Genomic DNA, 53,278 nt, shown 5'->3' on the forward strand with positions numbered 1-53,278 from the left:
ATGAACTTTGGACGGTGATATACGGTGATGAGCATATGCGAAATCACTGTTCATTTTCGCCTATAGGTTTTCTGTAGTGTTTTCCAATACATATATATGGGTGTTGCAACCTTAAACAATCCATTTAAGGCGCCCCTCCAAATTTTATTATAAGATGGAATTTTGGTTTCAAGAATTCTTAGGATTGCTTGAAAATCTATTTCCAACTATAATTATAAAATATTGAACTCCAAAATAGTTCAAATTACGTAGATCTATAAACATATGAAAATCTTGAAAATTGACGGTTTAAATAATGTGTTGCAAATGTAAAATTTTTGGGACTCGAAATCTTTTTCTTTTCATATTCGTACATCTTTATGTCGAGATGATCAATTAGACGGTTTTTCAACATTAAAAGAATATTTTTGGATGGATTCTTGAGGTGCTACCTTAATTCTACATTTTAAGGTTTCAACCTTATATAAGCTTTTATATATATATATATATATAAACACTAGACATATTACAATTTCATAAGCTTTTAATAATTTTCATCTTTCTTTGTACACTTTCATATATACAGTGTGATTTGTATGGTGTTGGAATCGTGTTTGTTGAGTTGATGAAGTAAGTAGAGAAATAAATTTGTATGGCATTGGAATCGTGTTTGTTGAGTTGATGAAGTAGAGAAAGAAAGAGAGATAGTGGGAAAAAAGATTTAGAGAGAGAAAGAAGAGAAAAATATTAAAAAGAGTTAGGGAGATAAAGAAGAGATAAATATTAAAAAAAATTTAGAGAGATGAAAGAAATAAATATGAACTGGACAAAAGGGTTTACGGGTGCCGTATAATATGTGTTAGTTTTTATGGTACTAAAAATGCCGTAACATGGATTAGTTGTATAATATGTGTTAGTTTTTATGGTACTAAAAATGCCGTATAACATGGATTAGTCGTATAATATGTGTTAGTTTTTATGGTACTAAAAATGTCGTATAACATGGATTAGTCGTATAATGTGTGTTAGTTTTTATGGTACTAAAAATGCCGTATAACATGGTTTAGTTTTTACGTATGCCGTATAATATGGATTAGTTTTTACTTAAAATACCATATAAAATGGATTAGTTTTTATAACATGGATTGGTTTTTACGGTACTTAACCTGCCGTATAATATGGCGTTAGTTTTTACCGTAATTAAAATACGTATAGCATGGATTAGTTTTTACGATACGTAAAATGCCGTATAACATGGATCGGTTTTTATGGTACTTGAAATGTCGTATAACATTGATTAGTTTTTACGGTAATGTAATTGGCTTCACGATAATTCAACTACCGTGAAAGTTATTTTGGTCAACAAACGCTCAAAATTGAATAAAAATGATTATGAAAGTTGAATATTTTTTTCTAAATAAACAAAAAATATATTTGTGATAATTTCCCAACTATTAGCTATTAAGTTAATTTAATAAAAGAGTTTAAATATTGGGAAAGAGGAGAAAGGAAACCTTACATGTTAGAGAGAGAAACTGGAAAAACAAACTTCAATTATAAGAATGAAAACAATTGAATCAACACATTTATTAATAACCGATAAATATTATTCAGAAATGAGCAAATGATTTATACGTGCTTTGTTATTCTCATTCCGAAAAAATACAAACCCCCCAAAAAAGAATTACATATGTTTATCTCAGGGCAGAATTCGTGCACAGGACTATTAAAAATGGTCTTGCTGCTACCACCCCAATCAACATTGGATAGAAAAACTCAACCAAAAAAACCAAAAAAATTGGGTACTCCTACTTATCATAGAGAGACTCAACACACAAAAAAAAAAAAAAAAAACCCAAAAAGTTGGTTACTTCTAACCCCGATCCTGTATATGTAGGAGAGAGGAAGAGACCCAATTAATCTTCAGAACTCTCGCTTTGTGAGGAAGAGAGAGAACCCAATAGGTAGCAGAACCCACCCTTAAATGAAAAAGACGAGCAAAACAAAGCTAGAAAACAGAGTGTGAGAGAGTGACTCAGTATTCAGAATCCGTTTTTGAAAGAACCCACTTCCGAAGCATTCAGAATCATTTGCGTTTACCATCGCAGCAGAAAGCGAAGCAGAGTTTGTCGTTGTAGCCAAATCTGAAGGACCACAAAGAGAGAGTGTCAACCTCTGCTTCCCACCCATTCGCGTCCACCATCGTCTTCCAATCCTTGATCGGTGCATATGTCTTCGAACTGTCCCAATACTTGAAAAAAAGATTCCAAATCCTTCCTCCTTCATCCTAAGCAAACAACTGCAAACCCCCATTTCTCCCCTTCTCTCCCACTCTTTTTCTCTCTTGGATCGGAAAAATTAGGGTTTCGACATTGTCTTTGGGGAGGGCGAGCCTGTTTAGACGTTCTTCTGTGTCACATGGGGTTAAGGTTTTTATAGAGACTTTAGAGAAACGTGTAGCACCCAATCGAAGGAGAGTGTTGAGCCATCCTCCAGGTAATGAAACATGAAAGGCACATTCAATGAGGAGCATGAGATTGTACATGTCTTCTCCGGTGGTTAGTATGCCCATATTGCAAGAGATTTGCCTAGCTTTATTAAGAGAAAAAAGAGGTAGAGAGACAAAGCGGAGGCACGGAATAGAACTGGAATGGTTTTAGAGATATAGGTGCAAATTATGGGATTTGGCACCGTTTGAGGATTTCATGAGAGGGAGGGAGAGTGGTACATTGGCAGAGAGAGAAAATGTCCGTTAACTTCCCCTCACATATTAACTTGCCAATAATGTTTTGTCTCGTTTGGAAGGTATCGTTTTTTTATCTTCATTCATAGTCATATGGAAAGTGTTGCGTGCTCACAAACGTCCATCATTGTATAAAGTGCACCCTCAATAGATTTCATGTAGATGGTGTACCAAAAATACCAAAAAGATAATATTTAATTTTAAAATTTTATTTTTCTTTTAATGTCCATGATCACCTTTGTTAGATGATGAATTCATAAAAAAAAATTAGATAAAAATCCATATCTAAATGGATTTTAGATGGGGGGGCTGCATGTGTACATATGAGTCGGACAACTCATAGAAACCCATTCTAATTACATTTATTTTCTTAAAGAAAATTGTTTGGTACGTTCAAGCCCACACGTGTTATTATGTAGACTTTGAGATCTACACCGTCCACAAAAACTGGGTTCCGTAAATAATAGTTCTCGAAAGAAAAAGTAAAATCAACTTTACAAATATTTTCTCCTAAAAATATCTTTTCTATTTTTAAAATTTATTTATTTTTACAGATTAATAATCTCCATGTTAAAGATTGTATATTCATTAAAAATTAAGATCAAATTCTATTTCAAAAATAAATTATCAAGGGGCTCGCATTTCTATAAGTGAGTCTGTGGACTCATAGAAACCGTGTCCTTTTCTTAAAGGAAAATGATACTAAACAAAATAATTTTGGTATCAAAATTTTTTATGATGCCTTCGAAATCTATTTCCAACCCTAATTATAAAATTTAAAACTAAAAAAATAATACTGAGTAGATATATAATCACTTCAAATTATAATGCTCAAAATATTCTTTTTTATTCATACTCATATATCCGGAGGTCAAGATAATTCATTGCAGGGTTATCTAGCATCAGAAAAGCATTTTACTATATAGGTTTTTGACATTGCATTACTTCTATAGTATAAGCTTGATGGCTTATATAAATCTATTCCTTTGAGTAATCTAAACTCGAGCAACATGAGCCAAAATGACGAATGAACCTTTGGTTATTTAGGTTTACAAGCCCGAAACTCATATTTTTTAATTATTAAATATGCTTATTCTAGTTCTCAACACGACCATGAAGGGAAAATATAATCATTTTAATTAAATTAAGTGACTTGAGCAAAGTGATAATTATATCTTTGCTTCTTCATGATTCGGCACAAGGAACTCGCCTTTTTTTCATTTGAATTCTTTGTTTCAAGTTCTTTATCATTGTCAAAGTCTTTTCCCAACAATTTGAAGTCCTTGTTTCAAGTTCCTATCCCTAAACAGAGCAGTAAGTCTAGATAATGATTTTTTTTTTTTTTTTTTTTATAACAATTTTAAGATTTCATCACTCTTATTAGGAAATAGATCCTTCCCTTAAATAATCGAGTCCTAGTGAATAAAGTTTCTTTAATAAATAGAATAGCAATGAATTCCTCTACCCGCTTTTCTTTTGAATTTTTTACGAGTATGGATCATGATATCTTCTCCAGTCTTTACATCTTGATTAGCATTTTTATTTTCATGTAATTGAGATAAAAAGGATCTTAATGCTAGATAGATTCAAGGCAAGCGATGATAAATGACTTGGGCTTTAGGACAATTCATGAACGATAAGTAGAATTGCGCTTTTTAAAATAGGTAATAGGAATTTTTTTTTTTTTTTTTTTGAGAAGAGTGCATAAACCGTGGACCGTATTTTTAGATTTTTTTTCTCATCAAAATATACTGGCCGCATAGAAATTCTATATATTATATCTTCTAACCAGACTAACTTTACCCACTTTAATCCCATATTTTAACCTAAAATATATTCTATTATATCTTCTAATGACATGGACTAACTTTACCCACTTTAACCGCATATTTTAGCTTAAACAAATGTTAAAAGAACATGCATTTCTAACCCTTTCTTTCTCTCTTCCTGTGTCACAGGGAGAAAGAAAAAGAGTTTTCTCTTCCAGTGTCACGGAAAGAGAAAAAGAGACAAGTTTGGGGAGAAACGCAAGGAGAGACAAAACGGGGTTTAGAAAATCATGTCTTTTTAACCTTTATTTGCGCTATAAAGATGGGTTAAAGCTGGTAAAGTTAATAAAATATAATAGATGGACTTTTTACTATTTGATATGTTTTAAAACCTTGAGTATGTTGAGAAATGAAACCTTACCTATCTAATTTAAGAAGAGGGATTATTTTTCCTAGTCATTCTTACCATTACCTAATTCTTTTTCCTCTTGGAATGTATAAGTGACATAAATTCATAAGGGGATATGTTGTAGGAGATATTTACAAGATAGAGATTTGGATTGCTAAAAAGACAAAATATAATTTCTTTTGTTGCAAATAGAAAACCATCATTATCAAAATAAAATACAATTTTCTTTATTGGGTAAGTTTGTCGAAATGCACGTTAGAGATCAACAATTGAACTTTTTAGTCATGTCTTTTGTTTTAATTTCGAAAAGGATGAGGTTTGTATAAGGCACCCTCCCTTGGATATATAATATCAAAGACCTTATAATTGGGTTAAAGATCTTTTTTTTCCTTTAGGTATAAAATTTAAAATTTTAGAAATGGTATACATTAAGTAGATCTATTAACACTTGAAAATCTAAAAAATAGACCGTCTAAAAAACTTTTTTCAAAATACATAAATGGTAGGTCTTGAAATTCTTTTTTCAACTTCACATGCACACATCTCAAGGTTGAGATGATTGGTTTGAGAGTCCTCCAATAATCCCTTCTACACATCTCAAGGTCGAGAAGATTGGTTTGCGAGTTTCGCAATACTCTTTTCTACTAGAGTATTTTTGAGGTACAACATACTGCAATGGCACAAGGTTGCAAACTAGTAGAGACTTTTTCCTCGTAAAAAAAAAAACCCCATTGAAATAAGCTTGACCATAAGTTAAAAGAGGGTAATTGATAAAAATTTATAATGGCCTGAAAACTTATTTTATCTCTAATTATAAAATTTGAAATTTCAAAAATAATGTAGATCAAGCAAATCTTTAAACACTTCGAAATCTTGAAACTTAACAGTTTAAATAATGCATTACAATATGTACTATACCAAGATTTGAAGTCCTTTTTTTTAGGGTGCGGTTTATATAGGGTTTAAGCTTTTAAAAAATCAAATTAGAGCCTACCTTCAAATAGTATTGAGAAATGTGGTTTCAATACTGGAAATCTTTGTGATAGCCTTAAAATATGTTTTCATCTTTATTTATAATTTTAACTGCTTCAAAAATAGTGTAGATTAACAGATCTATGAAAACTTGAAAATCTTGAAACTTGACGGTCTAAAAATGCACTACAAAATATACTATTTTCAAAACTTGAAATCCATTTTTTTTCTCATGTCAATGAATCTTGATGATCAATTTGAGGATATTTGAGCATCAAACACTTCTAGTGAAATTTTTGAGATAGGCTCTAATTTGATTGTTTAGAGCCTCAGCTCTATATAAACTTATCCCTTTTTTTTTTTTTTTTTATGTCCGTCCATGTGTTGAGATGATCGGAATTAAGAGTTCATGGGCATCCAAATAACTTTTTCTAGTTTTAACTTGGTGGCTAGGCAACCTTTATGTTTAACGGGGCAAGTAGTGTAACCATAGGCTACCCTAGTTCCAGTAGGGCTGCTGCCCTGTACCACAAGGAGGGGAATGTGGTGTGTTTTAGGCACCTAGCGAACTGGCAAAGTTCATGGGACGAGGAATTGCAACGTCTTCGACTCGGATACAAGTCAGACAGACGTACTCCATCCAAAGCAAGGACATTCAAAATAAATAATGCAAGTTAAGTTTAAACAAAAGCAAAAGACATTGCATCTCCAATACAGTCGCCTGTTGGTTGGCCACGATGCCAGCCTGCTTTTTGTGGTGCTAGTCCAGGTGCGTGCACCCTACATGAGACGCAAAGAAAATGGAACGTATAAAGCAATACGTGAACAACGAACGGATCAGCCACCAAAATTATATTAAAGAGGTAAATGGGTACATGACGAGCCGATTGCCTGAGATTTGGGGGTGGATTCGGATGCATACGAGCTTGGAGCCCTCTTAGACCTCAGGGTGTATACGATTATGGGGGAAGCCTTCCGTTGCGCTGAGTAGCGTGGGAAAGATCTCCCGGAGGTGAGCCCTTGGGCCAATCACTTCAATATCTTCAGGGATGACCCCTTGGGCTAACACACAGAAGTTGTAGAAGGGGATATGAAGTCGGATCCGCTCGACTCAAAAGCTTCCGAGCAAGGGTTAACTACCTTCGACTGAAGCTAAACTTTTCTGGTTGGGCAAGAATTCTCTTGAGTATAGATGGAAAAGGGTGTCCTACTCGCCTTTGAATTTTTGGCATAGGGTTGACCCTGGTAAGTTGAGAGATGGTTTTAGATATCTTAGGATTGGGTTAGAAATATGTGAATGTGTTAAGAGGGTTATTCAAAGTTAGGTTAGGGGAGGTAGCACGTATGTTGAAGTGTAGACTTAGCTTTGAAGTTGAGGTCTAAGACTAAAATTAAGAGGGATGGTCAAGGTTAAGTCGTTTGGGTATTTGAAAATCTATTACATGATAATAGATTACAAGGAAATATGACATTTTTATGGTTTAGATTACATGGAAATATGACATTTCCACGGTTTGGGTACATATAGTAAGGAAATGAGAAGAGATTACCCGATATTTCCCTAAAAATCACTAAAGCCATTACTCGTGGTGAGGGGTGAAAAATCTATGAAGCATGTGACGTGTAATCGTTAGGGAAATGTTTAGCACGTTTCTCTCTCTCTTATCCCTTTAAAAAAAAATGTCAACGAGTGATTTTCCCTCTCTCAAACTCGTTTGAAGAATTTATCCGTGATTTTCCCTCTCTCAAACTTGTCTGACCTACCAACCATTTTCCCTCTCCCTCTCTCAAACTCATCTGGCCATTTTCCCTCTCTCAAACTTATCTGAGGAACTTATCCACTATTTTCCCTCTCTCAAAATCATATGACTTCGAAAGGGATGATTCTTCCGACTCTCTTCTGTTCTTGAGCCATAATAACTGGTTTGGATAAGTGTTTCGTCCCTCTGTAAGCCCTCTCTCTCTTTAACCCTAATAACTAGTTTGCATAATGCGCTCCCTCCTTTCAGCTGTTCCCCTCTCTCTCTTTAACCCTAATAACTGGTTTGCATAATGCTCTCTCTCCTTTCAGCTGTTAAAGAAATAGGAGAGTCATTGCTGCTAACCAGAAACATGAGAGGCTTATAGAGTCTTGGTAAGACCTACTCTCTTTTCAGCTATTAAAGAAGCAGGTGAGTTGTTGCTGCTAACCAGAAACATGAGAGGCTTATAGAGTCCTAGTAATCCCTACTCCTCTGTCTCTAAGGGCCCATTTCTCTATTTCTCTCTCTGCATTCACAGAGTTAGTTATTTTAGTGTGGATAAGTCCTACCCCGTCTCTCTTTAAAACCTTCTCTCTCTTCGCTCTCTCTAATTTTCTCTCTGCAATCTTGGAGCAGTGATTTTGGTGTGGATAAGTCCTACTCCCCCTCTTTCTGTAAAGCCCTCTCTCTCTCTATCTATTTCTCCCTCTACATTCTCACAATAGTGATTTCTCTCTCAATTTTTAGGGGTTTTTTAAACTCATAATGGCAATTTTTTATTTCTCTTCTCAAATTTTCACCAATTTCATGCAAGTTTGTCTCAAAATGTTCGTAATATATTGATCTACAAAAGCCCTAATAAAGCTATTTGAATGATGATGAACTTACTCTCTAACACACACATACATTATATCTCTCTGTTGGTGGATGATGATGAACTTCTCTATCAGTTTCTATATCTATGATAATATTAGTAAATCCTGTTGGAACAATGATATTTTTATTTCACGTTCTCATCTCTCTATCTTTGGAATGGTGATTACTAATAGGTTTATTTCTCTCTCTAAAATGGTAATGATGTTATTATTAGAAAATCTTTTTGGAATGGTGTGATGATACTTTAATTCCAAATTTCAGTGAAATTTTGTGATAAAAAAGAAAGAAATGATAGTTTATAGGCAAGTGTTGGTAAAATGTTGGTAATGTATTTCCCATATTTCTTCAAAACATAACCAAACAGTAACAATATATTTCCTAAGTTGCATCTAAATACTACCCAAACAGTGACCATCCATTTGCAGGTAATGTATTACGCAGTAATGTATTACGCTAGTAATATATTTCATAGACAATATATTTTCAGGTATCCAAACGGCCCCTTAACCAATGATTTGAGGTTAGGTAATCAAACTAGGGTTAGGTAGGAGGGGTTAGATGTGGAGAACCAACCAAAGTTGACTTAGGGTTAACTCACGTCGGCCTATGTGGGAGTCAGTTGGCCGAGGCAAGTCCGAGCACACTGTTCTGTTGCACCTTACGAGTCCATCAAAAAATATTGTTTTAATGTTGAAAAACCCTCTAATTGATCATCTCGACATGGAGATGTATGAATATATAAAAGAAAAATTTTTCCAGTCCCAAAATAGTACAATCGCAACACATTATATAAACCGTCCATATTCAAGATTTTCATATGTTTATAGATCTACTTAATTTGAACTATTTTTGGAGTTCAAAAGTTTATAATTATAGTTGGAAATAGATATTTTGACAATCCTAAGAAATTTTGAAACTAATATTTCATCGTATGATAAAATTTGGTGGTGTGCCTTAAATGAATTGTTTACAATTGCAACCTTATGCAAACCACACCCATATATATATATATATATATATATATATATATATATATATATATATATATATATATATGGGATATTCTAAACTTCACAACCCTTCAAATTACAAAGGTTCAAGATAGAGAGAGTTGTGATGGGTGGATTTATTAATGTTGTATGCAATTTTTTTAAAAAAGTTACTTTTGTGAGGCAATTTTGTAAATATTACTACAAGACAAAAGGTACTTTTGTCATCTCTATAAGGGTTAAACTTGAAATTTTAACTAAAAGACAAGAGCATACTACAAATAGAGCTTCAGGATACTAACTTCCAAAATGCCACTGTACGTTTGTGAAAAATTTCAAAATTGCCCTTGTTTAATGGTAAAGTTACATATTTAAATAATTTTTTAATAAAAAAGTAGTGATTAATATATACACCCATCACAACCCTTCTAACTCGAACCTTTGTATTTTGACAGGTTGTTAACTCTAGACAAACCCTATATATATATATATATATATATATATATATATATATATATTCTAAACTTCACAACCCTTCAAATTACAAAGATTAAAGATAGAGAGAATTGTGAATGGTGGATTTATTAATTTTGTAGTCTATTTTTTAAAAAAAGTTACTTTTGTAAGGCAATTTTGTAAATATTATTACAAGACAAAGGGTACTTTTGTCATCTCCATAAAGGGTAAAATTGAAATTTTAACTAAAAGATAATGACACTCTACAAATAAAGTTTCAGGACACTAACTTCCAAAATGCCAATGTACTTTTGTGAAAATTTCAAATTTACCCTTGTTTAAAGGTAAAATTATCTACTTAAATAATTTTTTAATAAAAAAATAATGATTGTTTTGATAAATACACCCATCACAAATCCCTTCTAGAACTTTTGTATTTTGAGGGGTTAACTCTAGACAAATATATATATATATATATATATATATATATATATATATATATATATATATATATATATATATATATATATATATATATATATATATATATATATATATATATATATATATATATATAGATTAAATATGGGCCGATCCTATCCAATAATTACGGTTGTATTTTGTATTTTGTATTTTAATTTTAATTTTTTTTTATAAATTCAAATTACTTGAAATTTTGGGCGTGCGCTCTTAAAAATAGAAGAATCTAATAAAAATATAAAAATAATTTGTAGAAAATAAATTGACCAAAATATCCCATCAATTGGTCAACACATATTTTACAAATTATTTTTTTAATATTTTTATTAGATGCATCTTGATGAGAAGCATATACACCTAAAATTTTATGTGATTTGGATTTGTAGAAAAAAAATTAAAATTAAAATACGAAATGAGATCGTGACCGTCAGATCGGTCCATATTGTTTGGCTCATATATAGGCATGAGCTAGTGGGCCTACGCCAGCATTTCTCATATATTTAACATTTTAAGTTTCAACAATGGGCAAAAGGTTCGCTTAGCAAACGAGCACCGAGAGGGATTGTATGCTGTGAAATCATTTAGTTTTGTTACAAGGAGATTATCTTTCATCAGATTTGAGATATTTTGTCATGCTCCACAACAACTATTCAACATTGTACATCTTGTTTTCTTAACATCTTGTTTTCTTTTTCACCTTCGATTAATGGAAGTTTTACGTCACCGTTAAAAAAAAATCAAAAAAAAGAGGTCACAATTATTCCTACCCATTAGTTGTCAAATTAGATGGCTTGAGATGCGTTTCGAAATTCGAGAAATTTGTTTTGCAATGTGAGTCTGGTCAATGATACTCTTACAACCAACCCAGTTTCAAATTTGACGGACAAGAATGTTTGCGATCTTCTTTATGAAAAATAAATAAGTTGTCTCTTTTGTATACTTTTCCATATTATAATCCATATGTGAACATGGAAATCATATAGTCACAGGGGCTATCACCATCCTTAAATAGATTCGGCAGTAATGGAGGGAGACTGGGTCTCAGTGGGGATAACCCTTACGACCATATTGTTGCGATGATCACATGGATCATAGTATAATTTCTCTCTTTCTCCTAAAGAGTTATTGCCCTAAAGGAGATACCAACCTCTTCTTTCTCCTCTCCTATGATTCCCTATCTCCTCCCCCCCTCTCTCTCTCTCAACAATTGAGATTGTGAAATGTTCTATTTATGTATAAGAAGTTTATACAAGGATCCAACCTTATAACGTACAACTATTGATGCCCCTCAAAAATTCATCGAAAAAGGTAGTTTTAATGTTGAAAAACCCTTTGAATATCCATCTCCACATCGAGATATATGACCATAAAAAATAAAACGATTTTAAGTCTCAGAAATAGTGTATTTTACAACATATTATCTACACCGTCCATTTTCAAGATTTTCATATGTTTATAGATCTACTTGATTTTAACCATTTTTGAAATTTAAAATTTTATAATCAGATATAAAAATAGATTTCGAGATAATCCTAAGAACATTTTACATCAAAAATATATACCATGATAAAATTTGGAGGTGCACATTACCTCTACAACCTATGGATGCATTTGAATGCAAACTGCACTTTATGTATATATGAAATGTGGACTACATAAAATTCGTTACCAAGTTTTTCAAAAATGAGAAAATCTTGTCAGGGTCCAGGGAATCATTTTTGTCACTATCCCACCATTTAATTGATATATGTCGGTGTAACTCTGAGATATAATCCCATCGGTCCATACCATCCTCAAAGAGTTGGTATGTCCATTTCTGCTATTTCTTTATTTGTAATATTTTAATTTTCTTGAAGAACTTGTATATTTCCACTTGCTTCTCCTTTAACATCTATGTTTAATTTTTCAAGCCTTTTTACTAGTTCATTCACCAATTCTTTGTTATCTTCTTTCTTCTTGATTCCTTGCAGATTAAACTTTCTTGCCGCTATACTTGGTGGTGGTTTAATAGCACTATTATTGAAAATGATCACAGGGAAAAAGAGCTTACTGAAATAGCAGCCGTATATTTATGCAATCATTTGCATCCTAATATGGAGGATAGATGCAGAGAATGGTATGAGACCATACTTATGGAAACTGGGTCGGTGTCAATAGTATACCATTATAGAAATAATGACTTGAAAATAGCATATTCCAAGTTCCAAATTCATAAAATAATCTCTTATAGAAATTGGGTTTTGAATCCTTTAAAACCAAGGATGATAAATACTAAAAGATTTAAAAATAAATCCTACCATTACTTTGAATACATCAATGCATGGGATGAGGCTTTTGCCTACCAAAATACTAAGACTACACATAGTTGGTACGTATAGTTTAAAAGAACTGAATCAATAGAGTTTCCCAGTTGGTTTAAAAGCTGTGCAGGGATTACCTTCTCTTCACTAAATAGAGGGTAAAAGCAAGGGACGGTATGCGTGTCTCAAAATCAAACTACTATCGACAAAAAAAGCAATATTATGACCTAGGAACCTTTTTTTTTTATCTTTTAAGCTGAAAGAATGAAAATATTGAAGAAGAATTTAATTGATTCAGTTCTTTTAAACTGTATGTACCAGTTATGTGTAGTCTTAGTATTTTGGTAGGCAAAAACCTCATCCCATGCCTTGATGTATTCAAAGTAATGGTAGGATTTATTTTAAATCCGTAAGTATTTATCATCCTTGGTTTTAAAGGATTCAGATCCCAATCTCTATAAGAGATGGTTTTATGAATTTGGAACTTGGAATATGTTATTTTCGAGTCATTATTTCTATAATGGTGTACTATTGACACCGACCCAGTTTCGATAAGTATGATTTCATACCTTCGCTGCATCTACCCCCCATATCAGGATGCAGATGATTGCGTAAATATATGGTTGCTATTTTAGCAGGGTTTTTTTTCTCGTGATCATTTTAAATAATAATCAACGGTATATAAGCTGTCTCAATAAACATAGTTCTATCTGTATTTTGATTTTCAAAAGGATTGTTGGGGAGATATATCAATCTCCTCAGCCTGCTTTCTTATTAAAGCTTTCGGAGTAGATGAAGATGTCGAGCTTTTTCCCGGGCTAGAACTATATGGGGCCAGGGCTTTTCCCAAACTATTATATTGGGCCAGGATTTTTCCCGGACTATTATATTGGGCCAAAGCTTTGCCTTGGCTAAGAACTATATCCATTGGCTGATGTTGACTTCTCCTTCCCTCCCTGTAAAAATTTTTGAATTAAAAAGTCAAGAAGAAGGTTATGTTTGCCATTAATATATTCAATATCAAAATCAAATGCAGAAAGAATGCCTTGCCAACGGGCAAATTTCAAAATCAAAATTAATCGAATTGATTATGGGAAAAAAACTAGCCCTGTAGCCCCTACCAGGATGTATTATCCTAGACCGACTCTTGTAGATCTCCAGATTGAAGAAGACATGATTACTAGTTCGGTATCCTATTTAGGAAGATCTATAGTAAATTGGAATATAGATGGCATGTCTGAAAACTAAATCTTTGAATATAAAAAAAAAAAAAACATTTTGAGTCCCAGATATAACGCATCTTACAATACATTATCTAGACTGTCCATTTTCATGATTTTCATATCTTTATAGATATGCTTGATTTTAACCATTTTTGAAGTTAAAAATTTTATAATTAGATATATAAATACATTTTCAAATAATCCTAAGAATTTTTTGACGCATGTATACATTTCTTTTTTGTTCATATTGTATAGAAACTGCTTAGAGGGAAGGGGGGACGGGAAAAGCTACAGACCCAATATCTACATAGTCTTCCATCTCAACATGCATCATGTCATGGAAGATGGCTGTCATCTAGTAGGTTGCCACATAATTCTTTCATTCCGAACAGCTTGGTAACAGTAAGTTCCTCAGTCCATGACAAATTTGTTTTCCAAAATTTCTCCCATTTTCAAATTTTCCCTATATGTTAATAACTTGTTCAAAAATTTAATTTATTTGGTTAAAATAGTGGCATGAAACTCTGTTTCTATTTCAAAATTTCCTCATTTTTTAAAAATATTTTAAAAAATAAAGGGTTTCAGAACGAGCTCGGACATGATGTTTTCGTTGCCACCAAATTCTGAATGTTATGCTGCAAACCCTTAGGAAGAAACAATCCATATGTTCTGAAAATTTCTGCTTGAACCTGTATATCCTAAGAATTTAGAATTAGAGGTCAATAGAAGTTCAATTAGCAAAAAATCATCATTATCATTTCTTCTAATGTCAAAATCCCATTCAATTGAAAATCAGACCCAAAGATAAAGGTCTAAAGCGGAAGATCACTACACTGGCGTCTCAAATAGCATTGCGATGACTTCAACAAGGAGAAATCAACGGTTCAAAGATAGCATAGTTCTTGCTGACTGTCATTGTGAATCTCAATTATTGGAGAGCTCTCAACGCTACTACCCCAAAGATAGCGCAACGCCAGTTTGATATCTTACGGATAAAAAACATCCATTGGTGTACCACCACCTTCCCAAAGGATATTGGTCATTCAAAAGGATGACCCCCAATTGTTTTCCATCATGTCTTGGATATCTACTTCTTTGTCATTCATATGGTGTCCCAGGTGAATGTAAAAAAGGGATAACTGTAGACACACACCTCGAAATTTTGGCTAAGGGAATTCCTAAAAAGCTTGATTTTGAACCCTAATGACCATACAAACCCTAGTGGACCATAGTCAACTTAGACGTAAATTAATTATCCCAAAACTGTCCAAAACATATCTCAAGATATAGTAGATCTTGAGAACTTTCTAATGGTTCAAGAATCATCCAAATAAGACCTACCATTAACAAATTAGAGCCTCAGGAAGATCTAAGAAAACTAACCAAAATGCCCATGTACCTCAGCACATCAAGCCCTGCAACTAGCCACGAGTCGTGTGACCCGATGTGCTCCAGGTGGTCGTTTTCCACCCATTTTCTTTTTTGATAATTATAATCAGGCAGTTTAAATCAAATATTCCAAAAAAATATGAAATATACCCCTTTTTTTTTATTAAATTTGGGCCCTTGGATTAAATTAAATATTTTCAAGACTAACTATAGTCAAAACCTATAAATACCCCTTCTATAATCCCAAGAAATATCACCAAAATTAGCCCACAAATATAGTTAAGAAAATACCTACAGATAAATCCCAAAAAATTCCAGAAGTTAGGAAAAACCCTAGATAATTCCTAGAAATTCATGAAAATCCAAAAGAAATATCGAAAAAATCCAAAAATTCGTACTAAACCTTAAGAGACACCAAATCCCTTAGAAAAATAAAGGAAACCTTCTCCCAAGCTTAGAAATAATTAGAGAAATTCATTCATAAGCTCGCTGACCCTTTTTTAAGCCTTAATACTATCTAAGTAAAATAACCCAAGACCTAGCAAAATCCAACAAGAAAAAACGTCCAAAAAGAAGGTGGCATGAGAAGAGCGGCATAATCCTAGCCCGAAACTCCGGGTTTCGGTGCTTAATGTAAGTGATCTCTTTTATACTAGTTAATTTATTATTTTCTTTAGATTTAGTTCATTTTTCTGTAACTTTTCATACTTAGGAAACCTAGTTAGTACTTTGGAAGCTTGTAAGGTCTTACATATGGATCTGAGAGTTGGTGCTGCTAGACTTACAAGAGAACCACATCTGTAAAGATTTATGATACCTATGAGTGTATAACCCCACTCTCCCTATTGATTTTTGAAAATAAACTAGTTTCCCAAGAGATTTGAGTTGATCCCACTCAAAAATTGGCAAAATTCGAGCATAAACACTCGTAAAGTAAAATAAACCTGGTAGTAGACATTCTTTTAACCAAGTCATCTGTAAAATCTGCATTAACTTAACCAACAACTTCATATGCATAAAAAATAGAGGTACTAATTAGTTTTTAATTAGTTTGACATTCTGCATGTTGAAGTGCTGCAAAACCTTTTCCACATAACTCTTATAGGTTAATCAAGTTATTTTGTTCTTCGTGTCTCTAAGTACACTCATCACAAGAATTTGAATAATGGCTAGCAAATATTTAATCTCAAATTCCTAACCAACTGATCTTTTAAGTGTTGTAATATTTTTTTATTTAGTGATGCAATAATCATACAATCGACATACAATCACAAAATATTCAAGTTTCAATCACCATAACCACGAAAATAAGCGCAATGACAAGCACAATAGACTAGAGAATCTCTCTTTCTCTTCCTCTCGCTCCACAATCACCAATCTCTCTTTATGGTTCATGTCCGTTGGTAATAGATTTGTCTAATTGAAATTCAGGGATTGGGTTTTTGACTTTAGACAGCTCTGTTTCGAGCTGGTTCTCTGTTCGCCAACTTGACCATTGGTTCCTAATCTCATTCACCTTATCTGCATCCTCGCTTCTTTTCTCATCACCCCGTTTCCTGCAATCTCTAAGAGTTCCCCTGGAGCTCTTAGCCTTCGATCTAAGTATTCTGAGAATAAACTTTGGCATCCAAAAGGTCACTGTATTAGTCAATACTCAATTTTTTGGCCCAATTCAGGAGCCATTAGAGAATTATTCATTGCTCTCCGGAAAATTCTTGTAAAATTTGGGCTAGCCATCTTGAACTCCGGATCTTTGGTTTCACTCCATTTCCATCTTGGGAGAAACAATTTTGCAGTGGCCTAAATTCAAAGTTTCCACCAATAAGTCGCATTCAATAAAGGAAAATAAAGATATAAATTGATGATGTTGCACGAGAGAGATTTTTCCTTTGTATGTGCATACATGGATGCGACCGGCACACACCACGGTATACTCACATGCACGTGGAGAAAGAGAGAGAGAGAGAGATTATCACGTTATTGCCAGAAAAAGAACAGTGCATTTCATTCCTATCTACCAATACTAGTGGTATACAGTAGTCCCCATAAAACCCATACATAATATGTGTGTTCGGGATCACGTCCAGAGATGGATGGGAGAAGGGAGCCAAAGCAAATGCTGATTTCACTGGGTATCTTTCTTATAATACAGACTAGGAATTCGACACCCATTCAAACTAAAAAATTACCCTTCTTGAACTCCATGCTGCAAGTTCTGTTCCATCAAAATTTCAGAACTTGCTTGGGATGATTTCCCAGCTTCCCAATTGCTTTATCTAGAGCCCTGTGGAAATCCTGAAAGGGGACCAGCTCCATCCTGGAAGGATCAATAAATCAGCAACATATAAATATGTACCAAGAACGACATCATCGAAAACAATACGATCTAATGCCATACACCAAGGGAGGGTGTGTGGATCAAGCAGTTAGGATGATAAACAATATGTAATCCACAATGTCACAAATTCCAACAAAGATCTCATCCCCCTACTCTCTCTCTCTCTCTCTCTTCCACACTGGCTTGCAAGTGGCCGAGTCCATGTGGCATATGTACATTTGAGGACCTACATGTGTGTGTGTGAGAGAGAGAGAGTTTAAATTGTCAAGGGAATGATCAGTTCTTGAATTTATTAGTAGACAAACGGAATAGCATTTCTTATCGAGGAGAGGGGCTTACTCATATTTGAACTTCCCTTCGTGAACCAAGTCCAAGATGTAGTCTATCATCACTCTACACTCATCTGCCCTGTGTGAAGTCATCCAATTTTGCAACCAGAACCCTCTCAAAGAAAGATCCTGCAGCAAACAGCTTTGGCATGGTAAGCCGCAACACGAAGGAAAAGGCATTAAGAGATTGTATTAGAGCATGTTGAGATGAATAGTGTGCTCTATTCGGTAGGTGGCCATGGAGTTATGAGGATCAGTTATGGTCTTCTCAGTTGGGTTAGTGGGTTAGTGACTAAAGACGAAGTAAAAGGAGTAGGAGAATAAAATTCTTGAGCATCTAGAGATCTTCTCACGGCTCTGTGCCCTGGCTTGGAACATGAATGCAGCCTCGAGAAGGAAAAAGTATTTATTGATCACTACCAATAATTGAGTAGAAGAGAGAATGGGCTCTAGGCAGAGGCGGTCAGGGTGGCAGGAGCCACAACGCGATGTCTACATTTCCACTCACACCAGGTCCCAACTTAACATTCAAAAATAAATAAATAAAAGTGAACGCGTTCAAAACATAATTATGGTTAACATCCAGCAAAGTATACATGTACACTTTTCAGATAAGCGCCCAAGAATTATTGGGACATTCATTGCCCCTTCAAGCACTACTTTCCACCCATTTCTCTTTCTTAGTGCCAGTCCTCTCAATATATATTTTTCTCACTCAATAACACACAAGTCCTCTCTCCGAAAAGCAATGCTCATCCATCTCTCTATACCAGGACCCACTGTCTCTTCCAAAGGTTCACTCTCAATCTTAACATCGTATTAAAGCAGGGCTTGAAACCCTAGGATATCCAGTATTTCTGATGACCCTAGAATCATTTTTCCTTCTTGGGCTTGGAAGTTGTGGTGTATAAGCAACCTCACATTTCCAGTAATCTCACATTTCAAGCAACTTCACATTTGAAACTAAGGAATTAGTACCTTGAACAAAACCAGCCTTAGGGTTTCAAGTTCGAGAGAGAAAGAAAACGTCAGAAATAACGCACAATATTTCTCTAATGTACCAGTCAATCTGACCACCCAGGATTGATGATTACTACAGTTAAGCTAGATGGGAAAAACTACATAGAACAGTCCCAATGTGCAAAATGTTCATAGGTTGGAGGAAATTGCGTTATATCATAGGAAAAGTGAAGAGCCTCCCACAAATGATCCATCCCATGATGAATGGGAAAGTGAGAACTTGACAGTAGTAGCTTGGCTCCTCATTCCATGCAGCCAAGTATTTAGCAGGGGGTTGTTGCTTCTTAAGACTGGAAAAGATATGAGGGGAGCAGTAGCCAAGACATACTTACAACGAGCTCATATGGCTAAGATTTACTAATTGCATTATGAAATAGAAAATTTGCAGCAAGGAGAAATGATTGTGGAAGTGTGCTTTGGGATACTAAGGTATAAGTGGGACGAACTAGACCACTATTAGCCTATTAATCCCACTGTTGCCTAAGTGGCAACGAAGGACCTTTAAGTTCTTAACAAGCCTACATCCTGACTTGGAACTTCATAGAGTACAAGTTGTAAGAAATGACAACTTGCCCACTCTTGAATCAGTCTATAATCATGTAAGAGAGGAGGCTAGTAGAAAGGTTAATGCAGAAGGACAAACTCTAGCATCCATTCTAAACGATCAGCCTTTGCAAAAAGCTTCAAGCAACGAAAAGCACTTATGAAAGGACCATATCGTGCCCCCACTTTCTCCTTCTTGAAAGGAGAAGATCAAATGATGCCATTGTGGTAAGAGGACACACAATCGAGAGCACTATTGGGACTTGCGTCCACAGTTGAGACCGAACCAAGGAATGCAAGTGTCCATACTAAATCGAGCAAGGAGGAGGAAACCTCATCCACACATCCCAATGAACACGATCCAACATATCAGGCCATCAAAGACTTACAACACGAGTTAACTGCTCCCAAGGGTTCACTCAACTACAAGTCACCGCTAGAGCAGCCAGGTACATATGAAACTGCAAACCGTGCCTCCAACTCCACCTGTTTTACACCTTGGATTATTGATTCAGGAACTACTGACCATATGATTAGTAAGACATTTGGTTTCTTATGTCTTTTTCTCCTGCTTCTAGTAGTGTTAAACTTGTTGATGCACCCATGACTGATGCCTTTGGGAGCGCTACTTATAAACTTTCATCATCATTGTCCTTACCCTCTGTAACACATGTGCCTTAACCTTCCGATCTTCTTTCTGCTAGCAGCTTTGACAAAACAACTAAACTGCAATGTCACATTTTACCCCTAACATCGTGTTGTCAGGACCTAAAATTGAGAAACACAATTGGTTGTGGTCATGAAGACAATAGGTTCAACACAGGATGCACTTCCACTGCTGTCAGCATTGAGTCTCATACTCCTCTTGTGGCACACTCACTTAGGCCAAATCTTTAAAATTATTGTTTCCAGAGAAGTTCGTTTCTTTGAATGTTCCTCAGCTACAATGTGAGACCTATCAATTGTCTAAACATTGTAGGACCTCTTTTTGTTCTAGTTAAAATAATAGATCTAAGCCAATCCATATTATTCATTTTGATGTTCGGGGACATGTTCCAATTATTTCTGTTTTTGGATATCAGTATTTTGTCTCATTCATAGATGACTACTCTCGTTATTCTTGGCCCTATCTTATGCAATATTCAAGAAGGTGGAGGCGGGCCACCTAGTTGACCAGGGGCCCAGACTGCTAAGGACAGTCGGGCAGGCACTTCGGCAGGCGCCCAAATACTTGGGCAGCCCTAACTTTTGGGGAACCGCTTGGGGGGCGGCGGGGAGGGGGACTCTCTCCCTTGTATGGTTTCAATTTCTATAAAAAATTAATATAAATGATAGGCAAGGTGCAGTTGTACAAAACAGTAATACTAATATCATGACTATGTGCATATGTTATTATGTAATTGTGCCACATGTGTGCTTTTTTAAGAATCGTACACTCTCTAATCTAAAAATTAAAGAAAGGTACTTTACTAAATAAAAGAAAAAGAACACTTCACTTTTTTAAGAATTGTGCCAGGCACTTTACTTTTTTAATGAATAAAAATTAAAGAAAGGTCATTATCATCATCATCAGAGTCTTTTCCCAACTATTTGCGGTCGGCTACACAAATCCTGGCCTTTCATTTTGCTCTATCAAGGGCCATACCCTCAATAAGGCCATAAGTCCCCATATCTTTACTCACTACTAAAACTTAAAGAAAGGTACTTCACTAAATAAAAGAAAAACGATACTTTACTTTTTTAAGAACCATGACAATACTATACTTTTTTTAATGAAAAAAAAGTACATCTCCAATAAAAGTTGTCTCCATCTCAAAAGACAATTATAAAAAGCATACGATCTCTTCCCAAAATTGAGAAAGGATACTTTCACTCTCTAAAATACATAATAAAAGTACAGCTACAATAAAAAATCTCTCTCCATAGACCTAATTCTCTCACCCTAAATAAAAGAAAAAAATTAAGGTGGCACCAGGCGGGTGCCAAGACCAACCTAGGCGCCTGCATTGAGCACCCTAGGCGAGCACCTTGAACAAGCCCGCTGGACCCCCTCCCCCCCGGCCTAGGTGGATTGTTAGCTAGGCGGCCAACTTATTCAACCTTGATCTTAGGAAAAGCAAAGATGAAGTACCTTTAGTAGTTAAAATATTTCATCAAATGGTTGATAACCAGTTTGAGATCCAAATAAAAAATTTACGTTCTGGTAACGCACAAAAGTATCCATACAATGGGTAAAAAAATTATTTTCTTGGACATGGTATAGAAACTCAAACATCATGTTTCTATACACCACAACATAATGGTGTGGCAGAACCCAAAAATAGCCACTTTGTTAGAAGTGGTGAGGGGCATATTTATGGGAATGAAGGTTCCTAAGACATATTGGGATGAAGCAGTTCTTACTACAACCTATATGATCAATAGGATGCCTACACCTATTCTCAATGGTGCTTATCCTTTTAAACTTCTCCATCATGCACTTCCTATGTTTTCTCTTCCACCAAAAACCTCTAGTTGTGTCTGCTTTGTGCATACCCTGGGGCCAGCTAGGAAAAAACTAGGACCTCAATCTACTTCATATGTGTTCCTAGGATACTCAAAACTCTCAGAAAGGATACAAGTGCTACTATCCAAAAACTAAAAGAAAATATGTCTCAAAGGATGTTATCTTCTTTGAGGATATACCCTATTTTTCTTCCCAAAGAGATTCGATATTCACTATGCCACCTAAGAATCCTATTCCTCTTCCAATGGTCACAAATAGTTTCAGTAATCCAACCAAGGAATAGGTGGAATTTATTGAGAAACAATCGGAAGTGTACACCCAGAATAAGAAAAAGGGAAAGTCTGATGTAAACGATAAACGCCAACTCGCTGCCTTGTCAGGAACTTCTCATTTTGCCCTATTCCTTCTCAACTCAATTTACTTATCGCTGTAAGAAACGAAAAAATAACTTTTACTTTTCATCAAATCAGTGAGTTTGTTTCTTATGCTTCACTTTCACCTTCCTTTAATGCATAACTTTGCTCTACTTCCTCTTGTTCCTATTCTCACCAAAGTTGTAAATGCTTTGGCTCATTAACATTGGGAAGCAGCCATGATTGAGGAAATGATTGCCTTAGAGAAGCAATGAACTTGGGATATAATTGATCAGCCAGAACGACAACATATGGTTGAATGCAGGTGGGTGTATACCACGAAACACAAACCAGATGGTTCGATTGAGAGATTAAGCTCGTTTGGTGGCTAAGGACTTGACTATTTTACACAGTTATATGGGGTTGACTATAAGAAGACTTTTGCACCAGTAGTAAAATTGAAATCAGTATGGGTATTTTTATCTATATCATTAAACACCTAATTGCCACTCTATCAATTAGACATGAAGAATACTTTTCTTCATGGAGATCTGTAAGAGGAAGTGTATATGGCACTACCACCTGGGTTTTATCCTCATTGATGGGATGGATGGGGGGGAAGGCGGGGGGGGGGGGGGAGGGGAAGTGAAGGCCTGTAAATTAAGAAAAATCTATACATGGACTGAAACAATCACCTTGGCAGGATGGAAAGGTAGATTCATGTCCTTTGCAAGGAGAACCACGCTCGTCAAAGCTACCCTGGCCAACTCTCTGGTCTACCTCGTGTCCTTATTCCAGATGCCCGCCTCAGTAGCTAAGCGTCTCAACCAACTGATGAGGAACTTCCGCTGGTCCGGAGAAGCTAAGTCAAAAAAATTCCACCCTATCTCCTGGGACAAAGTGTGCCTCTCGAAATACCAAGGAGGTCTTGGAATCAGAGTTCTAAGAAAACACAACTTAGTGTTGTTGGATAAATGGTGGTGGAGGTTGGCCACCCTGAACAACTCGCTAGGGGCTTAGGTGCTCCACAACAAATATAAAATTTCGACAAATCATTGGTTGCCCGAGGGGAGACCTGCGACCAGGGTCTCTGGTGCCTGGAAAACATTCTTGACCTCCCTTTCTCTATTCAAGCAATTCATTCACTTTCAAGCGAGAGGAGGTGCTAGAGTGCATTTTTGGTCCGACCTTTGGATAGGCCACACACCCCTAAGAGATCTCTTCCCTTCTCTCTACTCTCTGGCCGTAAACAAATCCTCCCTAGTGGTTGACAAAATGGTTATCTCTAGAAACTGTAGGGTCTGGAAGCCCTTCTTTAGACGTCCGCTCTCCGATGAAGAAACTTTGGACTTCATATCTCTGTCGGCCTCCCTCCACTCTACTTTCCCTGCCCTTTTGGGGATAGACACCCTGGTATGGACCCCTTCCCCCTCTGGCTCTTTTTCAATGGCTTCTTTTAATAAGAGACTACAACAACCTCCCACTTTCCCTCTCAACTCCATCTCTGTTCTATCCAAAGTTTGGTCCACCATCGCACCACCTAAAGTGCAAGCTTTCAACTGGATTGCCTGCTCTGAACGAGCTCTCACTGTAGACCACCTCCAAAGGAGAGGGATTCCCATCCCCAATAGGTGTGTCATGTGTCTTTGTGAGGAAGAAACAAACTCCCATCTGTTCAATCAGTGCCACCCAGCCCTTGAACGCTGGAGCCTTATTATCCAACTTTTTGGACTTTCTTGGGTTACCCCAGCCTCACTACTGATGTTACTTACTTCTTCCTTCGATTCTCACTGGCCGCAGCCGAGCAAAATCCTCTGGAAAGATTCCATAGCAGCAACCATCTGGGTTCTCAGCTCGAAAGAAATTCTAGGATTTTCCGTGGAATTTCCAGCTCTCTTCCACAAGATTACTTCGCTGGTAATCTTTTGGGATTCCAACCACAAGGCTTTCGCTGGTATCCCGACTGCTACCTTCCTTCAAGACTGGGAGAATATCATACAGCTTGTACCCCCTCGGGTATCAAGAGCCAACTTTTGGTCGCCTCCCCCGGATGGCATCATCAAGCTCAATATCGATGGATGCTCCCTGGGTAACTCAGGCCTAGCTGGAGCCGGTGGGGTTTTTCATGACCACAATGGCAATATCCTGGCCTCTTACTCATAACACCTAGGCCACACAGACTCTCAATTTGCAGAGGCTATGGCTCTCTTATTGGGCCTTCAGAAGTTCGACCTATCCTGGGGTTCTCGGTTGTTTGTCGAGGGGGATGCCAAAAACATTATGTTTTGGGCCTCTGGAAGGCCACTCCTCCTTAGTACCTCGCCCAAATTTTTGACAAAATTGAGTATATTTGCAGGGTTATAGACACCTCCTGCACGCATATCTGGAGGACATCGAACGACTTCGCAGATCTTCTAGCTAAGGACGCTGCTCAGATCCAAGCTGAAGCCCCCGTATAGATGCGACTTTTTGTTGAGCTACTTAGACTATGGTTTTGTCGCGGGTCCATCTCCTTTTCTGCTCTGGACCTCTACGGGCGCACTTTTTATTTCTTTTGCACAATTTATCTCTTGTAATTGGGCGTGTCCTATGAGCCCTCCATTTTTTGTACAGGACCACTGCTAGGTGGCATATTTTTTGGTTGAGAGACCCGGTCGTGGGTACTCTCGACACTTACTGATGTACACTTCTTCTTTTAGCAATACAAATAGTTAACTTCCTAAAAAAAAAACAATCACCTTGGGCTTGGTTCGAAAAATTCAATATGGCAATATCTTAGTTTGGATTTCAGAAATATCTTTCAAATAATTCCATATTTGTTAAAAGAGACTGTTGTGCCACCACAATACTGATAGAGTATGTGGATGATAAAGTGCTAATAGGAAAAATAATGATAATGAGATTCAAAAAGTGAAAGATTTCTTGGGGGAGGGGGGTGGGCATTTTTGACATCAAGGATCTTGGTCCATTGAAATGCTTCCTTAGAGGTGACAAGGTCTAAACAAGGAGTTTTTTTATCTCAAAGAAAGTATACTTTTGATCTTCTCAATGACATGGGAAATCCTTGATGCTAAGCCAGTAGAATCTCCTATTGAGGTTAATCACAAATTGTATGATCAGCAATCAGAGCCTCTGAGTAATCTTGGTGTATATTAGAGATTAGTGGGTAGACTTATTTATTTGATTGTCACACAACCAGACATTACATATGTTGCAAGTATGGCATGTTAGTTTATGCAATGCACCATGCTCCCATAACTCAAAGGTTGTTTATCATATTCTACAATATCTGAAATCTGCTTCAAGGAGTGGGTTACTTTGTACAAGTCATGGTCACCTTGATGTACAAGATTTTTGCGATGCAGATTGGGCTGAGTGTTCTCTTGATCGACGATCCACTAGTGGCTACTTTAGTGGGTGGTAATTTAGTCACCAAGAAGAGTAAGAAGCAGAGTGTTGTAACTTGATCTTCAGTAGAAGCCAAGTATCGAGCAATTGCAAGTGTTTCATGCATAGTTCCAAAAAGTGCTAGGCGGGTCCTAGGTGGCGCGCCTAGGAGGGCGCCCAGAACCTGGGCGGCCTAGTCGAATCCAAAAAGGATGACCAATCAAAGATACTTCTAAGGACTCAAAATCTTCTAAAAAACCCCCCAATAGATTTATAAAACATCAAAAATTAAATATAATATCAATGGGTGATGTTTTCATCAATTTTTGTCAACTTTGAAAAAAACAAACTTCTGCTTCTGGGCAGGACGGCCGCCTAGGTAGGTTCTGTAGGCGGCTGCCCTGGGCTGGGCACTGGGCGCCAGCCTAAGCGGGTTCCGTACTGCCTAGGCAGCTGCCCAGGGACTACCGTCCAGATTGGCGGCCTAGGCCTAGGCGATGTGCCCAGGTCTTCTGGACCGCCTAGGCCTAGGCGATGTGCCCAGGTCTTCTGGACCGCCTAGGTGCTAGGCGGTCCGCTTTTTGAATCACTGGTTACATGTGAAATAATTTAGCTCTGTTCTCTTCTATAAGAGATGGATGTTAATGTATCAGCTCCTATTCCTCTACATTGTGATAATGAAGCAGCAAACTTATATCATTTCAAATCCTGTATTTCATGATAGAACCAAACATATTGAAGTTGATTGCCACTTTGTTAGAGAAAAGGTAAATAATCCTCCCGATTTGAGTCAGATTAGAGCTTCAAATACAATATTACTCCATTTGTTCGATTTGAGAATCAATTGGCAGACATATTAAGGCCTCTAATCAAGTTGAACTAACGAATACTTTGGACAAGCTAGGCATCTATGACATATATGCTCTAGCTAGAGGGGGAGTGGAGTGACTGTAACAGTCATGCAATAGTCTTGAATAATGGGGTATAACAGCCATGTAAACAGTCTTGCATAATGGGTTGTAACAACCATATAACAATCTTGCATAATAGGTTGCAACATCAATGTAACAATTACGCATAATGCTTGTAACTCCTATAGGGATCTGTGTATATATAAGGGATATTGCCCCACAATTTGAACAGCATGAAAAGATATCTTTATTTTGTTTATCGTGTGCTTAAATTTACTCTCTTTTCTCTCTCAATCTTAAGAGGCCAAAAGAAAAGTATGCAAACATACACAGAAATGTCCTCTTTAGAAAATGGTGCAGTCGTATGATGAAAACTCAATCATGGCTAACATCATGTCACAATGCCCTTTCAGAAGAGATGGTTTTTCCCCCCTTTCCTTGAGAGACTTTGGGGGGAAATAAGTTATTAAGTATACTCTGAACCTTTACAATAGAAGATAGTTTCTTTTGGAATGATTTTGGCTAAAAGTGGCAAATATACTCTTTACACTGATTTTCCTAGAAGAAATAAATTCAAAAGATTAGAACCCTGAATTTTTTCAGGTGTAATTATTATATTTGTGAGGTATTCGGAAAAAATGAATCACCTTACTTACCGAGAAGACATACTTTTAGAAAAATATGCATTTGACTTTGGTTGTACGGAGGTGAGAACTGAGAACCTTCCTTGCAAAGTTGGAGAGAGAGAGAGAGAGAGAGAGAGAGAGGCAGAATAAGTTGAAGCCCAAGTCCGGAAGAGTGGAAAACAGATAGATAGTGTTGTCAAAATGAAAGTGTGCCCCATAATTGAATATGCCCCTTTGAGTTACCATCCTCCACTTTCTCTCTCTCCACTTTTGTTCTCAGTAGGTGTGAGAATTGGGTCGGGTCGACCTGGCTGGGTTCGGGTATAGACCCGGATTTTGGACTTGATGGGTTGGGCCTAGGACCATTTGGCCGTGACCTGACCTCGGTCGGGTCTGGGTTTGGGTCCAAGGATCAAGGTCGACCCGACCCGGCATATATCATTACAAATACATTTTAATAATATTAAGTATATAATATAAACCATTTACTATATGCTTTCTTTATATTTTTTATTTATAAGATGGACCCGATTGGTCCGGACCCAATTGACTTGGACCCGAAACAAGTCAGGGTCTAACTTATAACTAGTCAGGCTAGGTCCAGATCAGGGTTGACCCACCCAAGTTCTCATTTTCTCAGCTTCTACATTTTCTATTTTCTTTTTGTTAGGCTATTGCTGGTGATCCTCTTCCCCTTCTAGTTTATGGATAACTTTCTATTAATCAAGGCAGAATCGAAGAATCGAAAATCTTGATTACAGCAGGAAGATTTAGAAGTTGAAGCTACCAATTTGGAAAATGAGAATCCCGGTCGGGCACTGTATCTCAAAATTTTAGATCCAATGGTGTGTAGCAAGCTTATGGATGCTCAAAGCATAAATATAGAGTGGATGCCATAATTTCCCATAATATCTATTTCTAGATGGTTAGTGTCTAGGGTAATTTATCAATAAGTCCCACAGCTTATAAAGAGAAGAAACTTGCACCAAACTTATATTTGTGACCTCATTACCTTAAATATGAAAGAGGAGGTAGAAACAGTGATTGGTTTCTTTGACATGCCTCCATAGGTCACCATCGCCCCCCCCTGCCTGTAACATTTGTTTATCAATTTGATCAATCGCATGGGAGCACACATACATGCTCACAAGCACACACATTCTTTTTGGAAGATCAGAAAAAGAGAAATAAGGGTACCTTAAGAATTTAAGGACTAAAGAAGCTGCATTACCACCAACGCAATTGAAGCCCAACACAGGTTCAGATAGATTACCCTTAAAGGAATTTGAAACAAGGAAGAAAGTCATTAGAGGAGCTGGAAACTACAACATCCTAGTGTATTATGCAAGGCAGATCAACTAATTAAAACATGTTAAAGAACAACCTCACACTTGAAAGACTACTTTTATCTCCATATGTTACTCAATTTCAGGAGACATATAAAGAAACGATGATGATACCAGAAGACTCTTGATATTCTTCACTTCCAATTGGCTTTCTGTGAACACCTCATCTGCTCCAAGTTTCTTGAGCCTATTTTTGACTTCTTCTGCTCCAATCCTACAACACTAATTGTGATGGTTACGTACAGAGGAAACACAGAATGCTAATAGGAAGCTCAGAGAGTCATTCAACTTCAATATGTGAATAAAACTCTGCCACCAAAACAAACATTTTATTATTTAACTCCACTAACTTCCATACCAAAACTTCCTTCCAATTTTAACTCAATAACCAAAAACAGTAATAATCCAGTTCAATTAACTAGCTATTTCAACAAAATTTAAATGTTGATCCCCGAATTGTAGATGCCTCTCACTTGTGCTAACTACTGGCTATGAGGCCTCCCAATATGGTCAAGTGCTAGAGTTCTTTATATCAGCACCTAGGTGGAAGGTTGAAACCGCTGTTTTACGTAACAAAAAGTGCATCAGAAATAAAAAAGGATGGCTGCTGTGTTTGCAGAGGCCAAGTTGAGTTCAGAGAAGTAAATAAGCAGAGACCTGCTCTATACAATTATAAAAACAACAGCAAGTTGAAGCTAATAATCACCTTTTTCTCCAAAGTCATGACCATGGGATTTCTTTAACACATGCCAAGACAGGGGGCGAAATAAGGAAACACACAAATAGAACAGGATCCAACTTCCAATCAACTAGCCATTTGAAGCCTCCAAACAAGCATGAGATCACAATCTAATCTAGCACCAAAAGCAATCACACAGATTCTGGCTTTTCTACTAGGTATTTATTATCCTACAACTTCATATCTAGTCCAGAAATAACTTGTGGTAAGCATTCCTTCTGATTCTAGGGACCTAATGGTGCTGTGGAAGACACTATTCATGAAGCTATCCATGGCACTTTTTTTTTTGGGTGAGTAAGTGGGGAGAGGCCCCCTACCCTTGGTAGGAATTGAGCCTAGAACGTAGCGCTGCAAATCGTCAAACGCTAACCAATTAAGCCCAGGCTATTTCCCTAACCCCACAATGACAACGGGGAACCATACGGGATCATTACAAGTTACATTTTATTTGCCATTAATCTTCCAGCACATGAAACAAGGAATTTTTCCCCTAAAGCTCTCGTCAAATCTCAGAAACTCATACTGAATAGAAACACAAATAACTCTCACAAGAAGCAAAAACACCACAGAGCATACCTGACATGCACAGCCAGGGAAAATTTTTGTGGACCCCTAAGATCATGAAGAAAATGAGATTCCTTCACCTCATCCACCATTTTTTGTTGGGTAAGGACTGAAAAAGTTCCTGAAAGCCTCTGAAAAGTCACCTTCAAATAAGATATGATTTGGACCTAAAAAAATGTTCTACATGCATTGCTTCTCCAAAATCAGATCTGCACCATTCGTTTGAGTAGATAGTGGCTTTGTGGGATTCGAACTTCATAGAGCTTCAAATCCTCCTTATTTGGAGACTAAATGGAGGCATTTTATAGCCATATAGGCCCCTCACACAATCAAATGTGGCAAATGAGGTGGGGCAACACCAATTTTAGCTTACATACATGACAGACATGTGTGTCTATATATATGCATAGGGTTATGTTAGGGTACTTATATATATGAGTATTCTATTAATGTACTCAACTTTTTTGGACACTCATATACCCTTGTTTTGTAATACAAAATTTTTTAGTAAGGGTATTTTTTGTTATTAGGAGGGGTAGTATAAATATTTATATAAAAAAATAGTGGCATTTATTAGTGGTTGAGAAGCAATTATTGCTCCATGTGGGTAATGCCAAGATGATGTCATCCTCAACTACAGTTAAAAAATGCTTTCTTTTCATCAAGAATTTCAAATTTACTCTATTTAATTACCTAAAATACCCCTAGGCCAAAAGTATTGGAATTATGGCCTTTCAAGGCCTTATGTACAATGCCAACACTATTTCAGAGGCACAATGAGAGTGGCCAAGAACATAGTAGCTACCAGAATCTTTGCGTACTAGGATCCGGATAGGCCGAAATAACCCTGTTTGAATGAGACGAGGTTCTTGGAACAATATTATGAACCGAGAGGATTTAGAGTTTTCCTCTAGTCAAAGTTGATATGACTACGTTCGCCTCATGTCGTGAAACCCAGGGCTTGCGGATTAGTGGCCGATTTGTTTGATATGGTTTTGTATAAGCCCTGTGTGAGCACAATTGGGCTCTAAGAGGACAAAAGCCCAAATCCCTGACCTATGTAGCTTTGCTAACAGCGTGTTCACAGACAGTTGCATTTTGGGAAGCTATTCTGACGAGATAAGTATCTACCTATCAAAATTGTGCACACGTGCTAAGAGAGGACCCCTGTATCCACAAGAGTGCATGTCCTTAGGGGAGCACCTGTAATCCACTGAACGGGGATCTATCAAAATTGTGCACATGCGCTGAGAGAGGACCCTTGCATCCACAAGAGCACATGTCCTTAGGGGGGCACCTGTAATCCACGAACGGGGATCTATCCAACTAGCGGTTAGCATTGATAGGTCCATTACGTCCAGACTGAAGTCTATGACTCAAAGGGGCCTGTTGGGTTGGTTTGAGAAATTGGATTGGGTTTTCAGGTCTAGCCCAGAAGAGTACAGTATAGCACGACCTCCTGTGGGATCCTCTTTTCCCAACCAGAATTATGATAAGTGTCAGACCATGATACTTTGATGAGAATTAATAAAAAATGATTTATCATGATTTTAGATAATGCTTGGGAATTTTATTTCAAAGGAAAAATGCTTTATTAAAATTGTCGTGTGCAATTCCACATGAAGACGTTCACACGCGTGGCGTGTGGCACACAAATGGCCAATGTGTGCCACACTGCATCCCATAGGATTGCCACGTCATTGACCAATAAGCATGGCATGGATAGCCAACCCTAGACGTGAGACACGCGTTTGTTAATAGCACACAATGTTGATAGGTGTACGTGCTTTATAGCATATGTGTGAGGCACAGGTGGGACATGTGTGTTTTCACATGTGGGAGTGTAGAGATTTTATATTTTGCATAAAATCTTTAATCTTATAATTTTGTAATTTGAGAACCATTAGATTTTTAAAAATGACAAAGTTATGTAATATCCCCCATGAAAATAACACTTAAAATCTTTAATCTTCTAATTTTGTAATTTGAGAAACATTAGATTTTTAAAAATGGTGTGTTGTGATTGGTGTTAAGAGGATAAGTAGGACACAACATGACATAGGGTGATGTAATATACCCCATGAAAATAACACTTCACTAGGTTTAATGAAGTGCGAGTCTTAACAATCAAGGAGTAGGGAGTGGCACGCTACCCTCATTAGGATATTTCAAACCTCAAGTTGAATTGATGGTGATGGTTAGTTGTTTTGAATTTCAATGGTTATCTCTCTGCACTCACACCACTACCACCACTGCCCGTCCTCAGTATCTCTCATGACCACCACTTCCTCTCTTTATCTCTCTGCACTCACACCACTAGCACCACGAGCCACACCATCACCATAGAGTAGAGCGTAGAAGCAACTGCTGCTACCTTTGCAACACCATTTTCAGGGTTTCACCGGAGTGTAGAAGGTGGAAGCAACGGCTGCAACACATCCTTAAGGTATGCCTTGTTAGGGGTAAAGAATATCATGTGGATTTGGTTTATTAGAGTGAGAAAAAATGCTTAATGGCTCTATGGTATTGTGGGTTTTTAGAGTGTGAGTAATCTCTGTGAAATAGTTTTGTTAAATAAAAAGAAGGATAAGTGTTAGGAGTAACGAATATCATGTGGATTTGGTTTTATAGAGTGAGAAAAATGCTTAATGGCTTTATGGTATGGTTTAGTGTTTTCTGCATAAAAATATTTGTGATATGGATGAATAATATCATTTCTATTGTGTTTTTTTAGAGTGAGTAATCTTTAATGGCTCTGTGGTAAGGTTTTGTTAAAACAAAAAATGTGATAGTGGTAAACATTATCATGTGGATTTGGTTTTATACAGTAAGAAAAATGCTTAATCGCTCTATGGAATGGTTTAGTTTTTTTTTTTTGTATAAAAAAACTTCGTGATATGGGTGAATAATATCATGTTTATTGTGTTTTTCAAAGTGAGTAATCTTTAATGGCCCATGTGTACTATGGTTTTTAGAGTGCGAGTAATCTCTGTGGAACAGTTTTGTTAAATAAAAAGAAAGAAAAATGTTAGGGGTAAAGAATATCATGTGGATTTGGTTTTATAGAGTGAGAACTGCTTAATGGCTTCATGGTATGGTTTAGTTTTTTTTATAAAAAAAAAATTCGTGATATGGATGAATAATATCATGTTTATTGTGTTTTTTAGAGTGAGTAATCTTTAATGGCTCATGTGTATTGAAGTTTTTAGAGTGTGAGTAATCTTTGTGGAACGGTTTTGTTAAATAAAAAGAAAGAAAAGTATTAGGGGTAAAGAATATCATGTGGATTTGGTTTTATAGAGTGAGAAATGCTTAATGGCTTTATGGTATGGTTTAGTTTTTTTTTTGTAAAAACAATTCGTGATATGGGTGAATAATATCATGTTTATTGTATTTTTTTAGAGTGAATAATCTTTAATGGCTCTGTGGTAAAGTTTTGTTAAAACAAAAAATGTGACAGCGATAAACATTGTCATGTGGATTTGGTTTTATAGAGTGAGAAAAATGCTTAATGGCTCTATGGTATGATTTAGTTTTTTTTTTTTGTATAAAAAAACTTCGTGATATGGGTGAATAATATCATGTTTATTGTGCTTTTTAGAGTGAGTAATCTTTAATGGCTCATGTGTATTGTGATTTTTAGAGTGTGAGTAATCTCTGTGGAACGGTTTTGTTAAATAAAAAGAAAGAAAAGTGTTAGGGGTAAAGAATATCATGTGGATTTGGTTTTATAGAGTGAGAAATGCTTAATAGCTTTATGATATGGTTTAGTTTTTTTTTGTAAAAAACAATTCGTGATATGGGTGAATAATAACATGTTTATTGTGTTTTTTTAGAGTGAGTAATCTTTAATGGCTCTGTGGTAAGGTTTTGTTAAAACAAAAAATGTGATAGTGGTAAACATTATCATGTGGATTTGGTTTTATAGAGTGAGAAAAATGCTTAATGGCTCTATGGTATGGTTTAGTTTTTTTTTTTTTATATAAAAACTTCGTGATATGGGTGAATAATGTCATGTTTATTGTGTTTTTTAGTGTGAGTAATCTTTAATGGCTCATGTGTATTGTGGGTTTTAGAGTGTGAATAATCTCTGTGGAACGGTTTTGTTAAATAAAAAGAAAGAAAAGTGTTAGGGGTAAAAAATATCATGTGGATGTGGTTTTATAGAGTGAGAAATGTTTAATGGCTTTATGGTATGGTTTAGCTTTTTCTGTAAAAAAAAAATCCGTGATATGGGTGAATAATATCATGTTTATTGTGTTGTTTAGAGTGAGTAATCTTTAATGGCTCATTTGTATTGTGGTTTTTAGAGTGTGAGTAATCTTTGTGGAACGGTTTGTTAATAAAAGGAAAAAAAAGGGTTAGGGGTAAAGAATATCATGTGGATTTGGTTTTAGAGAGTGAGAAATGCTTAATGGCTTTATGGCATGGTTTAGTTTTTGTTTGTAAAAAAACAATTCGTGATATGGGTGAATAATATCATGTTTATTCTGTTTTTTTAGAGTGAGTAATCTTTAATGGATCTGTGGTAAGGTTTTGTTAAAAAAAATTGTGATAGTGGTAAACATTATCATGTGGATTTGGTTTTATAGAGTGAGAAAAATGCTTAATGGCTCTATGGTATGGTTTCACATTAGCAGATCTTAATCTTATCTTATGGGGTTTCTCATATTTTTTGTTATCCTTATGGGGCTGACTAGGAAAATATAATGCACTACCACACCACCCAACACTTCTTATGCACATTACACATTAGGATGTCTAGCTCTTGTGTAATGCATAAGAGCTTGTCTTTCTGGTTTGTGACTCAATACTTTTCTTCCTTTCATCTCGTTTACATTGCTGACACAAGAATCCTTCTGTTAAAACTGCAAATTTTCGTACCTCTCCTGTACCGTCTGAAAGGTAATGTTTTTGTTAGAGTCACTATCGAAGTTCAGTATACTGCACAACATTTACCTCTGACATGGTAAGTCATGTTTGTTAGTCAATTTCTCAGTTAAGTAGACTGAACAATCTTTATTGGGGATGGAATAAAAATGTTGAACAATTATTATAGGTTAAAAGAAACATTATTTGTAGTTCGTACTTTGTAGTTGTACAATGACAATAAGGATAACATTCGCTAGGTATGTGCGTCATGAATTCTCTTAAGAGGGATTATAGTAGAAGATTGATTGAACCATCTGAAAAATGCTCGTTTGCAAATGTTATCCCCTTATGTTGAACCACCCTTGCGATGACAAACCATAGGAAACATGCCCCTTGTTTTCCGGTTTAATGTTATTCTTTGCCTTGTGATGTTTTTTTACTTTTGTGTAACACTAGAATATGGAAATTCCGGCAAATGATCGACATCCTTCATGGGTCCAAAAGGCCGAGGACATCATTCAAAAAACTAAAGTCTCTATCTTGAGGTTTGATCGTTACCTAGCAGATCTCATACGCCTCTGGGAAGAGTTTGAACGCCTCAATCGTCGTCTTGACGAGGACTATGAGCGCCTCAGTCGGCGTCTAAATGCACTTAGCGTGAGGCTCGATAAGAATGACGTAGAAGTGCAGACTGTTGTACGTGGTGCCGAGGTTCTAGAGGATTCAGTTGAGGAGCTCCGCTCCTCTCTTTACCAATACTAGAGTTTTTGCAGCAGTCCTCAATTTTCACTTGAGGACTAGGATTGTTCTCTTAACGTGCTATGCTTATTACTGTCTTTTAAAAACTCAAAGTATGAGACCGATTATTACTGTTTATTGCTGTTTCTTAATAGAGTTTGGGACCTTGATTTATAATTCTATATTTGATATGTTGGTTGGTTAGTATTTTATTTCTTGTTGGCTTGTTAGTATTTTATGTGTTTGGTTTAATAGCATTTTATTGGGATTCAGGCTTATTGTATATGCATTTAATTGCAATTGCAAGTATCTCATAGCTTGCCTAAGGCAACCCCTGAGGTATTGCATGTCAATGCATATATCACAGGGTATTTGACATTTTTTTAGTTATTCATTATATAGAAGCCCTATTGTTTTTGGCCCTTTTTTTTTTTTGTAGGTACATATGGACAATCTTCATAATGTGGCATTGTCCATTGGGCCATCACGTCCTCTCTGTCGGGCTCGCTCACCACACCAACCCGGACCGATTTCCCCCCTCTTTGGATGATGCGTCATTCAAAAATTTCCTACAAGAGGAAACCCAAAACGAAGAGGACCCCTCTCTCCCAGTTTATAGCGTAGAAGTTTTAGGGACCGCTCATTGTCGCATTTTTAGGGCATTGGTAGTTGTTAGGGGGCACACCTTTAGTGGTGGCCAATGCTTTACGGGAAAGGAGGCAAAGCAAACTGCCGCCAAAGAAGCCTATAGCTACGCTAAAGCTGTAGGGTTTGACCCAACCCCTGAGGAAAGTCTTATGTCTGAAAATAGGAACTTAACTGCTAGGCTAGTGCAGGAAGTTTCTAACACCCAACAAGCCAACGAAGAAATATCGCTTTTAAAGCACGAGATTTTAAGCCTCACCACCCAATTCAATATTTCTTCGTACTTAATTGTCGATCGCATGAGTGCAATGCCCGTTTGTCTCGGACCGCTCCTTAGTGGGTAAGAGGAAACAAGGAGGGCCGTCCATAGGTGTATGGAACAGGATCAGTAGGTTGGACCTACTAGCCTCTTTCTATTTTTGCCATGTAGCCCATATTTGTTTTAGGCTTCCAATGTTGAAAGGCATTTTGGATGGGTAAAGCTTGTGTTATTCGGGCTTGTTTTTTGGGTGGGCAGTGTGGGTACTTGGGTTAACCTCTGACCTTTGATTGAGTATTTTGGCTATTCTTAAGCGTCAATCATGAACTGAGGCAGTTTTTGCTCTACTCTCAGTTCATGTCATTCCCCTTGGCCTCCTCTATTGTGATTTTTATGAGATTTGATGGAGATCTTTACATTTGCATGGGCTTCTCAGACCCCGTAGACATTAGATATTTTTTGCGGTCAAATTTGTATGGTATATGGGCTTTTTGGGCCCGATATACATCTTTTTCACCCCCTTTCTCTCTATTTCAGACTCTCTTATGGTTTACATGTGCATGACTTATACGTTATTGCAGATGCGTGACTTCAATTTAATGTGGTTTAAAATGTAAGTAATCTCATCAATTTTTTTAATGAGAATGTCATCAATTAATATAGATTACCTTTTTTTGTTTTATCACTCATTGATCTCGTTCTTTACATTTTTTTCTCTTTGTTAATGTTTTGAAGATTGAACTCGTTTACATATGGAGAGAGGATATTCAAACTTGGCTGTTTACATATGGAGAGAGGAGATTCAAACTTGGTTCGAGTGAGGAAATATGTGGGGAAGAGAGAGATCCGTATTGTGGGGAGAGAGAGAGATCCAAATTGGGAGGAGATAGAGAGATCCAAATTGGGGGGAGGGAGAGAGATCCAAATTGGGGGGAGAGAGAGAGAGATCCAAATTGGGGGAAGAGAGAGCAATCCAAATTGGGGGGGAGGGAAAGAGTCAAATTATGGGGAGAGATCCAAATTAGGGGGGTTAGAAAGAGAGAGAGATCCAAATTGGGGTTGGGGAAGTGGGCAGTGGGTAGATGAGAGAGAGAGATCCAAGAGGACAATCTAAGTAACTTTAAAGTCATTTGAGTTTTACTGCTTTTTGTTATATGATTTCTAGATATTAAAATGGATATTGATTGGGATTGGATTGCGAATGGGATTGTGCAAGGATGAAAGAATGGAAATTACCTGTTTTTGTTATTTTGTGATTTTCAGAAAGCATCATGCTTAAACTAATTCTACCTCCAAACTTGTTTTCAGAGGTAATTTTGTATTTGGGTGTTGGTATGGAGGAGGAAATTGGGTATGCCGATTTTTTGGGTCTTATAATGCGACTGTAGTGTTGGAAGAAGAAGTCGAAGAGCCTACTTCCACTCCATTGTGGAAATACGTGACAGTCGTAGGTAATTATGGCAAGGGGAGCGGTGGTACAAAGAAGTCGACATGTAATTTCAATTGTAGAGAAAGTCCTATGTTTGTGTGCAAGCGCATCTTTTGGGACCATCATTTGTTAAGGGGTCTAAATGGATATCAAGTTGCCCAAAATTATCCAAAGAAGAGCGAGAGGCATTAAGGTTTGAGGAGGATGAAGCCCAAAGATTATATGGGAGAAAATGCCAAAATAGAAATGATGTTGGTTGTTCAGTTGATACATCGTTGTTTCCATCATTATTGAAAACCGAAAGTCCTGATAAAAAAGAAAGTAACCGAAAGTCTTGATAAAAAAGAAAGGAACCCAAGCTAAGATCCCACATTTATTTAATGTTCAGGCAAGAGATGATGTGGATGCTGCCGTGGCTCATTTTTTTTATGCCCTCGGCATCCCTTTCAATGTTGCGAAGGGACCAAGGTTCCATGAAATGATTTACACTGTTAATAGCAGTCCAAAAGGCTATGTGGCACCTACGTACGAAAGGATCCGAACAACATTGCTTGACAAAGAGAACAGTAGGATCGATCAGGCTTGGGAGCAGTTAGGAGTGAGTGGGGAAGTTATGGTGTATCCATTGTATCTGATGGTTGGAGTAATATTAAGAACGAATCTTTGATTAATGTCATGGATGTATCAGCTGGCAAGGCCATGCTCATTAATAGCATTGATTGTTCATCAGTTGAAAAGACTAGTCAAGTGATTGCCGATATCCTTTTAAAAGCCATAGAGTCAATTGGACCGTATAATGTGGTTCAAGTCGTAACCGACAATGCGGCCAATTGCAAAGGTGCAAGTACTATAATTCAACACTGTCATTCCCACATTTTTTGGTTGGGTTGCTTGGCTCATACTTTGAGTCTGCTAATGATGGGTATTGTTGACAAAAATAAGAAAAATCTATCTTTTGCTTTCGTTTGCAAACATTGTAAGCAGGCAAAAGCAATGGTAAAGTACATTCGTAATCATACAAGATGCCTGTACATTTTTCGGACCCATTCTAACTTAGAACTTCTTAAGGCTAAGAAGACGAGGTTCGGGTATCATTATATCATGTTGAGGAGATTGATGGAAGTGACAGTTGCCTTGACGTCTTTAGTGTTGGGTAGTGAGTGGGAAGGTTTGAAACGAGGCACATCAGATAATCAACATGGCATCAAACGTGATACTATCATGGACGATGAGTTCTAAAAGATGAATAAATTGATATTGTCTTTTACAAGGCCAATATGGAAGACAATAAAGTTTGTCGATAGCGACAGGGCTGTCGTGGGAGATGCATACGAGTGCATGGATACTATGTTGGGGGAAATTGTGGTGGCCCTATATGACGATCCTATGTTATTTCAAAGGGTGAAGACTTTAGTTGTGGCTCGTTAGGACCGGTCAAATCTTCCATTGCATTGTTTGGCATTCCTTCTCAGTCCTAAGTATTATTCACGAGAGTGGTTGGCTACACCAGTACCTGGGGGTGAAAAGAGGATGAAGCCCCACCAGGACCCAAAAGTTTCTATATGTTACCACACAGCCCTTGATGTACTAATTCCAGATGATATGGAATGAGGAAGGCTGAAGCAACAAATTGGTGATTTTCTTGGGAATTGAGGGGTTTTCGCTCTCTCCCCATCTATTGCTGAAAGGGGTTCTATGAAAGCAGTGTCATGGTGGGACATGTATGGTGGTGGTACTTCAGAATTGCATGCAATTGAAGTAAAGGTGTTGTCACAAAATGTTAATTCCTCATGTGCAGAGAGATGTTGGAGCACGTATAGCTACATACACAATGTTAAACCAAATTGGCTGAATACGGATCGTTCTGAATCATTGGTGTATGTTCATTACAATGACAGACTGTTGAATAGATTGCGAGCGGACTGCAAAGAGAAATATAAGAATTGGGACTCTCATCCAGAATACGATCACCTCAAGGATGACATAGTGGCCCTGGAAGCGTTGGATGCACGCCTCGATGTTGATGATGACAGAGTTGTGTCTGCACTGCCTTTGGGATCTGTCACTCCATGGGGAACTTCAATAGAGCCACCTAGTACTCCAAGCCACCGCGATGTATTCGCAACTAAAGGTACCATCGAGCGCGTCCTCAACCAACCTTCACCAAGCGCCGCCCCAATAGTGCAACCATCATCTTCCACCCTAAGAGCATCTCCATCATTTGCTACAGTTCGAGTTCCTTCAATATCTTCTACCATTACACAAAAGCTCCTCGCAACAACTCGAAAGAGTGGAAGAAGGAACAAGTCGTAGCCACCCTCCTCTCCCTCCCCTTCCCCCTCTCTCTCTCTCTCTCTCTCTCTCTCTCTCTCACACACACACACTTTCTATTATGAAGTATTGTAACTTTTTTTTTATTACACAATGTATAAATTCTAGAGTTTCAATTATCGGTCCATGTGTGTTGCTTTATATGTTATTAAATGATTTTAATATTTTATAGGCATTTAAATTAGAGGCGAAAAAAATTCAATTAGCATTGTTAATAACCACTTGACATTCAGTATTCAAATACTTAACAATGTTGCGAGGCTACATATGTTGTAAGATCACTTAAGCAGTCTTTTCACATAACATATGAGCAAGATTCAGAAACAAGGGCCGTTTACATACCGCAAATATAAGAAGCATTACTCTATGGGCATTTAAATAATTTGACATAACATATGAGCAAGATTAAGAAACCAAGGCAATTTACATCACCGCAAATATAAGGAACATTATTCTATAGGCATTTAAATTAGGCAAAAAAAAAGTAAAAATAACATTACTAAGAACCATTTTGCAATCGGTAGTACAACACTAAGCAATGTTGCAAGGTGCGACGTGGTGCATGTTCACTTAAGCAATTCACATAACTATGAGAAAGGTAAAGAAAAATATAAGAAACATAACAAAGATAACTAAAAAAGCAACACATTCTCATTAATTCCTTCTAAAGTACATGTTTTATAAATAATAATACCCCTTCTGCTACACATGGCACCTAATGCTATCGTTTGGGACCTTAAACATGACATCCACTAGAAAATAAAACATTACTTTTGTGGTTATTATTTACAAGAAACCAATGTTTTATATGGTGTAGATGATTCAAATCCCTGACGAAAAGAGTTTCATTACATCTACAATCGTGTATCATTTAACATGAAATCAAGATTCAAACTACGCTGGAAGACAGATTCAATCTATGTGGGAGCGTTTACCCACAATTAGGGGGTTCAAGTTTCTCCAAATGTGTTAGATAGAGATTTAAGGAATCAAGATTCCGAAATTAAGGAATCGAGATTCCGAAACTAAGGACTAGAGTTTCCATGGTTCTGAACAATATTTTTAAAAGTAGAGTTGAACCAAGATTCCGAAATTAAGGAAACGAGTTTCCTTGGTTCTTAAACTAGGTTTCCATATATGTGGGGAATCGAGATTCCGAAATCCAGGAATCGAGTTTCTTATGTTGTAAAAAAAGGTTCCCACCTAGGTATGGAATCGAGATTCCGAAATAAAGGAATCGAGATTCCGAAATAAAGGAATCGAGTTTTCGAGTTTCGAAAAAACGGTTTCTGTGGAGTTTCCTTAACGGAAACGAAGAAACGGATTTCCAAACCGGAATTGTGGGGTCCGAGGAGAGATTCTGGTAACTATGGATCAAACTTATGAGCTACACTATGAAGTTGTGTGAGAGAGTGATTGAGCAACAACTAAGGTATGAAACGAGTGTATCAAAAAGTCAATTTGGTTTTATGCCTGGGAGGATAATGATTGAGGCTATTTTCCACTTATACAACTGATTGAGAAGTTCAAGGCGAAGGGCAAAGACTTCCACAAGGTATTTATTGATCTAAAAAAGCTTATAATAAAGTACCATGAGATTCAATTTGGTGGGTGTTGGAAAATAAAGGAGTTTCTAAATACTATATCGACTTGATGAGAGTTATGTACGAAAGAGCGCTAACTAGTGTGCAAACAACTGGTGGAGATACGAGCGAGTTTCCAATGACAATAGGTTTACAACATGGGTCATTGAGCCCGTAACTCTTTATCTTAATTATGGACGATCCGACGATGTAACAAGGCCCTTACAAGATGAGGTATAGTGGTGTATGTTGTTCGCAGACGATATAGTTTTAATTTATGAGACCCAAAGTGACGTCAACACAAGATTAAAACTTTGGAGGGATACTCTAGAATCTAAAGGTTTTAAAATTAGTCGAATTAAGACAGTATATGGAATACAAGTTAATTAATAATAGGAGTAGAGACGAGGGAGTAGTTAAGATTGATGGCAAAGAAATACGAAAAAGAGCACATTTTTAATATCTTGGTTGATAATCTAGGAAAATGGAGAGATTGAGGAAGATATCGCAAATAGAATTAGAATTGGGTGGGCAGAGTGGAGATGTACAACCGAAGTTTTTTGTGATTGCGAGATACCAATGAAGCTAAAGGGGAAATTCTATAGGACAATGTAAGACCAGCTTCGTTTTATGGGGCAGAATGTTGGGCTGTCAAGAAACAACATACTCATAGAATGAGTGTAGCTAAGAAGAGGATGTTAAGATGGATAAGAGGCAAAATAAGAAGGGATAGAATTCAAAATGAATACATTCTGAAGTACTTAGGTGTAGCTCCAATAAGCGATAAGATGAAAGAAAGTCGACTTAGGTGGGCCGGCCATGTGCAGCGCAAACCTAGTACAACACTTGTTAGGAGGTGTGAGTTGGTTCAAGTGGAAGGCTAAAAAAGTGCAAGGGATAGGCCCAAAAGACATGATTGGAAGCAGTGATAAAAGATATGCGGACTTATGGCCTCACTGAGGGTATGGACCTTGATAGAGCAGAATGACGGACCGGGATTCATGTAACCAACCCCAAATAGCTGGAAAAAGGCTCTGATGATGATGATGATGTAAAGGATTCTTCTCATTTTCTAATTGATTAGGATATGCTTCTTGTGTGCTTATGATACTTTTGTCAATGCATCAATTTATTTTGCCACTACTTCGAAAGAATCAAGTTAGACTGAAATACATATTTCCTAAATGCCACTTCTCCCAGATCATATTTATGCTATGGATGCCTCGTGTGGGAATTCCTCTCATATGCCAATTGATGCATATATGTAAATACACTGGTTGTTACTCGTTACATCAATGCAATTCATTAATCTCTTTTGTTCACTGCTTAAAAAATTAAAGAATAAAATACAAAATTAGCAGAATGTACCTGTCCCTGATTATATTTATGCTATGGATGCCTCGAATCTGAGCAAGCTGAATAATGGACTGTCCCACGATGCTCGTTGCACCATTTTGCACAATAACATCTCCTAATAGTTATCATACAAAGCATACAACACAAGTTAAATGTTACAAGTATGAGGGATGTAAACAAACTTCATACTAAAGCGACACTGTATATCAAATGAAATGCAAGTTACCAGAGGTCAGCTTAACAAAATCCTCCATCATGCGTAGGGCTGTCAAAGGATTTACAGTAATCGTAGCAGCATACTCCATAGGAATGTCTTTACGGACTTTGTGCAATGCATTCGCTTCCTTGACAATGTAAGTCTGCCAAGTTCCTAAGCATTATATATGATGACCATCATATTTATGAATAAAGTGTAGTTCAACAATGCAAAAACAACTAAGGAACTACATAAATAGCAGATCAAATGAGCAGATTAAAAAAAGCATTACATTATTCTGAAATTAATAATTGAATATTGTATGTTAGACGGTATTTGTATTTGTCATACCAGACGATGGAGGTGATGGTATAACCCAATCGCCAACAGAAAGATTCCTCACTGCAGATCCTAAAGCATAAATTTCTCCAACCCCCTCATATCCTCCAACCGCTGGCACTGGAGGCCTAACAGGGTAAACACCTGCATAAACAGGATGCAAAAAGCAAAGGCAGGCTGAGGATAACCTAAAAATCCCAATGTATAATTTATATATCCTCAGATTGCTCAAAAAGATAAAGATAGATATGAATGTTGGAAGTATAACAGTAAACTGGGGACAAAAATGGAACATTTAAGTCAATAAGGTTATCTGTTTTTTTGAGCTACATAAGGGTATTTTTTGTAATTTTTCGATATCATTAATAACATAAATATGTGACTGATCCCAAAGTGGGGGCATGTCACTTGTCTCCCTCCCTCTCTATCTCACACACTCCTCTATCTTCTCTCTCCCCTCTTCCTTTCTCTCACGCACCTCTCTCCTTCCTTCTCCATCTTATTCCTTTTCACATCTTCTTTCTCTTCTTCCAAATATTCATCTGATACCTGCTGATTCGTATAGATCTAAATTATATCTTTCAACTACGAATAGTTCCTGCAAATAAAAGATACATATGAACAAGAAAAAGTTCATGAACCAAATAGCAAACTATGTGTTGAGAAACTCATAAGAAAAGTTGCTAGAAAGATATAGTATTTCAGAAAAAAGATGAAGAATATGGAAAATGGTGATACCATACAAAAGAAACTTATGACCAAACTAAATACTCCACACTCCCCCCCCAGCCCCCCCTCCAAAAAAACAAAAAGTACATAAATAGGACCACCAGTAAAGACTCAATGAGCACGGGCTGGTATGTGAGTAGTAGGATGAATCTCAAATCCAAGCTGCAGTTCTCAGTATCCCGCGACAGCACTGTTGCTCCAGTGGTGTTCTAGGGGATTAAACCATTTGGGGATCATTGGCAACTTCAGATATTGGAAAGAAAGTCTAACTAACATTGGTGCGAGGAGAAGGCCTATTGTGCACTCTGCACCTAGCCAGTAACATCAAAAGGGAGTGATAACCTAGCAAGGATTCTTTTAAAGATGAATATCCATCATGTTCACAGGAAAGACGTCATGGCCGAACCATACATAGCTAAGCAATGTTACTCTATTGAGCCTATGGGTGGGTGGATATGATGCAGAAACCAGTCCCAAAGGTGGTTGAGGCAACAGCACCTAGACCAGGCCTTCTGTTAGTGACTCCATAGGAACATTCAAAATATTAAAGAGGAAGTGAATAAATTGAAATGAGAGACCAGCATGCACACATGGCCTGCTGACAAGAATCCACCTACAGCACAGTACCTCGATGTCAAAAGAAAGATGATAAATAAAGCAAATCTGAGAGTCATAGCACATGTGTGCTGTTCACTATCACAGGTGATACAGGGAAATTTCTGTGAGATATAGCACATGCATATCGTCTAATATCAGATTAGACTATAGTGCATTTGAGGAAACTTCAAACATTGATGAGTAGGAGTAACCCAAAAGCATCCCACTCTGGTAAATCTATTCAATGGACATACTAAAGACATTGGTCACAATTGCGAAGAGAAAGGGGACAGAGGGTCCCTTTGCCTAAGGCCTCAAGAGGCTGGGAAAAAACATTGTGGGGAGCCATTAATCAGAACTGAGAAATGAGAGAGGATGGGCAACCTTGCATCCATTTCCTCCATTTGGACCCATGCCCAAGCATAATATTGCTAAGAACACCTCTGTCCACATGGTCAAATGTTTTTCCAAGATCGAGATTACATATCAAACCAAGGATTCTTGAGAGGATATATTTTTCAATGCACTCATTGGCGCTGGGTGCACTGTCCAGGATTTGCATACCAGGAACAAGAGTACCTTGGTTGGAGATATGAGTTGATCCAAAACCTGATGAAGTCGCAATGCAAGCAACTTGGCTGAGATCTATATGTGCTATTGAGCAAGCTAATCATTAGAAAGCTTTGACTTCCTGGGCACTTAGCAAACTAGGCAAGTACGACAGAATCTAGGGAGTCCTGGAATTTACTGAATAAGAAAAAAGGGAAGCATCGTCCCAACGGTCTTGTCATGTTCTAAATCCACTATTGCTTTGACGATTCCCCGCTCTGAGAAGGGGTACTCCAACCACAAGGAACTTTCTGATAAGATGGATTGGAATTGAATTGAATGTTTTCTAGGCTCAGACTACGGGCAGTCTCTACAGAGAAGCCCTTGAAAGTACAATATGATAGACCTGGCAACGTCATCTTTGTCTTTCGAAAATGCGATCTTTGACCCGGATTTGTACGATAGTGTTCGAGCTTCAGCTGCAATTGGCCATTTTGTAAAAGGTTGAGGTGTTGAGGTCCCCACCAAAGACCCATTTAATCCCATAATGTTGATGCGAAAAGATCTCTTCTAGTTTCAAGACATCCAGGAATTTTGCCTTTGCCATGATTCTAGCATTTGCCTCACAAGGATACAGCTCTCTCCGCTCCTCCACCATATCTAGCTACTCGATTTCAGACAGGGTCAGCTGCTTCTTGGTTTGGAGGGAGCCAAAATGACCCATATTCCAGGCAATTAGCTTCTGCTTAAGGAGTTGTAGATTCTTCCAGACCCTGAAGCCTGCCCAACTATGAACTTCGAAGGAGGATCACCAAAGTGGAGAAGGGTGTGTGTGCTTCTATCCTCCAACCACGTGTATAAAAAATGAACACTCTAGGCCTGAAGGAGTTGCCTGGGTATCCAGTAGGATGGGAAAATGGTCCGAGCTGGCCTTAAAAGGGACCTGCATGATACCTCCTGAAAATGGTGTTCCCAATCCACCTTGATAAGGAATCCATCCAATTTGGACAAAATTGAAGAAGACTGACTGTTGGTCCAAGTTAGAAGGGCCCCTTGAGGGGGATGTCTATGAGGGAGTGCCTATGCACGAAATCCAAGAAGTCAGCCATGCTGGCTGTGATTCTGCCTATTTTTCTTTTCCGAAACGACTACCTGGTGACATGGAAATCCCACCAATGTAACACTGTGGAGGGAAGTGTGAGATAGCTTGACATAATTCAGCCAATAAAGGGCTATGAGAGTGGGACTATTTGGGCTGTGGACAGCCAAGAAGAGCCAACTAGGAATATTTAATCAAAGATTGCTGAGCCACTTCAAGAGTCAACAAGGAGACTCATCACTCCCACGTCAAATACTATAAAAATACCAATTTGAGACATAGGTTACAAGCTTTCAACTAATCTAAAATAAATAAAAAACCAAGTTTCAATGTTTGTACTCACTAATGAATCATGCAAGAAAGCATTTTAATCATGCAAAGATGAATATGAAACAAGGCAAGTCATGTATTTTGATTCCTTTAAATTCATGAAGTGGAATCAAAGTACCAGGGAAGAAAGTTGCACTTAAATTAATCGAAACACGCAAATATGTCAGTACGCAAAAGAGACATAAAATATAAGCTAATAAGCTTAAAGAAGTATCATCTCAACCTTCAATCCTATTGATGTCAGAGGGATTTATAGGGGCTGCGAGCATTTTAATACACACATCATTTTCCTTGAGTTCAACTGCAGGAAGATCAACAACCCTGTGAAAAGTATGGAGGTTCTAATTATATAAAGTAAGAGAAATCCTACCTAAATTTAATCAGTACTCTGTTAAGAAATTCAAGTCAAATACATGTCATCAGGACAGCTGCTACCTTCCAGGCAACATGTTTTCGTTACATATACCTGTATGGATAACTATTTCAACTCAGGGATCAAGGTGTAGGGAGAACACATGCTACAAAGTACAAACGCAAAGCTTAAGACAATAACTTGCAACACTAAAGTGTAATCACCCTGCAAATTCCCATAAAACACACCTTAACTGGACATGACACCCGAGAATGTGTAGAAAGTCATTATTGCAAAATCCACCATTGAGAGTATTTATCACTTGTTAGTTTCAAATTTACTGTAAGCATGCAAGACGTAATACTAGATGGTAAAGTATTGATTCAAGAAATTTATGAGCATATCCCCAAATATTTCTGTTTTTTAATATTTACAATTTTTTACATTATACGTTCATATGTTTTTTTAGCATTTTTTTTTTAAATGACTAAATCGCCCCTATCTAGGATCTTCAATATCCGAAAGTAAATATTTAGTTATGTTTTAAAATTTGGGATCTTGAAAATCTGAAATTAATGTGTCAGAAATTTGTGAAATTTTGACTTCATTCTCAGATTTTGAATATCTAAAATACAATAAGTTGATTTCAGATTTTCAAGATCCGAAATTTTTGGAATTTTTGAATTTTGAAAGTTCAATATTGTCGTGTTGGTCCTGGGCACATAGTTGCCCTTGTACAAGAAAAAAAATTGGATTTTCAACATGAGTTTTTGGAATTTTTTGACTTTGAAAATCTGAAGTTGTGCCTATTGAAAATAAGGTGGTTAAGGTCCCATCCAATAATCAAACTTTTCAATTTTATAGAATTTTGGGCTTTCAAGGTCCGGAATAGGGGTAGCTTTCAAACACACGCACACACACACACCAAAAAACAAAAAACAAAAAACTGAAAAGTTTGGGTATGAATGCAAGATATAAAATCTAAAGGGGAACTTTTTAATGATGGGAATGTTCAGGGATATGTGCGCAAATTTCTCTACTAATTTTAGCTAATAATAAAAATCAATCTCTTTTCAAAACCCTATAGGATATCCTTAAATATATCTAAGAAAGGCAATTATGTACCTCATAGATATGATAGTAAGACTCAATTGAAGAGAACAAACACTTTGAAACCTCTTGTCAATTAACTCTTGAATTAGCTTTAAAGAAAGCCATGACTCTTTTGTAGTAACAAACATATCAGCACTATGGATGTTAAATATTTTATTTTCAATAAATTGAGTTACTCTTTTATATTGGATTTCAATTGTACGAGGGAGCACTAACTAGCGTGCAAACAACTAGGTCTACATCAGGGGTCAGCATTAAGTCCATACCTCTTTGTCTTACTTATGGATGACTCAACTAGGAACCTACAAGAAGAGCTATAGTGGTGTCTGTTGTTCGCGAACAATATAGTTTTGATTGATAAGACCCAAAAGAGCGTCAACACAAAGTTAGAACTTTGGAGGGATGCTCTAGAATTTAAAGGTTTTAAAATTAGTCGGACTAAGACAGAGTATATGGATGGCAAATTTAGTAATACTAAGAGTAGAGACAACGAAGTAGTTAAGAATCACGACCAAGAAATACCAAAAAGAAGGCACTTGCAATATCTTGGGTCAATAATCCAGAAAACCGGATAGATTGAAGAAAATGTCACAGATAGAATTAGAGCTAGTGGGCAAAGTGAAGATGTACAACCAGAGTTTTATGTGATCATTGCATACCAATGAAGCTGAAGGGCAAATTCTATAAGACAGATATGAGACCAGCTTTGCTTTATAAGGAGGCATATCGGGCAATCAAGAAACAACATACCCATAGAATGAGTCTAGCTAAAAAGACAATCTTGAGATGGATGAGTGGCAGGACAAGACGTGATAGATTTAGAAATGAACACATTTAAGAGAATTTAGGTGTGGCACTAATAGGAGACAAAAAGAGAAAAAATAGACTTAGATGGGTTGGCCACATGTAGCGCTGACCCAATACAACAGTTGTTAGGAGACGCGAGTTAGTTCAAGTAGAAGGCTCAAAAGGGGCAAGGGGTAAGCTCAAAAGGACATGGTTGGAAGTAGTGAAAAAATATATATCGATTTATGGGCTCACTGAAGGTATGGTCCATAATAGAGAAAAATGGTGGACTAGGATTCATGTAGCCGACCCCAATTAGTTGGGAAAAGGCTCTAATGATGATTATAATGATGATGAGGAATGTACAAGTATTTGTTTGTGATAGCCATGAGTTAATACACATATGCATGAGCAGATCACATAAAATCACCAAAGTACAACATAACCTTAAATATCTGAAAATGAAATAGCCATTAAGTACAACATGATTAACATGCATATGCGAAATGTTTAATCCAACGTGATGAAGTCATGGAATAGCATGTACATATATCAGGATTCTGTCGTATCGAGAAGGTATATGTGTCACGAAAATAGCATTTGATAGAAGAATTATCAAAAAACACCTAAGAGATTAACTACTTAACATTTTACTCATTTCTTTTGATCTAATTTCAAATAGCCCATCAAAATTCACATGATTATCAATTGGAATATTTGAAAATGGCTAAATGTTGATAGTTGAATATGAAAAGCTCGGGACGTGTCCAAATTTTTTATTATATATTGATTTTTCTAACATTGTTTGAGACATGAATGGGGCTTTATGATGTCGCAAAATTGAGGTATGTCATATTACCAACCAGGCATGGAATCCATTACAAACACATTTTTAAAAGTTTTCGGAAATTTGAAAAACTCATCTGAGTTCTTTCGAGTTAACTGTGTAACTTGACCAGTTGTCTTAGTTTTGCCAGTAGACGAACCAGCCAATGAGCTCAAGTTTTTTGTTAAGATTTTCTATTTTTCTTCTGAAATGAATTTTTGTTAAAAGAATTACAATGCAAAGGCAGCAAAAGGAAATTAAAAAAACTAACGCTGAAAGGAAGTCCTACAACCGCAACCCAAGCCAGCCTCACAAAACTATTCCTGGCCAAGTTTCCTAGTATATGTATAAGGACAAATCCACCAACCTATTAAGTGAGGAAATGAGGCGAGATTCTTAATTTTAAAAAAAGGTATCCTTCAAGGAACCCTTTTGAGCAATTTAATAAGACTATACGGTACATCATTTTATAACACAGGGCCTGCAACAAGGAGTTCTAGAGAAATGCACCCAAAGATCTGCATACATAAGACCCTGGTCTCTACCTATTGAATTTGAACCCCATTGGAATGCATTACCAAATATTCATAGGCATAGTTATAACAACCAATACCCATTTTATAATTCTTGAAATAATGTCCAAGGAACCGTAACAAGTTGATCAGGAGCCTTATTCAGGAATTAAAATGCAATTGTGACATCCAGAGTGGTAAACTTCAAGACCTGTTTTGCTACTAAAGCACAGACAGAGTGGTGAAGTACAAGCCCTGCTGTTCATGAACACTTTATAGTTTGCATATATATTGAGGCATGTTGAATGAAAAGTATGATAGGAACTTTCTGGGTTTTTCTCATTCAAGTCAATGTAAGAAACAAACAGCGGTGAAGTTTCTTCATGTTCCATCAATACTTTGAAATTTGCATCACTTTCAAACACATTAACTAAACATATGATCTATTGTGTCAAAGATCAAGCATTTGAAAAGGAGAACTTTATTCCAGACAAATGGCTAAAACAATAAACATGAAAATTAACTTATGGCAATCTCCTGTAAAAAATATGAATGCAATGGAGAATTACTCCGAGTAGATGGCCTCATTTGTGAGTTTAAATAGTTGAATAATTACAAAGTTATCTAAAAAACCCAAAAAGTAATTTTGAAAAAGTTTCAAACAGGCATTCGTAAACTAAAATACTGATATCCTCCAAAGAGAGCAAAGAATCACACATATACGAGAGAACTAGATGTAATAAAGAAAAAAAAAAACTTATCAAACACAAAAATTCATGAAAAGAAGAAGGTAAGGAAGCTTTCTCTGCGACCTGGTAACTTGGTCTGGTTGGCCCTGCTGCTCATAGATGACGGCCTTTGAAGGAGGAGACATGGAAGAAGAAGAGAAAGCACAACAAAAGGATTGCATGGGTTTGTGAAGTGAAGATCCTCCTGCAATGGTAGAAAAATGACCCAATGTCACTGACGACGGTGCCCTAAATATTCCCACCATTTCTGCTGAGACATATCCCACTCTTGCTGCTATCCTCCAGCTCCTCATTCTCTCTCTCCTCCTCTCTCTCTCTCTCCACCGGTACAAATGCAGTAGGAGAAAATGTGAATAAACTCTCTCAGAAATGAAAGAAGCGCAGGCAACCGCCACCTCTCTCCCTCTCTCTCGCTCTCTCGCTTTCACGCGCCCGTATATTATGATCCATAGGATTATAGTGACCCCATAATCGCGAAGTTATCACCATAACATTTAAGTTAAGACGGTGATGGAGGGGAGTCGGTAAAATATACATTTCAATAGTTTTCTACGCGGCCAAGCCCGCATACGTAGAAATGCGGGTGTATTAATAAATCTATTTTTGAGATGGATTTTTGGAGGTAATTTTTAAGGACATGTAATCTCTAACATGGATATCATGAATATGAAAAAATAAATAAATTTTTAAAACTAGAAATAATGATTCTAGTGAGAAAACATTTGGACCGTTCATTTCCATTGTTTTTAGATGGAACACCTACTTACATCCATCTTTAAGATGGATGCTTTACACTTTTTGGACCGCATATGTAAACCGCATGAAACAATTTTCATTCAACAAATAAATTGTCCCTTTAGTTTTTCTAGGTTGGGCAATGGGCTAGGTGGCCCGGCCCTAAGAAACTAAGGCCAAGGCCACAATATGTAGCCTGGACGCGGGCCAAGACCTGGCCATTACCGCCCTAGGGTTGGGCGGGGCTTGGCCATTATGGCTTGATGGTAAGGCCACGTTGAGTCTGGGCTAAGGCCGGTCCTGTTCGACCTAATCTAACCCTCTTTTTCTTCTTTCTATTCATTTTTTTTTTGTTGATTTTATTTGGCACAGCCCCACTAGCTTGGCCCTCATAGGGCTTGGCCCAAGGCCTTTTTGGCCCAATTACGATCAGGCCCATCCAGGCCTAGATGGGCCCCGTGGGAGACTAGGGCCGAACCCAAGCCCGACCTATTGCCGGCCCTAAGTTCTTCACAATCTCTGTCCGACCATCATTTGGAAAGTAATATGCGAAATGGTCGTTGTTACTATATGCATCGTATTACTTTCCCACCAAATAACTAAAAGGAATAACAACATTTGACATCCAATTTGGAAAATGGACAAGCGAGATAATGCACAGTATGGAGTTAAAAGTATTGTATTTTCTCAAGACATCATGGTGCCCCACCACCCTAACCACCTAGCCTTAAAGTCACATCTTGCCATATGCCTATATAATTTTTACCACTTGTTGCTTTTTCTAAATAGGTGGTAAATAAGGTACAAAGGGTTGGTTGAGGTCCAAGATGGGCCCTAGACAAACCTAACCCACTGGGTTAAAGGTTAACTTGAATCCTACTGTTTTATATAAGGTATCAACTTTGCAATATAAAAATGAGACACACCTCAAAAGCCATTGGAAGAGGTAGTTCTAGTGCCTCAAATTGTTTATCTTTGCCTAGAGATCTACGCATATGAAATCATAAACCAAAACAAAAAAAAGGATTTCAAATTTTAAAAAGGGAAAATACCTCGGTATACCCTCTTTTTATGTTTCATTTTTCAATAGATCCAAAGTTTGAAAATATATCTAGCCATATAGAGATCCTACATAGTATATCTTCTAACTCCTGCACAAACTTT

The 53,278-nt window shown here is 37.0% G+C and overlaps 1 protein-coding gene across 6 annotated transcripts; it reads right to left on the minus strand.

Moving 5' to 3' along the window:
- Positions 1 to 17,307: 17,307 nt before the first annotated feature.
- LOC18423627 (Polyketide synthase, enoylreductase family protein) lies at positions 17,308 to 51,779 on the minus strand. Of its 6 annotated transcripts, none has more exons than XM_088874355.1 (10): positions 51,443 to 51,779; positions 47,265 to 47,362; positions 43,750 to 43,881; positions 43,429 to 43,561; positions 43,215 to 43,317; positions 28,801 to 28,900; positions 28,538 to 28,614; positions 28,353 to 28,431; positions 18,005 to 18,123; positions 17,308 to 17,644 (listed from the first exon to the last, which is right to left on the minus strand). In XM_088874355.1, the coding sequence occupies exons 4-10, from the start codon at positions 43,505 to 43,507 to the stop codon at positions 17,551 to 17,553; spliced, it is 651 nt and encodes a 216-aa protein (XP_088730481.1). In that variant the 5' UTR covers positions 43,508 to 43,561; positions 43,750 to 43,881; positions 47,265 to 47,362; positions 51,443 to 51,779; the 3' UTR covers positions 17,308 to 17,550. The 6 variants fall into 6 exon arrangements, 5 of the variants coding, with proteins under 5 accessions (XP_088730481.1, XP_006828289.1, XP_088730482.1 ...); XM_006828226.4 differs by having other exon boundaries at positions 43,429 to 43,572; XM_088874356.1 differs by lacking the exon at positions 47,265 to 47,362.
- Positions 51,780 to 53,278: the final 1,499 nt, after the last annotated feature.

Source organism: Amborella trichopoda, chromosome 8, assembly GCF_054954075.1.
Source record: "Amborella trichopoda isolate Santa Cruz 75 chromosome 8, AtrichopodaSantaCruz75HAP2 v2.0, whole genome shotgun sequence".
Classification (NCBI taxonomy): domain Eukaryota; kingdom Viridiplantae; phylum Streptophyta; class Magnoliopsida; order Amborellales; family Amborellaceae; genus Amborella; species Amborella trichopoda.

Coding starts and splice junctions, on each gene's coding strand:
- LOC18423627 (XM_006828226.4), bottom strand. CDS start 51,672: ATGAGGAGCTGGAGGATAGCAGCAAGAGTGGGATATGTCTCAGCAGAA. Junction 43,882..47,264: donor TGACATCAATAGGATTGAAG/GTTGAGATGATA, acceptor CTGTTTATGCAG/GTGTTTACCCTGTTAGGCCT. Junction 28,901..43,214: donor ATAAATATAATCAGGGACAG/GTACATTCTGCT, acceptor TTAGTGTTGTAG/GATTGGAGCAGAAGAAGTCA.